The following is a 71,595-nucleotide window of genomic DNA, read 5'->3' as shown; positions in this document are numbered from 1 at the left end:
TAAACACAAGGAGTAGGGGATAGCAATTTTGGCAGCTAGTACTTGAACTTTCAACAGCGTTCAGGGAGTCAATGAGAGCTGAATGCCCAAACACCTGTGTGGTCTTTCTTAACTAAGTGTTCAGATATACCTAGCTCTGGGGAACGGCATGGTACAATGCTGCTGTGTCACAGGTATGACTCCTCGACAGGTCGCCTGTTAATAACCAATGGACAAGACATATTTTTGCATCTTACCAAACGTAACGTTATTTGGGGAGAGTATGTCAGGAGCACAAGGGCCATGATCATATGAAATTCTGTATCCTTCTTACCTTTCCCTACCAGTACAGCTGATGCATATTCAAGTGAGAGTTGTCAAAAAAAAAAAAAAAACCCACTACACAAAGAAGACTAAAATCTGATAAAGTGCAATGGTTTGAGTCTGTATACATAGTCATGCAAATCCAGAAGCTTCTGACTGATAACTTTAATGCTGCTAAAAAAAATAAAACATTAAGTTAAGCCATCCCAGAAACTTCATTATCTATGTTTATGGTCTCTCCACAGCACACATTCTTCTAATCTAATTTATGACTTCTCCTGAGCCAGGCAACTCATGGGGCTGGCATGGCTAAGGATGGCACAGTATGTAGCCTACAGCACACAGGAGAACACTGTACCAGCAGCCCACTGGCCATTTAGAGTTGCTAGCTGGTGGCCAGGCAGGTCATCAGGGTTTGGCTTTCATAAGGAATTTGAAGAAGAATCTGTACCTGCACCTGAGTTCCCATAGAAAAATATCTTTAGTACATTGCCATACCACCCTGAAGGGCACTCATTAAAAAAAGAAAAAAAGTAAATTCTTTCTCCCTCGCACATACATACACCAATACAAATCTCAGAAACTTTTAACAACTTGTAACAATTATGAGAGGTGGCTGAGAAGCTATTTCCTGCAGCTGTGAATTCTGCATGTAGCCAGTCACTAGACCAGTGTTGCCTCATTTTCCCTGGAAGACAGATAAAGCTGACAACAGCTGCATACTTGAGTCCTTGCAGAAGACAAAGTATCATACCATTCCGAGATAGCCCTATTATTTGTATTTTTACTCTTCATGCAGCACAGAGCACATTGAACATACAAGATAGGAATTAATAAACAGTCAATGCATCCTGTCAGCATATAATATGAGATAGCAATTATTTAAGTAGTTTGACAAGCGCAATGTAACTTCCACAAGGCCTTATATCAATGCATACATGGATGTTTTATCTGATCTCTTAAAGTGATCCCACTGCAATATGTTCATTTCCCCACTGTATGCAGACTCAAGTAAAGCAGCTAAGCCAAGCCACTTATTCACATTAAATATACAACACAATAGCCCTTTATTAAAAAAAAAAATTCAGAAGTTCATTCTTTCTGATGCTTTTTTTAAAAAAAAAATAGCTTTAGGTTTTAATAAAAGCCACCCAGACAATTAGGAAGAGATGTACAGAAGATAGACCCTTCTGTAATGCAAGCAAACAAGCCACTGTAGAAGATCACCAGTCCTCTGCAGCTGTGGGTTTATGCAGCAGAGCTGCTCCTGACCCAGCTTGTAAGATAAGACCACCTTTAAACCCACCCTACTGAACATAGACTGGAGAAGCTTCAGCTTGAAGGAGGAGTGATTAAAAAAATGAAACTGGCCTCCCCTCTCCTCCAGTACTAGTTTGTGACCAGCAAAGTTGGTTTCATGCAATCGGCTTGGAAAAGGTCAAAGCCATTGCTTGATTCCCTTGAAATTATTAGAAAGTCTCACTAAAAAGCCTTTAAAATATCTTTTACTCAGTATAATTACACTGACACTGCCTGGAAAACTCCAATAAAATATTTTCTGCCACGTACACACACTTTAATTACTTCGGTGCTTGTGGAGCAGTGGAAACTCTTCATTACCAAGAGGCACGCAAAGGGCTGTATGCCTGTTCATTTACATCCTATACAGGATGGTAGGAGAGCCAGAACTCAGGAGAACAGAGCCTTTCAGATAGAGGCGCACAGCCCTGTGATAGGTTTCTCTCCCATGCCTCCCCATAATCCTGCTTAAGAGCTCTATGGCTGCTGAGGGAGGCAGGCAGAGCCAGGGGACAGGGAAGGAGTCAGAACAGCTGGTTAATGCAGCACCATCTCCCTCTCAGGACAGTGGAAGATGCAGCAGCAAAAGCACCGTGATAATAACTTACTGCCACAGCTTCAGGCATTAGCTTGTTTCCCCTCCACAACTCTCCAACACCAGCCTGCAGCTGGGAGGTTGGCAGGCATTAGCCAGCTGGGACAAGGCCTGGGCCAAGGTGAAGGGGCCCCATGTATTATCAGAGCTCCATACCATCTTTCTTGTCAAAAAGAAAACACGAAATTTGTAAGCTATGCCCCTCCGTCCCACAGCCCGGTCAGGGCTGCCCAGCCTGGGAGAACAGCTTCCATGGACCAACAGCTATACCCAGACCCCTGCGTTTCAGGAGGCTTGCACTTCCATCTCCACATGGTTTTCCATGTGGAAAGCAAGCATACAGCTCGTAATACAGGCAGTAACCATGCAGCTTCCCTCAGCATGCAGTCACACACAAACACCAGAGACTGACAATTGAGCTAAACGTATCCTTGCACAAATTTAAGTACAGACTTAGTGCTGGTGCACAACAGGGAATTATGACTTTACACTGAAAAAGAAGAAACATACTGCCCAACAAGCCTGGTTTTTGACATGCAAGAGATCACACTGGTATCTGTTGACATATGATAAAGCTCATGAGGAACAAAGGTCATGAACAAAATAAATGGGAAGTAAACATCAGTGGACAGAAAGTAGTAATCAATCTTCATCACTTCTTTCCAAAGAGGTGAGGCTTAGTAAATCAGGGTCTTTCAACGACTGGGGCTGGCTGGCCTGCATGTTTCATATGTATCATTAACAAGGATTAAAGCTCATTATTCCATGTTTTCCCCACCCCAGTGACTAGGACAATGTTTGCCAAGAGCAATGCCAGCCTACTCATCCTGCATTTTAATCAGCAGAGAACAGTGTTTTCAGCTGTACCTTATAGCAGGAAAAAAGAAAGACCAAATCAAAGACACAAGAAATACAGAGACACTGAATTTCTTCAGTGAGGTACAGCTGTAGATAGAGGAACTCTGCTACTTTATCTGTCAAGTAACAGGGCACTCTGGTATATGAAATGATACAATAGCAAGCAGAGTCAAACATCAGCAACATTGGGACAGAAGTGTTGCATCACAGCGATTTCTAATTTATGAGAATGACTAGTTCAAATATAAAAATCTCAGTTTGATTTAATGTCCTGTAATGAATGTATATACACATATATACACACACAGGGGTCACTTAAGGTCCAAAAGAGACCAAATAACCCAATGCACAATTTTGTTATTATAGCCCAAACCAGGTTGCAGCATGATGCTAGAAGGAAAATACAATGATCTTGTAATTCAAACATATCTACTTAAAATACCCTATCTGCTTACAGTCTTACCACTCTTCCTTGATACAGATCCAGATTTGAAACAAATTAGAAACTGGTTTCCCTCCCCACCCCAAAAGCTTTCAACAAATTTTAAGTCTTCACTCTCTGCTGAGGGACATAGTATGTCCCATTGTAGGTATTTATTTTCTGTCAGATTGGCAAATGATCTATGCAGCATACATTTCATTAACTGCTCACGGGTACAGCCAGCTTGCGCCACTATCTATTTAGGCAAGCAAGCTCAAGGCTTCAGGTTTTATATGTTACCAATTAAAATCAGCTATCTAAGGTACTAAGTCTGCAGAAGTTGATGGTATTCCTCCCATTCAGTTAAAAGCTTCCTCACACTCTGTCCATCCTGTTACCACCACTACACTTTGAAGTCACGTGTGGCCCAGCTTTGCCAACCCCAGCAGTGTTGTGGCTAGCTCCAGGTGGGGCTCCTGGGCCAGCAGGCAAGGCCAATCCCAACGCCCCCACCTGAGAGCAGGGCAGGCCAGGAGGGCTTCTGCAGGGCCAAGCCAGGCCAGGCCACCCATCAGCAGCCCTTGCACAGCTATGTACAGGCCAGGCAACCACTTGGCACAGAGCTTCCAGGGCAGTGCGGGCTCCCCAGAGTGGCCCTACCCACTCAGCATCTTGCCCTCAAGGAGCTGTAGCAGAGCCCCTGGGCAATACTGGTCCTGCGTCCCCGGTGGTCTTAGGGCTCCTAAGGCAGTGCAGTCCAGATTACCACACCTCTCGAGTCTGAGCCCAACCACAATCCGCTTACTTCCCCTTTGGAGAATCTCAATGTCAAATTCATGTTCAGGCCCAATGCTATAAGTACAAGAGTCTTCATTTCATGGCAGTTTATTTTATAGCTCTGTTTGTACAGAGTCAGACTTCAGGAAATCTTGGTAAGGGAATATTTCAGTTCAAGATATGGGGAAAAGATTGATTCATGCAAATACAGAACTATTACGGTAATTGAAAGAGTAAAATACATAATAGAATCCAAGTTTATGCTCCAAGTCACGCAATTTCACTTTGTTTTGTTTCCAAACAGGTGAGGATCCCTTTTGTATATGTGCGCAGGGGCGGGTGCAGAGATTCTAAGTTTGACTCAAAGAAATAAAAGGAAGTGGTCAAGAGCTGCAAGAACAAGCAACAGGCATTACTGTGGAAATCTTTATGAAAGAGGCTCCTACCAGACCCTTCCCCCAAAATAAGGCTATGGATTAGGCTACACTAACCAAATCCCTGCTGAAAGCCACTGTTTCAGTACAGGAAGACACCTAAAAGCTAAAACAAAAAAAAAGAATATAACTTTTTCCAATATTCACATATCCATTAGATCATTTTTAGTGCATTTTAAAAATCACCACCTACCTCTTCTTCTCTGTAGAGTTATAGTAGTAGTGTCTCACAGAAGATAATTAGAAAATAGTATACACAAAAAATAAAATGTATGGAAGCTTCAGTAATCAGAGAGAGAGAGAGAATTGGTGCTAGCAGTTTAGAAATAATATGAAAGTAAGAAAAAAAGTGTTCTCCCATGAAATAGCTCAAAATATACCACGCTTTGCAAGATTTTTTTTTTTTTTTTGCTTCAGAGTGCATACTTGTGTATGAAATGAAGTACTGCTTAAAACCAGATAATATATATTTGAGTTTAATACAGACAGAAGTTGCTCATTCTGTCCAATACGTACACCTGAAGGGTAATTTCCACTCCTAACAGCTGATTCTCTGGCATACCATTTTCAAAAGCACCTATATCATAGGCCTATTTCTGAAGGCTGTTTAGAGTTTGATAATCTTAATAGTGTTCTTTTGTCTCATGTATGAGAGTGCAGACTATCATGATTTTCAGTTAAAAAAAAAAAAAAAAGATACTTGAATCCCTTCACCTTTATTCTGGGCTCTGTTCCAGTACTGGTCTTGTGAAGAGGTCAGAACTCAGCCAGTTCTTTTCCCAAGACTTCCCCGCAGCACAGAGCTAACAGACTATCTGTCCTACCACTGCATGCACAGCTTAGTTCAACTTGCAGCTGGGAGTAAGCAACTCCAAGGCACCATAGCCAGGCCACACCTGCTGCCAAGTATCCACTGTCATGCACTAGCCGAGAAAATTACAACCCTCCTTGGGACTAAAGTTGTCCAAGGATAGACAGCTCTCTGAAGAGGTGAGAAAGAAGGGTTTGTGGAGAACACATAGCCTGGGAGAGTGGGCAGGGCTCACCGAGGCCGGGGGAGGGGGGGGGGACGACACTTGGATTCTGTTCACTTGCTCTAAACTGATGTGGAATTATCGTTGCAAAGCCATTTCATCTTTTTTACACTTATATTTCTGCTTCACATTGACTAAAAAGAAACCAGAGCCCTCAAACAGTTGTACCTGCTCTGTTACGACTGCAAGCTGTTTGGAGCAAAACCACCACATGAGGTATCTGAGCAGTATTCAGAGAGGTCCTAGGCCAGTACCACTTCCCAGAGTAACCAACTCTTGGTAGCCAGTGGGCCAGACAAGCCAGGCAAATGTTTTGAGTGGAAATTTGACAACATAGTAGGCCGCAAATTATTCTCCAAAACACAAAGGATTCTTCCCACCAGTATGCTTATGTACCCCTGCCTTGGTTTTAGTTTTCCTAGACAGTTTCCTTAGCATTTCCTAGTTCTTTTTCCTGTAATTCCATGTGAAGTATGGGGACCATAAGAGAGGAAGAGGAGGGGGAAATGGAGAATTTGGTTCAAGCAAATAAAATAATTTGAAATAGAAGGTTGGACAGGGATAATTCTTATATAAGGCAGATAAAGGCAGTTCAGTGGGTTTTGCCTATTCAGTACCATTCCCCATTACAGGGAATATGATAGATAAATCCAATAATGTGAGATAATAACAAAGAAGCTGGCTTTCCAACTCACGGCCATTGACAGCAAAGAACAAATGCTGAATAACAGGCTTAAAATCCTTTAGGAGAAGAATTTTCAGTGCAACTTTTCATCCTGACATCTCAGCGCTCCCAAGATACAAGTTTCTACAGCATGTTTATTTATTCATTTGCTTGCCTCGAGTGGATTTTTCCAGACAAAACTCTGGAAATAATTTACCTTCCCAATCTCCCCAATGCCTGTTTTGTGTGTGTGTGTGTGTGTGTGTGTGTGTGTGTGTGTGTGTGTGTGTGTGTGTACACGCATGTGGTTTTTTTCTCCCCCCCCCCCCTTGTTTTAGTCATAAAGGAATTCTAGTGGGTTTATGGTAATAAGTCCACAGTTAGTAACTTACAGCAAGGCAGAGAGAGAAAGAACATCCTAAAGTAGAGCGAAGTACCTAAATTAAAACACTAGTTCAGGCAACTTTGTGCAGTCATTTATGACCAGCAATCTTTTTGTTCCTGCTCTCCTCAGTGATATTATTAGCTGAATAAGTGACAGTTGAAAACCCGTTAACAAGAGTCCGATTTACCAGGCTTGATCAGTTCTCCAGGTGTACAGAGGCCCTAACTTACAAATCTTGGGGAGGAAGCTCCTCTGCTGAATGCATTAAGTAGTAGTTCATGATCACTGTTTTTCTCATCCAATCCCATCTCAGTCTCTCCTCTAAATGGAGAGGCCTGGGGTGCGGGGGAATAGATTATACTTTCTGATAGTCATAAGAAGGATTTTGCCCCCCCACCCCCTTAATTTAACTTTGTTTCGACTTTTTTTTTCCCCCTTTCCTGATCTCAAACTCAGATCAGGGAATGAAAAGCAAAACAGATTCTGCTAGACAAACACGACTGGATTTCATATTGCTGATTTAGTTCTTTTTCCTACAGTTGATACCAAGGCTGCAGTGGTACCACTGGCTGCAACCATTCAAGCTCAACAGCCCAGCGGGACTAATTATCACATTTACAGTAAAACATGCAAGGAAATGTATCTCTCTAGCTCCATATAGGAAGTTTACTGAAGGATAACCTACTACATTACACAGATTAATACTCCAGTGAGTAAATTAATCCTCAGAATTTCACTTGCTACTTGTGGCTTATAAATTTTAATTGGCTCTAAACTGCCACATGAATTTATGTGAATGTATATTGATGCAGTGAAAAGGATCAGAAGTTACTCTATCAACACTCAGAACTCTAAGATAAGATAACAGAATATGTTGGGGCCAATTTATAAACATATGAATGTTTGCAAAGTGGAATTCAAACTTGTTTTAGAGTTGCACTATCATAGATTACATACAATTCCATCGAGGAGGAGAAAAGCAGATTGAGAACACAGCATATTTCCATTTTACAAAAAGCCACATCCAAAGCTGAAGTGTGAACAGTGCTTGTGCTGTTTTTGGCTGTACTGCTTTTGATCATACACAATCTGTGCTACCAGTACTATACTCAGAATGGCTTCCTGACTTGCTAACGCATCAGTATGCCATACAAGTTGATATTTCTACATCCACAAAATACAGCACCAGACTTTCAAAGATATTAAAAGTGCCTAAAGATAATAGGTTGAACATTCATACACCTTCAGAGGGTTTTGTCATCAGTACAAAATATTCCTTCTGCTGTGGAATTGTTTACAGAGATCCAGTTCCCTGGTTTAATTTTCCAGGAGCGACTCAAAATAGAATCAGTTCCCTGAAACACTGCAAAGACAGCCTAAAGTGTTGATCTTGTTGATCCCAAATGATTTGCCATAATTATTAATTAATCCTGGACCACAGCAACGATTACCTGCATGTCAGTAGCGGTAAATGTTCTGCTGCTGACCACAACAGCAGGGGCATCCGCTACATATTCTCCATCATTATGAAATAGAGTAGCAGTGGGCTGGGGGAGGGGCAGATAGAGAACCAGAAGATTGACTTCCCTTTGGAAATAGCTTTAAAACTCCTTGATCCAGGAGCACGAAAGCCCAAGGTCATCACCTTCTTCCTGCCAAAAAAGAAGCGACTTCCCGAAAGCCGGGAAGCAAAATTGCTTCCTAAGGACAACCTCTGTTCCTTGCATTGCAGTTAGGCTTTTTCTTTATTTGAAAGAACAACAACCACCAACCTGCAGTGCACACAAAAATAATTCTGACCACAAAATTTAATTTACTGTGAATATAAGTAATATATGCAACAGTGAAAGGCTAGTATTTTCACGAATACCTCATTAGAACTCTTTCTACTACATCTACCCAAGGCTGCCAAACCATTTCTATGACGCTTCACAAAATTACTTTGGCCTCAAGTAGCTAGCTATTTCGGATCGCCCATTCAAGCATCATTAATAATGCTGCTGCTATACAGAACGAAAAGGCGTTACAGCTAGCATAATCTACTGTGTGCTTTCCCACTCAAGGGTGGGCCTTTAGACTGCCCCAGCAAATATTTTAAGGGGAAATCTCTGGTGCACGCCATTCACAGAGTGCTTTTCAGACTGCACTCCCCAGCTCTGCAAATGGACTCCTGTATTCATTATAGTATCTAACTATAACCTTAGTCCCTGTGACAGTGCTCAAAAAAGAGGAGTAACACCCTTCATTCGAGAACTTCAGCATCTGTTATCATTACAGTAAACCAGGGTTAGAAGGCAGCCTAAATTTCCTTTGAGACAGACTCCTTACAATTGGAGATACAGGTGTCTGGCAGCAAACCTTAGGAACGACTTGGAATTAAAAATGCTCCTAGTGACACTAAGGGAGATAAAAGGTGGCGGAAACAGTAACTTGGCAGTCTCATGTGCTCAGAGAGCCATAGAGCCCCACATGTTTTCACTTTATGCCCTACAGCTGGGCATGGTGTCACTAAATTGCAGAGATTTTATAAGAGGCACAACTTAAAAGCAATAAATATAGTTACACATCCTCCTGTGAGATATGCTATATGAAATAGGTAGAGACCAAGTAAATAAAAAATTTTTGCTTGTGTGCTCTAATTTTAGTTTGGAGGCTAGCCAAAAGTATTCCTGAACTAAAACTCACCTTTTTACAAAGTTGCTTTTTGAGATAAAATATAAGAAGAGAGTAAATAAAAGCAATTCAAAAGAAGGAACCCAGTTCTAGATTCTTCTCTCTCAAGTTATTCTCTTTATCCACTTTCTTTTTATTCTCTCATGTTTTCTTTTGTTTGTTTTTGACATAAAAAGGAAAAAAAAAGGAAAGGCAAGTAAAACTGCTTGTTACTTTAAAAGAAAAACAGATTTAATTTCAGTTAGATGCTATTGCACTCATACATTTCACTTTTTTTTTTCCCATAATCATTCACAATCACTAGATAAAAATGCTGGAATTCTAACGCTCCTACACAGAAGTTCCATGGTTTATTATTATTATTTTTTTTTTTACCTTTATTTGAATTCAGGAATTCTTGAGCTTCCTCTCCTTGAATCTCAGGTCAGGATGATAATCCAGATACAGTCACATATGCCTCAGTCAAGCAGCCATTCTTCTACCTGCTTGTCTAAAAGGAAGCAAACCTTTGAATATCCAGCTATTCACTGCTGATATTTCTCCATTTGGGCTCTCAAATGCTAAGCAATACAGCTACTGTAATAAGAAATATAGGCCTGAAGTCTAGTAACAGTGTGAAGCCTCCCACATTGCATGGCTCCAACAGGAAGCATCTGTAGACCATCACTGATGTACTGCTAACACCTGTGTACAGCAAATGGGCATCAGCTGGGCTTTTAAAGAGTCAAATAGCTGCAGCTGGGTTTGGGTAGGACCTCTTCTTGTTAAGGCTAATAGTGATCAAACTGTTAGGCTGTTTTTCAGTCAACTAAAAAGATCCTTTTGCTAAACTATCTGTTTTTTTTTTTTAAATGGATAATAAGCAAGGAGAGAAAAGATATGATTGAATTTGTTCTACTTTTTAAGAAATAGTTTGAGCTGCTTTACAGATATACAGTACTGTTTGTTCTAATTGTTTCTATTTCATAGTGTATTTATATGTTTTCATACAAGCTCCTTATTATAGTATCTAAGCTCTTTCTAATAGCCTAATAAGTAATATAATTAACATCTGTCAGGTATTTGTTCTTTTATTCCTTTTAGAGAGAGAAGAGCATATAACAGAGTATATTTTTCCAGGCCAACTTTGTGAATGTAAATGCATGTGCTCTTACAGTGTCTGTGTTACAGAGCAGTTTCCCAAGCAAGACCAAAGAGAAGTGACCCCCATCTAGAGGGGTAAAGATGATTCTGAGCTTCTGAAGGTTGTTCTCAGCCTTTGGCTGGTCCCTAAGAAAGCTTTGTGTTGTAACGCATCATTCACCTAATGTGTTATTTACTTGGCAGTTCAAACCTGTAATGGATTGTAAATGTTATTAGTAATAATCAAGTAAAGGCCTTAATTAAGAATGGGCTGGGCACTGGCCTAGAGCTTAATCTTCAAAATCCCCCTGTGAATGTTGTGGTCTCCTAACTACTCTGCTTTCTTATCTACACGACAGGGATAACCACATGTTTGTATTTATTCTAGAGGGCTATCATAAGAGGAAAGTAGTTAATGTTTGCAAAGAGCTTTGACACATAGGAATGAATTCTTCATAGTGGTAATGCTGTAGCTGTCATCTCCAAGGCCTGAGAGAAAAGGTCTGAGATTGGAAGGGAAAAGCTGACTATTATAGAACTGGTAGTATCTAAATTAGTCTGTAAGTGCATTTTTCTGATGCACAATGATCATATTTGCAGCTGTCCTATTTGCCTCTTTCCTATTACTGCACAAAATAGCACTTTGGAAGAAAAGATCCCTGATTAAAGTCAGGGTGAGTTTTGCCTATAACATTAAATATAAAAATGTGGTAATCTTTGGTGTATATGCCATTACTTTGTTCTCCATTTCTGTTGTTGCATGCTAGGTATCAACTAGAAATCAAATGACTGTGGCTCGCTATTTTAGTTTCTGCCTCAGGTGCTATCCAGCCCGGTGAAACTATCCGGATTGTACTAGACAGCAGGGCTTCAGACTTCTCTGGCAAAGAGTTTAGTAGGACAAGAGCATCACCTTTTCTAGAAAGCTTTATTGCTTTGAGAATCTTCAGGAAAAGAGACACAGAAATTAGCCTATCCTTTCTTTCCAGAAAGCAGAGGGCGAAAATATCAAACAAGTAGATCACAAAGTTCTTCAGAATAGTCTTGACTAGGGATATCAGATAGTATGAGCTAGCGCATTACATATGGACCAACAAACTAATTACCTTCTTAATATTAAGAGACCTACTCGTTCATTAGACTAATTGAGCTCTTGCTGCCCAGACATTAAAGTGCAAGGAGTGAAAGCTACATGCAAGCAAAACAACTGTGATGACTTTCTGATAAACACTTCCAGGCTGAATAAGGCTGGAGGATATTACTCAAGAGCAGCAGAAAGATTTCCTTTAAACAGCAGCAATGATCTATAAAACCACAGAGGTACAGGGTAAATGCATGGTGATAGCTGATGTAGAGTTGATGTCACAGCTAAGTTTGTATTAGAAGCTAGAATCCGTGAATTCATGAATAGAAGCTTACCAGTTTCAAAATCGGCAAGCTAAGTATGGTCTTCAGAAAGACGTTTTGTACTAAATTTTAAGAGAATTGGACAAAAGATTCTTAACTAGAGGATTGACAAGAACGAGAGTGAGCAGTCATCGGAATTCAGGGTCTAACTTATTTACTACCTTCTCAAGGAAGTATACTCCAAAGAAAAGAGAGAAAAAATTGAGCTTCTAGGACTTGTATATAAGGAAGTTCAATTTAATCTTGTTTTTAAAAGTTGAGATTTTAAATAGATATCCGATCACTTCATTAGCTCTGAGCTGAAAATGTTTGCTGAAGACTAAAGGTTGCTGTTTTAGAATTATTCTTTTCTTTGAAAAATATAGCACTAAAGTTTCTTTCACACTGTCAGGAGGTCCCACTGCTGACGATAGGCTTCTACAATAGCTGTAAAAGACTAATCAGTACCTGTTCAGTTCCGTAAACTGATTTTGTTCCCTGATTTGTAGGCTTGATTTAGCATAGCACAGATCTGATCACAGAAGGTGAATGCTCCCTTTCATTCCTTTTATTCTGCTGTTATACCAATGGGAACTTGGGAATCCTCTGACCTTCCACGTGCCGTTCAAACAGCAACAGCACAGGAGTGTACCTGTGTGTGTGCCTCTGTGTATGTGCACACTGCCATACAGTGAGCACACAAATCATAACAAGGTGTCAGAAAAAGCAAGGCCCACAAACTTTTTTTTTCCAATATCACATCCTTGTTTGACGGAGCAAAGTAGATGACTAGAGTTACCTTGACTGGATGCATCCACTTCACAGAGCTTTGGGAAGGAGACTCCTTCCCAAGCAGTTGCGTCAACAGATTCCTGCTAGAGCCCTTCCTTTTCCTGAATACTCCTTACATGGCATGAACTGCAAGGATAGCTTGAGAAAAGTCCTATGGAAGAGGATAGGAAGCTAGGAGGAGTGACTATTATGTACAGAAATGAGAAAGGGAAAAGAAAACTAATAAAAATAGGGCGGAAAGGGAAGCCTAAGGACCGTGCAGTGATGGGTGTATATTCTGGAACCAGTTTGGAAAGAGAAAGATTATCTAAAATTGAAACTCTTTCACTATCCCCCTTTAACTTAATCAAAGGAATGAAGTTCCAAAGTTTACAGAGCCGACCTGATATCCTGGTTCTGTCTGTGGGAACTATGTGACTGCTATAGTAAAATTATTTTGTTCAACTTCCTCAAATTAATATTAAGAATCCATGTGCTGCCTGGAGTAATTGAAATGGACTCCGTGTGTCATAGTACTTCTTCCTTTGGATAGTTAGATAAAACAATATTTATATCTTCAAACCTCTCACTGGCTATTAACAACTTTAGGTCAAGGAAAGACAATTCTGAGAATTATTTTCAAGGAGACTATCCTAAAGCTGTGGCTTTCTTATAATGCTGACTACTTGTACTCTTCCACCCTTGTGAATTATGAGACATGCACCCAAGCGATAGAAAGCCAATCACTTACTCTGATCTAAGAGATATCCTGTAATTTGATATGAAAGTGTAAAAATGTTTTGAGAAATAGATCTCGGCAGAATTTACTGCAGATGCCCTTCAAGCCTCTTCCAGTGGAATCATTTATCAAATAGGTGAGAACCTGTCAGAGTGAGGATTTCTGAGCCTTATCCTAAATTGCATTTTATATATGGATTAATGAATGAAGTAATAAATCAAGAAAGACTGCTGTGCTCCGATTACTCTCAGTTCCTCATATGCAACTTCTTTTAACATCCTGCTTGCCAGGCAATGGGGGAAAATAAAGGTTGGGGGGTTGGGGGGGGGGGTAGAGCAAAAATGACAGGGCTGGAAGAATCAGCTTTCCTCTTTGTATTGATTCTGTCCATTGCTGCTTGCCCTTTTTTGATTGTATCATTAAATTTGCAGTGTCCTGCCTAATAGCTGGGACAGAAATAGAATTCTTCCCTCTCTGAAAACATGTATGAACTCTGGCAGTTGGTTTCCTTGTACTTATCGTAATTACTGGCTATCTTCTAGAAAAAGTATAGGTTTTACAGCATATTGGTTCTTTAGCCACAATAAAGTGTGGAAATACTTCTTGCAGATTGAGGCACTATTAGACCTATTATGCCCCCAAAGTGGTCAACTGCAGCCTTACTACTAACGCCAGCAGTTAGGTGTCATCCTAAAGGTCTCATTTAGAGAGCTGCATTGACCTAACTACCTAATCAACCTAAGATAACTGGTTATAAGATGAACTGAAACCAAGTAAGAATATCTACACAAAGGGGTTATACCTCTTAATTAATCTATCACATTTTTTAATCATGTGTGTTTGCCTTGTGTGCAAAACCAGAATGTGTATATCATAGTGATACATTAACCTTCTTACTCTACACTAAGATATCTCCTGGTAGCTAGTAAGTAAGCGATCCAAGAGTCTTAACAAAGCAGATTTTGCTCCTATACCTTGTGGAACATGTCTAGATTTTTTTCAGGCATTAAAACATTTTTTGGAAGGAGTGTAAATGGTATAGCGACACTTCTGGGTCCCAACAGTGGAGGGTTATATGACTTGCAAGCACAAATGGTCTGATAATGTTTGCTATTCTCTTGCTGGAAAATCCCCCTTGCCCATCCTGAAGTACTAGGTTGCTTTTATTTTCTCCTTATCCCTCATTAGCATTCTCTCCTTCACCCATACAACAACACGAGTTCAGCATTTTAACAGGTTGTCATCAGTATTGTTCCTATCCTGAGGGCTAGATCCGTGATATACAATTGTTCTCCACATCCTCTTTCATCCTTCCTATATAGCATTAAGGAGGATACAAAAACATTTCAATGTTTTAAACATGCACACCACTGTGGAAAGAGAGAATAGCGCATTTTAGCATTCAAAAGGGTGGATGCCAGATGAACACGACAAACTGGGAAGAAGCTGGATAGATAGCCAGAAAGAGACGACATAAGGTGCAGGAGAACGGGTTTTAAATTGGTGCAGAAACAATCCATGTTAGCACTGATGTCATGAATGCACAGAGTGTTTGCATATCACAGCAAGTGTTTGTTTTCTCCTTAGGGACAGTTTGTGTTTGTTACATCTGACAAGAAGAAAGGTGAGGAAGAAAGAGCTAGTGTGTTTTAAAGCATAATAGGAAAAAAAAAACAGTCTTTCATATTTTCCCTGTGCTTGGAGAGTAGTTTTCTCTCTGTAATTTACATTTACTACGACTGCAGAAGTGTGGTGAAGGGTGGGAGTACTTCAAAAGGAGGGAAAGAAGGAAACGAAATAGAGCTTGTGGCCTAAATTCTGAAGACTGAACTGGTAAGAGTGCCAGCTGATTGAGGGCACTAGAAACTTGAAGTTAGATAGACTCTAGTAACTTGGTTATCTGTTGAACAGTGATTTCAAGACACCTGTACTTTAGTCATGACTTAAAATATATACAATTTTGGAAACTAAAGGAATAGATGGAACTTACCGAAGCTGGTGTTTTTCTGATCCAGTTAGACTTGGTGCTTATCCCAGCCATTCTTCAAGGTCTTTAAAAAATTCTCTTTTCATTATATTGCAGACTGCCATTTCCCTAAATTTTTAAGTTGGTTTTATAGTGTATTTGAAATCTTAGTTCAGCAGCCAAACGGCAGGTCCTGTTGATTCAGAAGAAAGCAACAGAAGAATGAAAAAGAGAAATTAAAAATATGCATTTTTATAAGCTGCTGCCCTAGTCTTAGTCTGCTGAGCCTTTTGTATAGCATCAGCCATCCGTAAATTAATACTGGAAGTGTAGTGAAAATATTGGACTGGCACTTGTATGAAACGATTCAAGAGGAGCTGGTTGACGCTGCCCAGTGGAAAACCTTTTGAACAGAAAATACCTTGTGAAAAATAAATCACTATGAATATCTCCCATGTGGATATCTTGCAGGGAACTTTTTTTTCTCCTCCCGGAGCCAGGCCGTGAAGTAAAGGATTCTATTTCTATCTGGCAGATATAACAAGGCCAGAGCCCTTATGGTCTCTCTTTGCTCCTCTGAACCATGCCTTCAAAGTCCTACATGCGTCTCTTGTTATTTTTCACATTCTCCAGCCACTACCTACTTGAAAAGATCAGAATGGCCTTAAAAAAAAATTAAAAATTTTAAAGTTTTTAGAGGCTCCTTAGCTTCAGTGGTATTTCTTTATTTACATAGCACTTACCCCACTGTCCCTGCACCTGCAGTAATGGACGTTGTCACTTGTGCGATAACTATTCAGTGTCCCTGTCCGGCTCTCAGTGAAGATGTGTCCATATCACAAAGCTACTGCCACTACTGCCTCTTCTGGTCAAGATGTGGAAAAATTGATAGTGAAATAATGAAATAGCCTTTCAGAAAAGTGTGCTTAAGATTGGAGGTGCCTGAAGTTTTGCTCACTGAGAATAAGACTCACACATTTGGCTCCTATCTCACACTTTTCAGCCATTATTTGTCTCCCCTTGACACCATGCACTATGTGAGGCTGGTTGACTTAATCACATCATATAATGCATAATGCATTATGTAGGGTTTCGTACGCACTGAGAAAAGAAACTCAAGAAGTCTGTGGATTGCCCAGACTGTGTTTATCCTATAGCTTAAAGGAGCAGATTATCTGTAAATCCAGCACAAAAAACATAAATTCACTTGCAGTACACCTTGATTCCAAAAAACATCCCAACATTTCAGTTTTTTTCTGTCACTCCTGTGCACACAGAGGGTTTGCAAAACGGTAGCTGGTGGCAACTAGTGAACTTTCCCACTGATAACGGACAAGAAAGGATAGGTTTGTGTTCTTTTCTTGTCTGTGTTGGCTCCATAGTGATAATAAATGTTAAAATCGGAAAGAACTGTTTCACTACAGTAAGCAGATAAACTGTGATCGTAGGCAGGGGATTGCATAAGAAATAAATTTAGCATGGAGCTACATTTTAAGAATAATTATACCCCTAAGTCTTTCTCAATTGTATAAACAGTTTTTAAAAGAAAAATCCATTTTCCCCATGTATTACAAGTTTTATGGGATCAAAACTGAGATGCAAAATAAAATCAGTATTTGTGGGGATAGGACTGTCTCTCACTGTTCATTGTATAGCAGCTAGCACAGAAGAGTTTAACTTCCCATGAAGTATAAGGAGAATTTCAAGCTTGGCTCATTCCAGAAGTTCACATTGTGGAAAGCTGATGGCACTGTTAACTTTATTAAGTTTTTTGGTCTATGTGTGTATTTCTTTTTTCATTTGGAGATATTTAACAAGTGTTCTTAAAGAGATAGAGAAATGGTGAATTTATATGTTCTACAGACATGCCCAGGACACGTTAACTACCTTCAGGTGACACCTGGTTGGGTAAGCAATTTCTTATTCTGGTCTTGCACTAATGGATGCTTCATAACCTTGCTGAGCAGAGTTAGTAGAATTTGTGAGGCCAGGAGAGCTTTAGTGAGTAACAGAATTATAAAGAATAGGGGGGGGTTGTATAATTGCTCTTCTCATGTAATAAGTCTGGGCCTTCATTTATATTTACAGTATTAGGAAATGCTTTGAAGTATCTTATCCATGTATCAATTATTCTCTGAAGAGGGCTTCACTGTGTATCTACAATATTGCACTTGTGAGGTAAAAACAAGCATCTTGAGAACCCTCATGAAAATATGTAAAAGCCAATTATTGTGATTTGCATTCACATTCTCAGCTGTCTTCTAATGAGTTTTTTTTCCAAGCCATTAAAAAAAGAGGGTGGTGGTGTAATTTCTGGACTTAAAGATAAAGTTCATGAAAGTATTTAAGTATCCATTTAAGTTTTTCTCTTTAAGTTAAGAGGCTTTCCTAAACACGTGTAGATTTACACATGCACTGGAGTGCTTGAGTGAATTGAAGGCTTGAAAAAATGGATGCCAATAAACATACAATGAGACTGAATTCAACCATTCAGTTGTGACTCTGGGTTCCTTCCCAACTCAAAGCAACCTCACAGTACCGTTCTTGGCTTTGATGATGATGAGTGCCTGATGTATTTCAGGTCTGAATGGTAGGGAATTGCATAAATAAGGTAGTCAGTAGGACAGGTCTGGCTTCCAGAGAGTTTCTTCCAGCCTACCAACGTTTCTAGTTGACTTTGAGTTGGGGATTGGTGATAAAAGGTTACTGCCTTGTTACTAGCAGGATGTGAATCCCAGGTTTTATGCAATGCCTCTGGTAAACCTTCCCACACCCAGACATGAAGGTCTAGGAGCTGCCTGTAGCCCCACATGGATGTAGGGGACTCTGGAAGCCAGCCTGCTGAGGCATCCCACAACAGGCATCTGACCCACACCTACTGAAAAAGCTGAATTACTTTCTATCGGAAATGGGGAGTAGAGCGAATGTGCCACTGTAACACATCCAGACTGCAGCTGTTGTAACAGCACAGAATGTTCCTGTTTCTTAAAGGCTGTCATGCATATCGAACCTTTCTCAGTCTTAATTACAAAACAAAAAATAATATGATCCTCTTACTGTATGTCTTTATTTACCCTCTCATCTGCTCTGGCATTTTAATATCCAAGTTTTAGTTAGAGACAGATGCCTCAGTTTTAGTACTCTCTTGTAACGGCTTAGTCCTCTACGCAAGATTGAAGACAGAGGAAAAAGATGCTACCCTGAGCGCAACTTTTGAGCAAATGGGCTTGAATATTCATTAAACAACATTTAATTTAAACACCCAAACTCTAAAAGCAGCAACATATGGCCTGTTTTATTTTACACAAACTCAATAGGAGGTTGTACTATTAGTTTCTGCAGACATAACATTCATTACAAATGAAGTATATTTTCCTTTAGGGAACACGCCACCATTTCCGTATCAGTGTAGTGTCATGACTTGCCCGAAAGGTTCAGTATACTTCACCTTTGAAGTACTCTTCTTCACAATGCTCTTCAAAATGTCAACAAAATGCCCATTAATCTTCAATGACAAAGGGAATTAGGGGAAAATTAAATTCTTTAATGAGGAACAAAAAAAGAAGAAAGCCCTCATTTTTCAGTATTTTACCATGTATTCATGTAAATGATTCATTGTTTTAAGAGAATCTTTTTCTACATAGTTTGCTACATGGGTTTTCCCCTGACTCTTTGTGATTGGACATTTTTGCACCAATAACTGTAAGATATGTGGTTCTACAGTCCTCTGCTGGCTGAAAGATTACTTTGCACTATCTCTTTGAGAATCTGAGCTGTTTTCTTTTATGTAGATTTGCTGAAAAGCAGGATGTGCTTGCTCTTGAAGTTCTTGTAGTTTGAAAACGGCCACATAAGAAAGTTTTGATTACGCAGCAAACTCCATGAAAAATATTTTACACACAGTCCTGCATTTTGGGTCTCACAACAGTTATTTAAGCAGTAAAACAAATAAGAAAAGAGGCTGGAGGTGGTGTTTTCTAAGAGAAATGGGTTAAAAAGTTAAAGAAAAACATCACCACATCTGAAATTCAAGGATCTGTTCTCTCTCCGCAGTTTTTCTGTAACTGCCATTACAGTTATTGAGAAGTATTAATTAAAGAATAGACCTCAGAGATACTGTGCCTTTTATTCAGTGTTGATTTAGCAGCTATCTGCTATAGTATTCTCCTGTTTCCATTTAACTAATAGTGATGAAAGTGAGTTACTGAAAGGATTTTTTTTTTAAAGAAGGCTGTCAGAAGGTATTTTGTAGCTTTACTAAGCAGAGTGTTAATGTAGGACTGGTGAAGTGTGGCATCTTGAAACTACTGGGAACCATATCTTCTTTCATCCACAAAAGAGAAGCAATATAAAATACCCCACAAGCTTCTCTTAACTCTGGAGGCATCAACTTTAGGTTCTTCCTGTTTTTTTAGCACATAGACTCTAATAATGAAGGTACCAGGTAACCAGCAAGTCAAACAAACCTCAGGTGTCTTTTAAAGGTGTAGCCAAAGAGGGAAGAGTGAGGAACCACCTTCTCCTACCCTACTGCACATTAAAATCAGCAGTGATAGCACAGAGTATTTACTTCAAAGTATATGTTGTTCATGGAGTATTGAACTTGGCTAAAGAATGTAGGGAGAAACACTAGCATGTTGTGAATGAGTTGCAAACCATAAAAAGTGCCCTAGCTAAGCAGCCAGTTATGAGCATAGCGGAGTTGTGAGAGTGTAAAGGTACAAAATGTTGTTAGTGGGTAATCTCTGTCAAAGTATAGCAAATCCCCATATGAGACCTTGGAAATACATTTGAGACACGGAAATCTAGTTTCAAGCCATCTGATGCATGGGAGCTTTTTCTGTAGAGGGAATGGTTAAATGACTGCCAGCCGGCTTCATCACCTCTGAAGAGCCCTTTTAAAGGAGAAGAAAGTCATCTCATGAGCTATCTGAACCTATCAGAAAGATTTATCTACTCCTGGGTAGCTGCATCGCATCAGACTAGCAGTATTGGCCAAAGCATCATTAAGCGTAGTTTAATTACTGGGTTGGAGTGCAAGTGTTAAACAGCTATTCACCCAAAGATGAATTGCAGAATATCACTAAGGTTGAGGCAGAGTGGAGCTGACTGAGGTTTGGCTGGATTTAATTACACATACACACACACCCTAAATGAGATTTATTTCCTTCCAAGGAAGCCCTCTGTCTAGTTTGTTGGTGAGAAAACTTGTCCAGAAGTTGGTTGGAGCGTTACCTTGATACTGGAGTTCATTCTCTCTTTTAACATTTGCTTGTTGTCTGACTCGGGGCAAGTCACTGCAGGAGGTATTTTTATAGTAATAGGAAATACATTTATTTGTAGAAGGTCCTGTCATTTTAAGACTCAGGTACTTTAAAAAAAAAAAAAAAGTCTTTTATGCTTCTGAGCTTCTTCTGTAAGCTGGGGACACTAGAACTTTCCCATCTCACAAGGATTTTCTAAGGTTCTCCGATGTTGTCCTAACAGGGACCGAAGAAGTATCTGCACTTGTCTTTAATACTTCAAGCTTTTCGGAGGAAACTTTCCAGTTTGGTCTCTGCAGGTCTGTGTTAGAGCTTCTATAAGAATATTTCAGTCCTGATACTGACATTTTCACACAGGCCACCAGACATAAGCTATACAAAGGAAATATTGCCAGTAGCCAAAAGAATACTTCACAGCAATCATCTATCACACTAAAAGGAGCATTTTTCTGAAGTTTGCTTGCTAAGGCAACTAGCAGACATGTGCCTTTGAAGATTTTCCTGTTCAATAAAGATGAAAAAAATTAGATGGCTATTTAATTTATTGTGTTTAATGCCAAATGTTTGCTTTTCAGTGTTTCTCAAACGCTGGACAACTCAATTTGTACATAATGACGTGTTCTCTTGTTTATGCCTTAGTACAGGGCCTCAGCATCAAAACACTGTATTGAGAAGCAAATACTATAGAGTTCAATGCTAGGCAAAATCTTCTTATCTTAATTGACTCATCAAAAACTTGTTTCTTCATATTCCTGCATGAAGTAATTGTCTGAGTGGGGATTTGAGCAGTTTCTCTCAATCCCGTGTTCTTAGATTTCAGCCCTTTCCTTTGTAAAGGCCTTAGGCTGGGCCTAGATCAACCTGACTACTTTCTTCAATAATCGTAACTCTTAACTCAAAATCTGATCAGTTAACAAAAAGACTTGAAATCTGAGTTCTAATAGCTCCCAAGTTTCATGGTAATCCTCTACCGATCCCAAAAAAAAAAAAAAAAAAAAAAAGCTTCTCTTTCCACTTCTGCTCCGTAGTGGATCCGTCAAACTCTGAAGGAAACAGTGAAATGAACTATGTAAAAACTACCATTGACATTTTAACATCAACTTTTCCCCTCTTTTAATTTAACAATATTAACCCACTTTCACTCTGATTTTTATGGTGACTGTTAAATCAGCCAGAAAACACTGGAAAAGGAAAGTGTCAGACCCAGTCTTCTACTTACAGCCAACAACGTGTGGGAGATAGAGACCTGAGGTCATCTGTTGTAGAAAAGTTATATTATCTGTGATTGAAACCTGTTATCAAATCAACACAAATGATGTCTGGCTTAACAAACAGCTAGCAAAAATTGACGAAAAATGATAGTAGGGTAGTAGCTCCAGTACAATCAAATCAGATCATCACGAAAGGCAGTGAAGCATGTTTCACTTGATGCGGGTCAGTTTAAAGTCTGGCCAGCTTCATTAGATAACAAACGATATTTTAACCCAATGAACACAGGTACAAACCATCATCATCTGTGCCTAGCGAAGTGCTGCATTCATACTTTTTTTGGGGGGGGGGCTGATTGTAAAACATCTATTATATTAAGAGAAGTCACAGATATGCTGAACATACTTCCGCCTCAGCTCACTACTTGACCTTACTCAGAATCTCTGTGTATGAACAGTGTTAACTGGAAAGGAAGATGGAGTGTTTTTTTTTTTTTGTTTAAAACTATAGTACTGATTGCCGATGGCCAATTCTTGGAAAAAACACAATTATCTTCTAGTGCTCAGGATGCCTTTTAGCCATTTGTGCAGCTGTTTCATTAGCCACAGTCTTCATAGAAAGTGAGGGCTGAAATTAAAAGGAAACTTACTGAATTCCAAATGAGAATGAAAATCCACAGGGGAACGCATTTTTTTTTTTTTAAAAGATAACTCTGTAGAATTCATAAATGTTACCAGCTGACAGTGTAAGACTTGGTTTCCAGTACAATCCCTTTCAAAGTAAGGGAGTCCAAAAACATTAATGTACTAGGAGGTTCCTAGTCCTGACCTTGTCTTGTCAAGGTTTACTTAAACCTTTTCTATTAAAAGCATTGTAATAACTACATTCATAAAAGCAACTTATTTCTATGGTGTATGGAACAAACAAGCGCTTGCACCCGTATTTGACAGTTCCCACGTTTAGTTGAAACTCTCACAGCATTCAGGGTGAAACATGGACTGCTCACATCTGCTCTCTTAGCACCACTAAGATATCTACTGATATATTGAGCCAAAACAGGTCAATAAATCTAGTTTGGCCCAAATACAAACACCTGTGCAGGGACTGTTCAGAACTGGAACTCTGAACCTATTGTATGAATCTAGTACCAACAGCTGCTACAGCATAATGTTGTATACCTCTGTGTAGGAAACTCCAGAATTTAAAACTAATTTTGTACAGGAACTGATCACAACAATATGAACATATTCATGATTTATTCTGACTGCTGCAAATAGATTTGATTGTGACCTGTATTTTGTATAAAATATAAAAATATATTTTATATTTATTTATATATAGTCTTGTAAATGAAAAGAACTTGTATCATCCTTTTTTCTCTTCCTGTTAGCACTGCAATCTCTCCATAGCAAGTTATGGCACACTCATTTCAAGCTACTGACAGTATCAGCTCAATTTCTCTTTCAGCATTTGGTTTCACACCTGTTGTAAGCTGCTCCCTAAACAAAATACTCTCACTGACCAGTTGATGCGAAGTTTTACTCTCTTCATCTGGCTAAAGGTTATTTTCTCACCCCCCACCCCTATAGCCCCAAAACACTAACCTTGGCTTCTCCACAGCCAGCTTCCCTGGTAAATCTTGCTTTGATCTGCCTTGTCTTCTAGGCTACCCTCTCTTCAAGACAGAGGCTGCCTTTATCTGGCTGCGCCTTATATCTCTAACTGAATGTAGAGCCAGAACCTCACTAAGAAATCCCCCTATTTGATCCAATTTCAGTTAAGTCAAGCCTTGAGGCTTCCGCACAGCTTTTAGAACATTTCACAGGAAGACCTGTATCGCCCCACTAGCCTAGCTATATGGTTTTGAGCCCTTCTTACCAAACCAACCCATTTCCTACCACTTCTAAAAATACCAATATTTTTCTGTTCTCCTTTTTCAAAATTTAAATCCTAGCCATGAAAAAATGGTCAAGAGTAAATGAAAAACATCTTCCTATTAGATCAGCTTGAGATTACTGACCCACACAGTTTAATTTGGAGTTTTATTTTATAGGAGTTTTTCATTGTCTAATTTGTACTTACTTTACAATCTAGAGCCCAAAAGTTGAAAACAGTCTCCTTCAGAAATCCTGTGCCTTTCGGAAAAAAAGTAAGACTCTGGCCAATGCCCAGAAGCAGGTAACAGTAGCTTAAACTGTATCATCTATGTAACTGTATCACCATCTACAGATGGGATGCATCAAGATCAGCAGGAAATACAAGGGTACATCCAGTATAAAGTGGTGAAGGAAGTAAAGATTCTCCTGTTCATTTTGCCTTCCACCTAAGGGCTTTACCTCCTACAGGAAAGGGGATTATCCTAAAGTCTCATCACAGCATGAAATGCACATTGAACTCTTGGGTTACAGAGCATAACTACACATTGCTCAGACTATAGTAGATGAAGGTAAAACGTTGGTAGAAAGAAGCAGTAGTCATGTGAGTTTTTCATTTGCCAGGGTATACAATCAGCTCTTCAGATGACAGCTATTCAGTTGCTTGCCATTTTTCAGGTGGAGTGATAAGGGTACAGGAAAGCCACAGCAACATCAAACAATACAGAAGAGGGGAAAATAAGCTCAAGTAATAGGGTGATCTAATTTGCCAAGTTAACTTCAAGTCACTCAAAATAAGTCATCCCCTTCCCTGTTTTCCATTCCTAATGCCTCATTTGGAAGAGGTGAGAATGACTTATGGTTATAAGCTAACCCTATAGGAATGGGTGTGGGGAAGGAAGGGGGGGAAAAAAAAAAAAACCAATTGCTCTGTTGAATCTCTTAAGACTGCCAGCAAAAACTACTTACCTAATCACCACAGATGAGCACCAAATACTGCTATTATGATACTGAGCAATGAAATAGCATATTTCAATCCATCCTGCTTTGAAAAGTTACTGTACCTCCTAACTGCAACTGGATGAAAAGCAGCTAAGACATTAAAACAAGAGGGAACCTTTAATACTCTAACTGCAGAACTACATTTTGCTTTAAGAGGTACATGCCTTCTCAAGTTTTTGGCTTCCCGTAAAGCCAAAAAAACCCTCAAATTATGCAAATAATTCTGCTGGCTTTATGTCAGCCTATTTCTTAAGAAATTGTTTACTGCTTAAAACTAAGGTAAGGAAGATTCTGAGAAGAGCTAGAATGTGTGTTAATACACTAGAACTTTTTTTTTTTTAAAAAGTAAACATTAAGTACTTAATACATTTAACCACGGTCCTCACTGAAAGACAGTCAGTTTCCATTCAATTCAAAGAAAAACAGTGAAACATACCACAAAGCCTCAGATCCTAAACACAACCATTTTTAATGCATATTTACAGAGTTAACCTCTTTTGCAGCTTCCTTCTAGTCTGTTTTATGAAAAACAGCTAGAGCTCTTTGTGTTTGCATTGCTATGTTCACACTACCCCCTAGTGATTGAACAATTATATTTAATAATATGACTATTCTCTTTCAGTTTTGAACACTATCTGAGGAAAGGAGGTTAATGCAGATATTACCTTAAAACAGGCTTAGAATCTAGTTCTAAGCTAAAACTAAGCCTAATGTGAATAAATTCCATATACCTTTACAACCTCTTCACTAGTCAAATGTATCACCACTAATTCAAAACATACCAACAGACATAAGAGTTTAGTGCATGTGCAATATCCAACAGATCTCACTTTTAATCAGCTCCACAGTATTGACAGAGGGTAACTTGCTTATAGCCTTTTAGAAGAAAATCAAATAGGCATCTATCTTTGAAGGCCTGTCTAAGTAAAAGTGAAACCTTTTAATTTCAACAAAAATTCAGAATCAAAACTATTTTAGAGGCAATTATTCCCTGCTTCTCCATTCCATTAGACAAGCTTTGTTAGTTCACCTATGACAAGAAAAAAAACCTGCAGTACTTATCCTTGTACCACATCAATTCGTTACTGACCCCAGTACAGGCACAGACACTGTATCATGATACATAGCAACATCACTACACAGTTCATGGTCTGTGTGATGCTGCTGAAATATATACAGGCAATAGCACTCACTAGTTCAAGACCCAGACTGAAGACACAGGTCTTAAGGGGCTTCCAAACTACAGTTTCAATGTCAGATGATAAAGTCATATCTACCTCCACTAAATAGAACTTAGTTTTACCAGTATAAAATTTAGATACAGACTCAAAAATGATACTCAGAGCTGTTTAATTATGAAAGAGTTTTAATACAGTGCAACAATGCACCAATTAACTTCTTGTCCTTTAAAAAATTGTAGCAGTCAAATCAAAACTAAAGAGCAAACAGACACTTTATTAACATAGTTTGTTTGATGTTAAAGCCAGATGAACAGCTTCTTTCCAGAATAATTCTTTCTGCACTTCTTTCCGGAATAATTTAGTCTGTAAAGAAAAAGAAAGATCAGCTCTGTACAACAAGCGAAACTAACATTTTTACACTTAAGACTTTATAGGGCCTGAATAAGAGTTCCCAAACTGGACAGGTCGACCACATGGCCTTTCTTCAAAGATAAGGCTCAATTTCACAATACTGTCATGGGTCTTGGCAATAGCCTAAATCACAGCATTTTTGTAGAATCAACAAGCTACAAATGATGTCAGCCTTCTGCTTAAGAGACTACACTCAGTTCATCAGCTCCCAGACCATTTAAATTAGTTAAAAATGAGTCACCGACTATTTGTAATAAAATCAGATTTTTGTCTGTAACTGTTTCTGCCCACAACCTCTAAACAATTTATGTTTCTGTAGCAGAGATATAAACATATATTTAAGGACTTGTCTAAAAGGGTATCAGGTTTGTACAGTTTCCTTGAAATAAATACTGAGACTATATGAAGTGTCTATATAGAGAGACTATACAAAATAGTCTCTAAACCAGAAGAGAAACAACTTCGATCTATTTAAGACAAAAAAAAAAGGATGCATGCTACCCTATCCATAGGATACTGACACCATTTGAAAGGTAAATTTAATCCTTGTTTACAATAACAGACTAAATCAATAGTTTAAGCAACAGTAAATCTGAGAACTGCCCGATTTTTTCTTCGGTCTTTGCACTAGTCTGCTATTTCGTCCAAGGACTGTAAGTCACAAATTCGCAACTCCAGAGCAAGCACAACAGTTATTTGTAAATGTTTAATTGTTCTTTAGTCTTAAACTCTGCACTGAGTTCTGTTTCAGAATACATCTAATGGCCTTTGGATGAATCAAGGGTAGACCCAGGTCATAACTACGTCCTACCGAACGTCCAGTCTAACAAAGCATTTGAAAGTCTCACCTGCTATCCATTTTCCATCTGAAGAATGTTCATTTACTAAAACAAAAGAAAAAAAATTAATTGACAAAAGAATAGTCTTACCCAAGTTCTATTACAGTAGAAGATTTAGCTTCGGAGGACACACTAATAATAGGCCTTTTCCTGTCATGTTTCAGTGTGCTAATTGAAGAACTCATGGAAAACTACCGTAAGGCTAAAAACTTAGATTTCATGCATTCCTCAAACTTGAAGTGGGAGCTGACCACAGCAGCATAGAGCTCTACAATACTCAAAATGCAATTGAATGTTCACTTGTATCTACAGGCCACTATTGTTTCAAGGGTGGATCCATGTTTCCCATTTGGATCACATTTGTTTTAACAAGTATATTTCTACTCACTTGAAAGACTAACATGTCAAAGCCTGTCACAACAGCAGTGATTATAGAGGTCACTGCTCCAAAAGCAAGCAGGAGGCTCATGAGGTACTTCTCACAACTACTTGTCATGAACTTTTACGCAAGTCCACCTAACCACAGGAGAAAGCGCTAGACAAGATTTTCTCCTGCAGGTCCAAGAGAAGCCTATTAAAAGAATGGGAATTCTGAAGGAGTGGAAAGTGGAAAAAAAACCTAAATAAAACTAGTGGCAGTCAAACATTACAACATAAGCGCTGCCATGTAGAACAAACAATCCAAATATGGCTCAGCATGCCAACAGTTTCCATGATCACAGGGTAGCCTTAGATCTATACAAACTTGCCTGAACAGGTCTCAATCAAGTGACTACATACTTATGAGGTAAACACTTCTGTCAGATGTAGGTAGACACCAAAACATATCTTGATTGCTTTAAGATTCCTGCAGGTGGCTGTGAGAAACAACGCTGTACCATGCCATTCCATTATGTTCAAGCATGCATTTTTCAAAACAAAGCTTTAAAATCGGAGTGTATTCTGCAAGCTTATTTCTGTGAGGCAGTTTAAAACTCTTCACACCCAAGTTCTCCAGGAAGCCAGCCAATTAATTTGTCTTTTATTTAAGCTTTATGCAAAGACACCAGAATTAACAAATAACTTCTAACCTACATATACTTGCTAACTAAAAGATCATTTAAGCAAATCAAGGAACTTCTAACCTAAAACAGCTCTCTGAGGTGGCATACTAGTTTGAAGTATGCTTGGCACAGAAGTCTCATCTGTTGTGCCATTATCACAGCACACAACCCTAGTCTTAAAGCATAAAAACCTTTTAGAAGTTGAGAGAATTCATATGAAATGGACCACAGTCAAGAGAATTTCGATGAGCTGGACCACAGTAGTAAGTGACAGTCACTTCATGCTTTGATAAGGGGAGACTATAAAAGTCAATGGCAGCTACCTTCAAGTAAAAAAAATTCTTGAAGGGAAGAACTTCATCTGTATCATTATCAGTGCAACGCTAAATGATTCCCTTGTCATGCACAACAGGGTGCATGTTACAGTGTTACTGCTACAGTAAATGCTTATTTCCACTGTTACACTGTAAAGAGTTGTAAAATTTCATTATTAGAACAGGAGCAAAGTAGAAGGGAAAGGTTTTGAATCTTATCTAGTAGGTAGCAGTAATATTAGTTATTTCCATCCAACTATAAGTGAAGTCTGTATTATTCGCAAGTGCGGAGAACCTAACTTCATAGACCAATCACTGCAATTTGTGCCTTAAAATTTAGAATTCTTCAGGTCAAAAGTTAAGAGTTAAAAGCTGATAGTTGTTTCATGTCCAACAACCATCTCAAACGCACTAAGCTGTTGTATGACTTTACCTTTACTGAAGTAGTTATGCATCTTCATGAAAACAAAGTTACACATGCAATTGCACTGTACTGCTTTGAACCAGGATCTGTGGGGTTTTGACCCAACGCCTCAAATAATGCCATTTAGTTTATCAGCTTTCCTCACACTAGAGCCTCCTTATTTTAATGCTGTTTCAATAATATCGACAGCCTCGTTTGCTATCAGACAAAGAAATTTTACTTTTAAGTTATATAGAATAAAGCTGATTTATGTAGTTATCTGGACCCTTACAGAGCAGAAGTTAGTTTAATGCAAACGTGTAGGCAGGCAAAGCAGTACAGTGCTTCCATTAAAAGGATGGATCAAGTGTTTCACTGAAATATCAAATCAGTCACCACATACATGCTTATTTTTTCAGTACCTGCTAGATACTTCATTTCTGATGAAGAATTCCAAGAAAGTAGAAAAAAGCAAAAAGTGAAGATTACTAAAGTTCAAGATGTTAAAGCAATTTATAGCAGCTACAGAAGTAGATCTCAAAACCCATCACCCTCTCTTTCTTTATTAAGAGTCCTTAAGAACCCACTTAGTTGCAAAGCTTACTCAATTTTTTTCCAGAATGCAGAAAGCTCAGCTGCTGCTGGTGAAGATACTAGCTATTACTGTGTTCTTCCTCAGCTTTTTTTTTTTTTTTAAATGAAAGGAAGTCAAACTCCCTCCAAAGTGGATGCTTGTCAAGTCTCTACCAAGTTCCAAACACAGAATGGTAACTCCCACCAGAACAGAAGCCCCACAACCCAGAAATCAGTCACTTAAAATAAGGTAGAATACCTACTTTATACGGTTTCTAACTTGCACACAAACCTACAGCACTATACATCCTTAAGAGAATCTCCTCTATGGCACCACAAGGAACACCGTAACTTGCTGGGATAAAAGTGTTAGATATTCAGGTAGTCCGAGTAGCAAGTGTTAAAGAAGTGCATCAGATTCATACATTTGCGTGACTGAGTTATGAGGTTAGAGCAATGCTTTGATTAAATTTAAGAACATTTAATTTCAATTTGAGAACTGATACATAAGAAAATCATTTCAGAAGTGCTGTTTCATGTTACACCAGCTAAGCTGCAGCAACAAGGAGCTAAACTAAGCTACTGAGCCAACAGTAAGCTATACATCACCACACAGATTACCTTCTGTTATCCAGTAGACAGGTGAAAGAAATGGGAAGAAACACAATGTTATTCTGTTGAAGAACTTCTAATCAACGTTTTAAAGGCAACATCCACACTCTAGCTTACAGATACTCTTATCCTACCTTCTTGCCAGCACCAACATTTGCCTTGGCCGTGCCCCTGACTTTCTTCATTCTGTTCTTACGCTCCTTTCGCTGTTTCCTAGAAGTTTTCTTCTTTTCATACAGACCATGCTATTAAGAAAAAAAAAAATCAAATGTTTATTTAATATCGTTTACTGATGCTCCCTTATGAACTTAGTTTTTTCTGAAGTAAGTTACTTCATTGTTTCTAAGCTCTTCAAATAAGATTTAAATTTGAAATACTAGTTAAGTAGTGAGGTAACTTGAATACAACAGTGTGTAATAATCTGTATCTTTAAGGTACAAGAAATGGGACTGGTACCTACAAGGGCTTCAGTAGTGTTCGCTAAGCTTAACTAATAACATCTACTTGGCCTTTCCCAGATCTCCAAAAATATGCCATAAAAAGCTTATCCTATTCTGCAAATGCACTTCCTAACCAATTTTACCTCAAAACTCTTCGCACAACACTTCAAGTTTCACGTCCATATAGCACTACTTCCAGAAAAGTCTCTATTTTACAGATGTAAACTGTGAACCCCCAAAACACTAAGGCCATCCTCATCGTTTTGAGGTTACTAGAAAACAAAAAGAAAACCTACCCTGGCCAGCCTGTGCTTTGGTTCATTTTTCTTGGCATAGTCCAGGGAATCATAGATCATACCAAAACCTGTTGTCTTTCCACCACCAAAGTGAGTTCTGAAGCCAAAGACGAAAATTACATCAGGGGTTGTCTTGTACATTTTTGCCAGCTTTTCCCTAATTTCTGTTTTGGGGACTGTGGCCTTCCCAGGATGAAGAACATCAATCACCTAAGAATACATTTTTACAAGTTATAGAAAAGAAAGAACAGATCAACGTACATTCTAGTTACCAGACTTTACAGTCCGATTACCAGCATGCTTAGCACTTAAATAGCCCACCTCAGCAGCAAAAAGGATTATTAATTTGAAACAAAGCTCTTCACAGCCACATATTGTTTCAAATGACAAACCAAACCCTTACTGTGCCGTTCATATTCATCTTCAGCATGCATCAAAACACTTAAATATACATACTCTTACAATGAGATCTCTAAAAAGCCAGAGATTGAGACACCTTTATGGACAGTAACTAAAGAATACTAACATACCAGAACCAAGTCATATGAAACTACAGGCACTTATCAACACATGCTTACCATTTGCTTACGCTGAAGCAGTCTGTTTGTCATGAACTTCCTAGTTCTGATGGTCACTGTGTCATTCTAAAACACAAAAATACAAAAAGAGTGAGGAAAAAAAAACCACATAGCCATATACTCAATTGAAAACAGCCAATAAAGCATGGCAGGGCAGCAGGCAGCGCTCCGTCACAAGCCGCCGCTGACCTGACAGCCCGGGGCCAGCCCGCTCAGAGCAAGACAGTTACTCCAAGCACAGAGAAGAGCTGACCCAGTCAGTCCGGCCCCCCGCCGCCGCCCGGAAACCCACGGCAGGGTTTCCGAAAGGGGCGCGGGTCACCGCCTCGGCCGCCAGTGCCCGCCGAGCAAGGCGCCAGCACCACCGCTCCTCCGCGCCTCGCCCCGGGCGGCCGCAGGGCCGACAGCCGCGCCCGCCCGCCCTTACCGGCCGGCCCCGAGGCGGCGGCGGCCGGGGCCCAGGCCGCGGGAGCTCCGGCTCGGAGCGGAGGCAAAGAGGACCCCCGCCATATCCGCGCGGGCGCCCGCAGGCGGGCCGGGCCGACGGGGCGTGGCGGCCCGGGAGCCGCGCAGAAACGGGATGGCGGCGCGACGGGGCGGATGGCGGCGGACCAAGCCAACCGGCACGGACTCACCATGGCGGCAGCGACCTCCTTGCCAGCAAGCGAGAAAAGGAAGGACCCGCTCGCCGCGGCCAATCATAAGCCGGCGCAGGGGCCTTCGCGGCGGAGGGGCGGAGCTGCGCGCGCAGGGCTGTCTTCACCAGAGCCAGAGCCGAAAGGCTGGGGGCGGGGCGGGAGGCCGCGGGGGCGGGGCGGGAGGTCACCGGGGCGGGGCGCCGTGCTGTTCGGCGCCTGCGCGGCGCGGGTGGCTCTGTGCCGCCGCGTGCAGCTTCGCCGGCCGCGTAACGGCCACGGCCGCTGCCGCCGCCATCATGGTGAAGGAGCAGTTCAGGGAGACGGATGTGGCCAAGAAGATGTGAGTGGGGCGGGCGGCGCTGAGCTGAGCCCAGCGCCGTCGCCGGGCAAGAAGTTCCGTGTTGCGGGAGCGGGCTGCGGCTGGCTGCGGCTGGCTGCGGCTGCCGCTACTGCCCTGGCGGCGGCGGCGGCGGCGGCGGCGGCGGCAGCGGCAGCGCGGCTCGGCCCGCTCGTCCGGTCCGTCCTGTCCGGTCCGCGCCGGCGGTGGGCGCAGTGCGGCTGGCTGCGGCGCTGCCTCGCAGCCGCCTCTCCATCCCGCAGCCGCCAGCTCGCTGCGCAACGGCTTTGGTTTTGGGGGTTACGCAGAAAGAAGCGGCTTCGGCCGGGTTTTGAATCAGTTTACCCTTTTGTGCATTGGCTTTTGAATACGTGTGCGTCTGTATGTGTTCGTAAGCGTCTGTGTTTGCTTACGTGTAAGTACCTGTGATTTCTCATGTCCTAGAAGCCACATTTGCTTTGGGATGAAATCTCCAGAAGAGATGCGTCAGCAAGCACACATTCAGGTGGTTAGCAAAAACTTGTACAGTCAGGACAACCATCACTCTCCCCTGCAGTACGGAGTGCTTGACCATCGCATGGTGAGAACTCCTTTTTTTGCTTGTTTTCTTTTTTTTAATCTTTCCGTGGATTTACTTGAAATACTTGAAAGCAACGTGAGATGAAGAATAACATTTCTTGTTCGTTTAAAAAAACGTGCAAATGTGTCTCTACTTGAATTGGGAGGGTTATCAGTTGCATTGGTCTCCGAAGTTGCTCTGAAATTTGGAATTTGACGTGTACTTTCTTCCTGGTTTTGAATGATTCAGGGAAGCATTCTTCTGAGTCGGTAGACAAATTTATTCAGCTCGGTTGCTGGGAGACAGAGATCCATCTACAAAATGTCTTACTGTAGATCAGGGGATTATAAATCTATTGCAGTAGCTGGGTGACTTAATGGCACTGACGTTAGTAGGGGCAGTGTGTGCAAGACATTTTTCTTCTTAAAGCTTGGGCTGAGTGTAATGCTACTGGCATACTTGTGATGCAGGGGGAAAAAAAAGCTGTCTGGGTCTGCTGTCGAGATTGATGAATACCTTTAGAGCTATTGTAGTATCTCCCGTTTATTCATTTAGCTGATTACAGCTAAAACGTTTCTTTGGTTTTTTTCTTCCCTGAAGGGAACCAGTGAAAAAGACCGTCCCTGTGAAACATGTGGAAAAAATTTAGCTGATTGTTTAGGACATTATGGGTACATTGACTTAGAACTCCCGTGTTTCCATGTTGGATACTTCAAAGCTGTGATAGGCATCTTACAGGTAAATGTGTATGTGCTTCATCATCACTATGTAGTCCAGACAAAGGAAACGATCAGAAAAGCTGATGCTTGAAAGATAATAGTTGAGAAGACCAAAATAAGGTTGTATTGTAAATTTTGTCCGTTCTCTATGCATCTGTGTATCATAAAATGGATTTATTTAAATATTGATCTTAATTATGTGTAAGCATCAGTCTTACCATGTGTGGTCTCAGACTGATTAACTTAATCCATTATCTTTCTGTAATAGTTTGCGTTAAATGTCTCACTTGTATTTGCCGTTTAGGACGTTCCAGTAAATCAAAGCCCTGTTTGCCTGGTATGGATTTTTAAGATCCTGCAGAACTCGAATGAGGATTTACCTCATTGACAGATGTTTTTCCATGTACTTATTTTTGTGTATCTATGTGACTCAACCTACTGTATATAAGTTGGTCTTTCAGCCAAGACTGTATATTTCATTCAGAAAACTGCATCCTGATGAGGAACTCAGAGTAGAGCAGGTTAATCTTGGTTTCTGTTACAACCCTGCATGTTTCTGTTAAACTGTTTACATGTGTTTATGTTTAAGATGATTTGCAAAACCTGTTGCCGTATCATGCTTTCTTTGGAAGAAAAGAAACAGTTTTTGGATTATCTGAAGCGACCTGGCCTTACGTATCTTCAGAAGAGAGGACTTAAAAAAAAAGTGTCTGAAAAATGCAGGAAAAAAACCACTTGTCCGTACTGTGGTGCCTTTAATGGTGAGTGTTGGCCTTAGCAGTCAGTGATAATTGTGTACAGTGCTGGTTTTTACCTTGCCTTGTGGTAGGCATCGAAATCTTGTATATCTTTGTCTGTTCCACAGCTAATGTGTGTTAAGAAACAGGCAATTGCATTTTTAATCCCAAGAACAGGATTGTACGCATCTTATGTACATGTAGAGACACTGTCCTAGTAGCTTGCTTTGTCTGATGGGGTATCCTTTTGTGACAATAACCAGTATTTGATACTTGCATAGTGTCAAAAAGCCTATTTAACATGGCTTTAAAAATATTTGAAGTTACTGTCAGTGATGAATACCTTAGAAGCATTTGTAGGCCTTGTAGTTTTGACTGAACGTCATTTTTTGTAAATGTATTAAATTACCTTTTGTAAATTTAGATGTTCTTGTCATCCTCTGGAAAGGTATGTTCTGCAGGTGTAGCTTAGATATATTGGAGTTTTGATGCTATTGAGTTGCACTGGAATTTGTTCTTTGGGGCAGAGGATCTTATGCAATAAGATTTCACATTTGTTTTTCAAAATACATTTTTTTCCTCATATATGCTGATCAAGTAACACTGCTCTTAAAGGATTTGCTGCAGGATTACAGATTTATAGTGAATGGATAATTCATAACTTGCATTAAAATTTTGCTGTTTACATTCATGAGCGTTCTTTTTATGTTCTGATGATCAAAGGTCTGAACAAATAGAAAGGAAGCTTCTTTGTTGTGAGTGTCATGTGTATGCATAAGGGCCATGCACAGTAGCAGTTTACGAAATGAAGTGCTCAGTAACTTTCTCAGGAAGAAAAATTGAGTTTGGAAAGCATTTGTACTAGTCTGTGAAAGTTTTGCCAATACTGATACCTGCATGAAATGAAAATACTTGTCAGATTTTTCTCGTAATTCACTTCCAAAATTACTTTAGAAGCTAATTGGATAATATATAAATGGCACTTCTCAGTGCTGTTTTTAGTATAGGAACTTTTACATTTTAAAAAAAAAGTCTCTGCTGTGATTGAAGGGGAACTGAATGAAAGTATAGACTGAGAAAGAGTACCCTCTTTCATCTTCAGAAGCCACCTCATGCTCAAGGCACAATAAGCCAGCAATACAAGGAAGACGGCTCTGATTGTCCTCTTCTTGTTTTGTGAATTTAGGAAACTGGTTAATAAAGCTGATAAACTTTATTTGATTATTATGTTCACAGAAGGTATACATAATTTTAGAAGAGCAGCTGACTTGTTTTACCAGTTTTTATTTTTAAAAACATTTATTTGCTCACAGGAACTGTGAAGAAGTGTGGTTTATTGAAAATAATACATGAAAAATACAAGACCAATAAGAAAGTGGTAGATCCAATAGTATCCACTTTCCTCCAATCCTTTGAAACTGCCATAGAACATAATAAAGAAGTAGAATCCTTACTGGGAAGAGCTCAGGTAAATTTTATTATCGCTTACATTTCCTGCTAGTCTTTGTGCGTGAAATAATACTCCTCAAAGGTATTTAATGTAGCTGCTTAAATCTTTGTAGTGGTCTGACATTCTCACATGCCAGAAAGACAGTTGAAGAATGTTTATATGCACTGCAGTAACATTAACCTTGCAAAAATGAGAAACTTATTGTGTTAGTATAATCTGATACATAGCTTTGTGCCTGTAAGGAGAGGGGGCGTTCGTGCTGTAGTGCTAGCGATATTCATTGCTATGCAGAGGTGAATCTAGGTGTATGAAACTTCCATAAGCTAGAAGAGGAAGAAGAAATGTTGACCCGTAGAAACTTTGTATGTACTCACAGATTTACTTTAAGTGTGGGATGATTAGAGTACACAATATTTTTTTGGGTTGTTGTTCTTCAAAAATATTTGATATTGAGGAGAGAGGAAACTTAATCAGATAGCCTTTTTCTTTCGTTCAGCTTGGCATTGTATGGAGTTCTATTTCGTTCTGCTTTTTCTTGGCAAGCCCGGCAATTCTTAGATATTTGGGGGAAAAAAAGTAATGGGTATCTAAGAGTTTCAGCAGTAGTTATACTGAGAGGAGAGAAATGGAGTTTTAAAAATAATTTTTAGAGAAAGTATTGTAAATTATAAATATTCATTTTATTAGTAAAAAATCTGAATCTACTGCAAGTTTGTTGTGTAACAAGTTGACTGAGCTGCTTTGAGAAGTGACTATGAAATGCTCTCAATAAGTACTTTAAAAAGAGAGTAACATGGTAAGAAGTAAACACTGATAATGAAGAAGGAAAAAGAGAAGGAAAGCAGACATAAGTCAGTATTTGTGTCACTAAAAATGTTGGTTCGGAATAAACAGACTGAAACGTAATTTTGTTGGCATTAATGGTAGTTCTCTCTTTGTCTTTTCTACTTTTATGTGAACAATCAGTAAATGAGGGAAGGAGGGAAGAGTTTAAAGTTGTTTCCTGATGATTTGTTCTCCCCGTTTCCCAATGAATTTTGTAGGAAAACTTGAATCCGTTAGTAGTGTTGAACCTCTTCAAAAGAATCCGAGCAGAAGATATCCCTCTGCTTCTGATGAACCCAGAAGCAGGTAAACCTTCAGATTTGATCCTCACACGACTGTTAGTGCCACCACTGTGCATCAGACCCTCTGTTGTGAGTGACTTGAAGTCTGGCACCAACGAAGATGACTTGACAATGAAACTGACAGAGATCATTTTCCTCAATGATGTAATAAAAAAGGTGAGTCACCCTTGAAGCTGGTAGAGACGGCTGCCTTTGGAAAGATTTGGTTAGAATTGAGTGTAGTAACTGGTTTTACTTGTCTCACTGCTCACCAACTGAAAAGCAGGCTCTACTGCACTGCTGTGTCGTTCAGCCTTTTATTGAAAAAAATAGGGAAACTTGCTTCAAATGGAGCTGGCTAACTGGCTGTTTGTGTAATCTTTGTATAGTAATAGGACCTGCTGTAGATGCATTGGTGCCTTGGGAGAAGGGGTTTTTTTTCTTTTTAGTTCTGGTCCATAACCTGTCATTTTTTTTCCCCCACTGTGACTATTCTTTTTTGAATGATCACATACAGGAAATCATTCTATAATATTCAGAAATTACCCCTTTACCTACTATTAGACTTTTTCTTCTTCCTTGTAGATCTTCCCACTCTTTTCTAAATTTTGGCCCTTTCTTTATTCCACCATCTGTTCTTAGGACAGAGCCTCTCCTCTAGCTGTTGTTACTAAAATGGGTATGAAGTTTTATTTAACAAACACCTATACTCAATAGCAGAACAGTTCTTTGCTAATTTCACATGTGTTGCTATGTTTATTTCCTGAACTGGCTGACTTATTTTGTTTAGCATAGGATATCAGGAGCCAAAACACAGATGATTATGGAAGACTGGGACTTCCTTCAACTGCAGTGCGCCCTGTACATTAACAGTGAGCTCTCTGGGATTCCTCTCAATATGGCACCTAAAAAATGGACTAGAGGTTTTGTTCAGAGACTGAAGGGAAAGCAAGGTTTGTCTGGAAAGTTGTTTTAATTAAGCCAGAAACATTTGCTGTTTCAAAGCATCCCTTTGTTGTTGTTGTGTTATGCTCTTGTGACGTACCTTGAAAGTTGTTCTAACGTACTGTCTTAATGCAAAAGCTTTTTTACAGACAACACTTTGAAAATGCCTTTTTGTAAAACAGTTTTAACTTACCTGTTTTGTTAGGTCGATTTAGAGGCAATCTATCTGGAAAACGAGTGGATTTCTCTGGCAGAACAGTCATTTCACCTGATCCTAACTTAAGAATAGATGAAGTAGCAGTGCCTATTCATGTTGCTAAAATACTAACCTTTCCTGAAAAGGCAAGTAGTCTAGAACCAAAACCTTTTCTATGTGTTTTTTTTACCGGGTATCACTGTTGTCCTTCTTGATAACCTGAACGGAAAAGGAAGACGAAAAGGAGTAAATGTAGTGATTTTATGTTCAACGTGCTGTTCAGTGACACTTTGCCAGTTCCATTGTTGCTCGTAAGCGGAGGCTGTAGTATCAGATAAATGCAAGTACTGTGGAGGCCCACTGTGTATGGAGGGAGACATCAAGAGAAAATGATAGTTTTACGTTTTTTCTCTCCTCTTTTTTTATTTTTTTTTTAAACTTGTGTATAGCTTCATGTGTTCATTGGTGTATCTGTCTAAGGAGTGGATGAGGTATTTTTATTTCTAAATTTATTTCCCAGATTTTTCATTTACTTTTTCTCTGATGCTCTGCTCCAAGATTGGCTTAAAGTTTCCTCCTCTATGCTGTCTTGCCTGTTCTTTCAGAGGCTGGGGGCGGGGGGATGTTAGTTAAGCCTAAAATTGGAAAACAGGTCCTGAAATGTTTCACTTGATCCTGATCGAAGACTTTATGCAACAGGTGAACAAAGCAAATATTAATTTTATGAGAAAACTTGTTCGAAATGGTCCTGATGTTCATCCTGGAGCCAACTTCATTCAGCAAAGGCACACTCAGATGAAAAGGTACCGTGCTCATCTGTAATAATTCATCTCTGCTCGTCAGCTTGTTCTTACTGCTGCGTGAAACCAGTTGCATAGCTATAGGAGTTAAAATTAATTTTTATTTTTTAATACCCTTCCTAAATGACAGCAATAAAAATTTGTCATTATCTAAAAAGAACTTTTACAATAAACCTGAACAGATAATCTGTGGGATTTAAACTTAAGTGCAAATACTAATGATAGTGAACTGCAATTAGATTGCTTTAGGACTGAATATCTTTTATTTGGTATAATAGAGGCTAAAATGTTATGGATAATGTAGAAGCTTGAATGAGATCTGTGTTCTGGGAAATACTGAGAGGCATAGTGTAAAGATATTTGAATGGCTCTACTTTATTGTTTTGGTTTATTTGTGCGCGCTCATTAGCAATTGTTGATGTGTTGGCTCAACGCTGCTCTCTCTTGTCCTGTGAGCACTGGAGCTTTGCTGTGTAATGATGGATGGAAGCAGGCAGCGTGGAACACTTTGTACCGGCTGTTGTCGTGGAAGGGCTGATCTGCAGTCAGTTTATGGATGATAAGTGATTGTATACGAGTGAAACTCCCTATTTTCTGATATGGTTACAAATTTTCATGTTTTTATGGACAGGCTTTTTTCTGACTTCTAGCAAGAACAGCATTTTTGTTAATTAACACAGCAGATTCATTAATTATTAAAGACTTTAACAGGGCTGATGTTTAATGATCAGTTTATCCTCTAGTCATTGCCTTACAAATACTCCAACATTTAATGGAAGGACTTACATTATAAACAGGGTTTCTTTTCAGTTGTCTGTATGTCTTTATGACTTTATTTTTTCTGTCTCTATTGCCATGTATTACTATAAGATTTCTGAAATATGGGAACCGAGAAAAGATGGCCCAGGAGCTCAAGTTTGGTGATATTGTGGAGAGGCATCTTATAGATGGTGATATAGTACTCTTCAACCGACAACCCTCTCTACACAAGCTGAGCATCATGGCTCACATTGTAAGTTCTTACACAATCTAGCATAGATGCATTAGCATCACCTGAACCTTAGGTGCTGGTGTTTGTCTCTTACACATAAAAAAAAAAAAAATCAGCTTCTTCTGAAACAGTGCATGAGGATGATCACAAATACAGTGCGTTTGTGGCTTTGCCTGGGAATTGAAGTATAACTGGGCAGTGTACTATCTGGACAATTCTGTTAATAGCTGTAGTTGATCTTGATATCTGTTCTTGCATAAGCATTTCACGTTGCAGAGTAGATGTGATCCCTGCAAAGGATGCTGTGCTCTGTGCTTTGTATAAGCTCTTCATAATGGAGGTTAGTAATTACATTTGTGTAATGTAACCTGAGTCCAGCTTCTGTTAGTTCCTGGTTCAGTTAAATTGTGTAATCAGAAATTTTGAGTTATGTCTGTAATAAAAAGACAGATAAAGTCAACAAGGAGGCACTCGGGCATGGGTTTTCATCTTTTAACATGCTTGTCTGTGCAGTGTTACTTTTTTTTTTTCCCCCCCCCCAGGCTAGAGTAAAACCTCACAGAACATTCAGGTTTAATGAGTGTGTCTGTACACCATACAATGCAGATTTTGATGGAGATGAGATGAACCTTCACCTTCCTCAGACGGAAGAAGCAAAAGCAGAAGCACTTGTTCTAATGGGGGTATGCAGATGATGTTGCTGTTGGGATTTTGCTAGTGGCAGATGAGCTATGCCTTGTACCTTTTATGTTGCGTGTGAAACTCAAAATCATCATTTAGATCCCCTGACATGGATAATGCTAAACTGCGACACTGCCTAAAAAGTATACAAAAGGGAATTTAGAATAAATTGGGGTTTTTCAAATACATCTGTAGTCTCTTAGACACGTGTTTAGCATCCCTGACAAATGCAGCATTTTTAAGTTAGTGCCTGCCTTTAGTTTATTTCTACTTGACTATCGTTAGCAACAGTGATCACTACCAAAGTACAGTCATCACAGCCCAGCAATTTCAGGCTGTCATACCAACTGAAAATGAGGCAGCAGTAGTGTGGTGGTACTGGAGTGATATTTGCCAGGGAAGACAGGAGACTAGTCTTTTATGAGGGAACAAAGAGAGAAAGGGTGGTGGATAAAGAGGGATCTGATGGTTGCTGCTGTTGATCTGTGGTGCGCGTGTGCAGTCAGTAGCAGCAATGTGAGGATTTTCCAGTACGTTGTTCCTTTAGGGCACTGTTGAATAACAAATGCAATATCAGTCTTTTCAAATGTGTAATCTTTTTGTTTCTTATGTCACACAGACTAAAGCAAACTTGGTAACACCAAGAAATGGAGAACCCCTAATTGCTGCTATTCAGGATTTCCTTACAGGTGTGTACATAAGCTTATTTTAGAGATGTGTGACTTAACAGCTGTTTGTTTTGTTGTTTCATAATCTCTGGGGGAATTTAAAAAAAATCTGGGAAAGATTTACGCCTGAAGCTGTCTTTTGTCACTTAGCACACTAAGTGGATAGCTAGTATCAGAATAAAATCATTAATACTGAATATGCAATAGCTTTTAAGTTTCACCTCACTTTAATCTGTCAGATTAATCTTTTTTTTTTTTTTTTTTTTAAACAATCTAGGTGCCTATCTTCTTACACTAAAAGATACCTTTTTTGATCGAGCCAAAGCCTGTCAAATTATTGCTTCTATCCTAGTTGGCAAGGATGAGAAGATTAAAGTTCGCCTTCCACCCCCAGCAATTTTGAAGGTGTGTCAAACTATTTTTCTTTTTCTAATACCGAGACTTTCTCTGTTGTGTGGTTTTTGACCCATGGTGATGTTCTCCACAAAGAGAATTTTCAGTGACGGTTCTTGTTTTCTCTGACATTGCGCTGTATCAGGCACTGTTTATACTGTAAGACATAAAGCGGGAGGATCAGAATTCAGGGTCAAAGCTACGCAGGAGCCTGATTGTGCCTGAGGCTAAACAAAGTTGACCTTGCTTAGTGCAGTCCACATGCTGTAATCCGTCAGCCATCACCAACTAGTGCATACTCCCTCAGGATTAAAGCATAATTTTTCTACTATCTTGCTACTGTCAGACAGACTACATTGATGATCACTAGAAGGTGTGTCATTCTTAGAAAGCTTGGAATTGCCAGCTATGGAGACTAATATGGGGCTAAGTGGAGAAACTACGTTATTCCATGGGTGCCCTGAAGCAGTATGTTGGAATGCTGGACGCTTCTAGGTTTCAGCATTCCAACCTTTAAGAGATGTCACACTTGTGAAATAGTGTTTTAACTGTTAAATCTAGAAATCTGTTAAAGGTTAAAGAGGATGAATGCTATGTGATTTTGGTTACATCATGTGCATGAAAATTTATTGTGAAGGGCAAAGTATTTGTGTATTGGTCACAAACCTGGAAGACTGCTTATAGTATCGTTTATTAGATGAGATCAGTGTCTGTTAAGCTTTCATTCATACACCTTTAAGGGTGGCTTTATTTGATTAATTTTCCATTTGAGGCAAACGTTATTGTTTGGAGAGAGAACTGGTACATTTTGTCACTTGCTGAATACTCATGAATAACCAGCATGTGCTTGTTTATATCTTTTACTTAATTTTAAATTTTGCTCCAAGTGTAACGTTTTCCTGGAATTTTCCCTAATTATGAGGAAAGTAAAACTGGAGCATCAAAGAAAAATACTAACCTCAAGCAAGGTCAGAGCATCTATAGGCAGTATCTAAAGTGAATTTTGTAAATATATGTAAAGCAGAGTTTATAGCCAAGAGCAGTGATTCTCTGACTGCTTCTGTCACATCAAATAAATGATTTTAGAACTAGGTGTGATAGTTACTTATGTTTAACTACAGTTGAGTGAAACACATAATCATATGAATGTTTAGCCTCTTAAAAATTTAATCAGAAGACACTATATAATGAAGGAAATATAAACATGGCATCCCATTTGGGAAATGAAATGACAGTAGCATCATCATTATTTTCTTTCTTTTAATCAAAGAGAAATATGTCAGTAAGGGAGTAATAGAGCATGTATCTCTAAATGCACACATATACTCTTATGTAAAGGAGAACTATTCAGGAATCAGTGCTTTTATATTTATAGAAGTGCATAATGGCTCTCCTATTCAAAGGAAAGCTATTATGCACATCTATAAATGTCATTCAGTGCAGAAAACAAAGTTTTACAGTTAAACTCTGCCTGCTATTTTACTGTAGTTGTATCACAAAACCTCTAACCCTAATTTTTGTCCTTTTGTCTTAAGCCTGTAACACTTTGGACAGGAAAGCAGGTTTTCAGCCTTATTCTCAAGCCTAGTGATGACTGTCCTGTAAAAGCCAATCTGCGAACCAAGGGCAAACAATATTGTGGCAAAGGAGAAGACCTGTGTTTCAATGATTCTTGTGAGTGATGCTTCTGAAGCTTTGTTTTAGAATTCTTCAAAGAAATTGTGGAGATTGTTTTGCTGAGTTTGTTGCCACTGAGCTCTCTGCAGGACTTGAAGCAGTGTTTTACATAAGTATTCTTGAAATGAAAACTGAAAGTGTGCATTCTTTACAAGTAAAGGCTGGAATCATACTGAACGTCAAAGAAAAGACACGAATGGTTTCTTGTAATAAAATTTCTTTTATGTGTTGCTAGGCTTGTAGTGATGCTAATGTAGTATTTGAAGGTAAAAAAGACGAAGATAGGAAAGCAAAGGAACTTGCAGTGGCTGTGCAGAGGGCAAATGGGAAAATTTAGTATCTGAAGTGGACGGAGTGATGCAGGGATCAGAATCTAGTCAAACATTGAAAGGAGTGAAGATATCAAGGGAAGATGGGAATCTCTAAGAGGTCACACCAACTATATCCTTTCAGTTAGGGAAGTGCGAGTGGCAGCAAAGAAGCAAAGGTTGAAAGGGCTGTAGCAGATGAGCAAGGCTTTTCTGGTTAATAGTTTAACTTTAATGTAGTAACAATTGGAAAAGAACTTGAGCCGGCAGGATTAGTTTGGCTCTTTGCCGCTCGGAAGCGTGAGTTAAGGAACCGAGAGAGGAACCATTGATTTACATTGCAGTACAGGCATTATGTGCCAATTCCTGTATGTAACACTGATGTGAGAAAAGATCTGCTGATGGGCACTCAAATCTATACCAGATTCTGAGAGTTTCCCTTAGAAGGCAGAACCACTTGGTGGTTGTGAACTTGGCTATAAATGTGCTGGCACAGGTTTTTCACCCTGGATGGAACGCAGGGATGAGAGACAGCAAAGCAAGCCTGATGCTTTTTTCTGAACATAAAGACGTACTCTTCCTTCCACAGTCTTTGTATTTTAAGACTTATGGGCAGAAGTTCCATTTTATGATGTTAACAGTAGCAGTTGATGGAGAAAACCTGTGGATTTCACTGGTGGCTCTGTTCAGTTCCCTGAAATAACTTCATTCCTAAAGCAATGCTAATTCCATTCAGAAAATTGTACAAATTCTCTGAAGTCTCATTAAATCCTGGTATTATATTTTCATTGTATATAATAAGTGATAAATGGCAGTGATTACTGCTTGTGGTTCAACAAAATGGTTACCTAATTTCATATTGTATGTACTGAGCATAGGGTACAGTGTGCACACCTCTAGAGCATTCTGTGGAAAATGATTTAAATTGGATCCAGATATATATGTGTGTATGTGCATATACATATGTATGTATATATATGAATATATGAATATGCCAGTTCTCCTTTGAGAAATGCATAATGAAGTTGAGAGTGAACATGTACTGCTTTCATAGAAAATCTGTCTAAAGTTTTTGTATAGAAGATACTTTTTTAATGCTTAAAGGCTAACAACTTGTAAGGAAGATTCAGTGCCTGAAATAGAGGTTCGTGATGAAGCAAGAGGAAGTTATCTAAGGGATGCAGCTTATATAGCCTACAGGCCTACAGCTGATATGGGGGTCTTTACAGTATGCTTGTAATTAAGGAGGCATCTGTGTACAGTATGCCTTTTAAATTAAATCCGTTCCTCCTGAAGTGATGCAGAGTAGCACTGAAAATCGAATCTTTGAATAAGAAAATTGCAACCTCCCATCTGAAATGTTGTTGCTCTAATTAAAAAAAAATCCAAGATTAAGTATGATCATGTATTGTGTTTCTGGAAGGCTAAGACTGATTGACTGATACCTTTTTTTGGTCAACGAAGTGAAAATTGGTTTTGGGGTGTTACTTGCTTGACTTGTAGATTATTCGCACAAAGGATTATTCAGAATATTTCTCAGAAGTCTTAAATTGGATAAAGTTGCCATTCTAAGGAGGGAGGGAAACAGAGAAATGTGGGCAAGATCAGTTTGTAGACTCTGTTCATGCTCTGTAAATACTCATTCCTGCACTTCTACAGATATGGTAAATATATGCCTTTGGGTTTTGCTATTTTTGTGAACAAAGCTTTATATTTAAAAACCTGCTTCATAACTTATTACTAGAGTTTAAGTACTGTTTTACAAAATGATCCGTTCTTTTTACTTTTCTGTTTCTAGATGTCACAATTCAAAATAGTGAGTTAATGAGTGGTAGCATGGACAAAGGAACCTTAGGATCAGGATCCAAGAACAATATCTTCTACATTTTGCTGAGAGACTGGGGTCAGGTGGAAGCTGCAGATGCCATGTCACGACTGGCCAGGCTTGCTCCTGTCTATCTTTGTAAGTAATGGGGGAAGTGCATTTTGTTGTAAAGCAGTATCTTAAGGCTGAAATAGAGGACAATCAAGCAAGGTTTTGCTTAAAATATGGTGTAATCTGTTTAAGTTAATTGCAGAGCTGATAGAAACGGTGAAACAAGTGGTGTGTATGCACTTGAAGCATACGATTGCGTCATAGTGGGAGGAAATAATAAAGGTCCTGATGATAACATTTCCTCGTTTTATTTATATTTTCTCTGTATGACACTGAGCAAGCAGAATCATCATCTTGTTATTTTACTATAGCTAACCGTGGCTTTTCAATTGGAATTGGTGATGTTACCCCTGGACAGGGCCTACTAAAAGCTAAGTATGAACTCCTAAATGCTGGCTATAAGAAATGTGATGAGTATATTGAAGCTCTGAACACCGGCAAGCTGCAGCAGCAGCCTGGCTGTACTGCAGAGGAGACGCTAGAGGTAAAAGTTTTAAGTTAAATCATTATATGTTTATAGTAGAGACTATGTGAATGAATTCCTGTTAAGTTGCGAAGCTCACAGCTGTCTGCTGAAGCTTAAAAATTTTGAGTGAATAGGATCCTTATGTACTCCACTTTAATTGAGACTGTCTAGGCTTAACATTTAGATGCACGTATGAATGGATGAAGGCCACTTGGGGCTGCTCTTGTAGCTCTCCTTGATTTTATGCTCTTCAGGAACATTTAACATGGTAGTTACATATGGAATTACTATGATCCTCCCACCCTGCTGGAAGTGTTGGGATAGCATGTAAGAGAACAAAAATTACACCGCTAATCAGAATGGAGTTAATGTTACATTTACCAATATTACGAAGTTAACAACCAATAGTAACACTAATGAATCTAATCCCAGAAGCAAAATATTCATTTAGTTACAGTTCTGTCTGTATGCAAATGTTTTCTTGTTCCTTATTGGGGCAAAATTTTAGTGGACCTCAGTTCTGCTCAGTTTTTTTCTTTTTTCTGTAGGAATTTTGAAGAAGTGCAATGATTGTTCCCCAAAAGCTTAGAAACAGGGGCTTAATGGAGTAAACTGAAGAATACTCTTTTCACTGTCTTTAATGGTTTCATACATTTGTCCTCTTGCATGTGGAATGTCTAGGAGATCTGTTGTTACTGATCTTTTTTTTGTTTGTTTTGTTTTATTAAAGTAAAGTAAGCTCCACCCTATGATTAACTATTGCCACGGTTGTCCAGTCAGTTTAAACTGTTACTCTCTGGCTGAAAGAAGAGTCTTGCAGTCTTTCTCCCCTCTTCCTCTTCTCAGTGTATGTCCTAGAATGTTTTTTGATACAGTTGTTAAGCTCTTAACAATTGGAGATACTAACATTGCATACTCTGTCCTTTTTGTGAAGGTCCTTTTCATGTAGCACAGCGAGATTTATAACTTAGTTCGGCCGTTGGTTTAACGCAAGAGCTTAAGCTGGTGTTGCCGCCAAAAGGAGGCGATCATGCCTCTAGCTACCCCTGACTTCTAGCAAAGAATTTTTATGCAGCACACTGCAGTTATTTGAGTTATAAGTTATTATCATGTTTTACACAAAGCAAACATCTAGGTTTCTGTCTTTTTATTCTAGTTCCCTACTGACTATTGAAGGTATTGGTAGCAAGTGATAGGGCGCTGTTTGTGTGTGGTGTTTTTCACTAATGCTGTATCTCTGAACTCTTGGATTCTAGGCCTTAATCCTTAAAGAACTCTCTGTTATCAGAGATCACGCTGGCAGTGCCTGTCTCAGGGAATTGGACAAGAGCAACAGTCCCCTTATCATGGCTCTCTGTGGTTCTAAAGGTAGGATTTGCTAAGCTTTGGAATTAGATTGCTCGTTCCATCACCGTTCTCAGAATTTCTTGTGCTTCCTTTATAGCCTGTTTTATACAGGCAGTCAGAAGTGCAAGTATTACATTTATGTCATATATGTTTGGAGTGACTCTTCTCAATAAATGCACATTGGATATGGTTAATTGAAATCCAGCTGATGTTGTTTTTATGGAACGTTTAGACTTTTGCTACAAGATGAAAGGCATCCTTCTGGTACTTTAGATGTTCCTAAGACTTGATGTAACTAATCAGTAAAAGGATTTCAGCTCTACCTCCCACCCTGGAAACTTGTATCACACAGAAAGTCAATGAGAAATGATACCTTAAGAATTGGAGATATGTTTCAGTCATTTTCACTGCTTTGCTTCTAAAGGACCATCCGTGTAGCAGATATTTGTTTTATACTCAAATTCCTGCCCGAGCTTTCTTTTGATTTCTGTAGGAATTTGAAGAAACCATTTAACTGCTCTGCTTTTCCTTATCTAGCTCTAATAAACTGTGGAAAGCCTCAGGATGAGGCTTCTGTATTTGTTTTATACTCAAATTCCTGCCCGAGCTTTCTTTTGATTTCTGTAGGAATTTGAAGAAACCATTTAACTGCTCTGCTTTTCCTTATCTAGCTCTAATAAACTGTGGAAAGCCTCAGGATGAGGCTTCTGTATTTCTGAAGAAATACTGAAATCGAAGAGGGATAAATTAGGGGGATAATTTGGGGGAGAGGGAACACTTAACATGTCTTGATTCTCTGGGGCTTAGTTTGTTGTAAGAATCTTAGTAGAAGCTGAACCCTTCATAAAGAAAATACTGTAAAATACGTTTGATGAAGGAAACGTGAAGCAAAATATGTAGGTCAGGATCATGGGTTGTATAAATCACAATACATAACACAAAACAAGATAACGTACGGCCTCTAATCAAATACTGGTGGCATGAAAGTCTGACACAAAGGAAAAATAAAAAGGGTTGTTCGTTCTGTGGTAGACTGACTTGGTTGTTGTCAGTCTCTGAGTAAATGCTTAAATGAATAGGACAAGTAACAGAAAAGCTTGGTTACCTGATGCAATTCAGAAGACGTTTTGGAAGAATTTCAAAGCTAAATGAAGATCTTCATAGAAGTGAAGGCAGCTCAGTCATTAAAGGAGCACTGACACTCCTCATTTGTGAGTGTGAGTTTTTTTCCTTCTGTCTTTCTTTTCAGGCTCCTTCATTAATATATCCCAGATGATTGCCTGTGTAGGTCAGCAAGCTATCAGTGGATCACGAGTTCCTGATGGATTTGAGAACAGATCCTTGCCTCACTTCGAGAAGCATTCTAAGGTAAATTTGTACGCTTACAGTATTTTGTTAAGAAAGTAAAATAGGTTGTTAAAACCATTTTAAGAGGGACACGTGATAGGGTGTGGTGTCACGGCACTGTAACGGAAAAGGAACGCATCTAGTGAATGTAAAGTGTTTTGAGTATGAGTCAGGAGTTAACAGCAGTGTTGTGAATTCCCACAGGAAGTTCGATTACCTTGAAATTTTACAGCTAAACTTTGCTATTTCAGTGATATAGACCTTTCTAACTTAGTAATTTTAAAATAAGTCTCACACATGTTTGATGCAATAATTATTTAAAATTTCTCTTTGCGTTCTGTTTCAGTGTACTAAAACTCTTCAGGACAGCTGTTGGTTGGGCTTTGAAATATTTAGTCAGGTGTAATATGCCAGATTTGTTTCCTTTTCTGCTAGGATAGATATGATGGGCTACTTGGAACGTTAGATATCTGAGTGCTGTTCTGCATGAATCAATGAGGAATGTCATGCGCTTGTTAATACAATTCAGTGTGAATCTTTTCTTTTTTTTTTTTTTAAACTGGTATCTGAAATCTAATTATCAGTAGAGAAGGTTCTAGGTACTAGCTATCAATCTTATTAGAACATGTTAGTCAACCATCGGTGGTAGCCATGGCACTTGCATGTGTCGCTACGTGTCCAATTTTCAACTTTCGAATTCTGTAACATGAAACCCTTTCTTCCCTGAGTAAATTAAGGGAGAAATAAACTTCATGGGTTATATGAGAAGGAAAAAGTTGTAACTTTTAACTCCAGCTTTGTTACAGATATAAAAAGCACTGCCTCTTAAATAACAGCACAAAATGGTCTTCTAAGATGAACCTCTTTGTAGCCTTCAGCATTGTTCTATGTGATCATGTAGACAACTTGGTTACTTGACTTAAATGGATGCCTGCATGAAGTTTATTGGCCAGAACCGTTTGTCAGTGGTGAGAGCAAACCATTCAAATGAATCAGTTATGTACGCAACTCCACTTTATCTTATATACTCTCTAGATTCCTTAGTCTTCAGCACTGTTTATGCCTTTGCCCTACTACTGCAAAGCAGAAGTTCATATCACTCTTTAAATTCTTGCAACTTTAAGGGAGACTGAAGTGATAGTGTAGTGTTTGCAAGGAATGGACAGAAGCATGAATGTAGAGAAGTAAAATCTTGTATTAGAGAACTTGGGAAAAACTAGACAAGGATTTTGAAGCCTTTATTTAGAACTAAAATAAACATTGAACTTTAAAGCTAAATATAAGCTGAGACAATTGCTCTATATTTAATTGTGTATGTATCAGCTGACTTTCCGAAAGAATTTAGGCTGTTTAAAGTATTTTTTTTTTTCCTGTTACATGCATACAGGATGTACACTATATTTAAATCTTTTTTCCACTCTTCCATGTAGCTTCCAGCAGCAAAAGGCTTTGTTGCTAATAGCTTCTATTCTGGGTTGACTCCTACTGAATTTTTCTTCCATACGATGGCTGGCCGAGAAGGTCTGGTTGATACAGCTGTAAAAACTGCTGAAACTGGATATATGCAGGTAATTGTCAGTGGAATGGGAATATTATCAATTGTGCAAAAGGAGGATATTTGTTTTGGTACGTGTTTTATAGGATGAGGAAGATGAAGTGCATGGGATTTTTTGTTTTTTTTTTATTTTATTTTCCATTTTTTATGTAACGGAGAGTAGTTTATAATGTGAAATACCTGAATTTGCTCTATTCTCCTGTAGATATGCAAGGTTTGTGAAGCACATCAGACAATGGCAAAGTAATATGCATGTGTTAAGCTGTTACTTCTTGAATATGGGTGATAAAAGCCCTTGTTTTAGGGACTCGCTGAAAATTACATGCTAGGTAGCGTGTATTCTCAAAATCCATGTGAATGGTGGAAGTTTGGTCCATACAGCATAGCACTGATTGAGGTTGTGAAGTGCTTTTTTCGAGTATGCTATTTTGACTACTTCTCCCCCCCCCCCCCATTTTTAATGAGAAAAAAGAAAAAAACACCTGTAAATCCTTGCATTGACTTATTTTTTAAAGAAAGATTATACGGATGGCAAAAATCTGTCTAAAGCTCCCTTTCAGTGTCTGTCCTCTTTAGATAACAGGCCCCTAGCCCTATAGACCTGGATTTAGACCTAAAGATGTTCGGTGATGTGTTAATTCTTTGGCTGTATCGACTGTAAAAACAAGTATCCCTTCACCAAAGCTTCTTGCTCCCATAAGTAGCCTCAAGACTTCAGTGAAAACATTTAAGTAATATTTTAAGTAATATCCATGTACCATGACTTTTAAGTATGGTGCTCTTTCCAGGCTAGCAGGCAGTAAAAAGCCCAGACAATATAGGGTTGGGAACACAATTCAGATACGTGCAAGTAGTTTTACAAAGAGGGAAACCAGTTCTGTCGGGGTGACTAGCTGCTTTGACTGTCTGTCCCCAAATTAAAAGGATTGTGTGTGTGTATATGTGTGTGTGTACATATACACACGCATATGTATGTAAAAATGATAGCTAAAACTTTTTCTCTCATCAACTTTCACCTCATATAGATAAAATTGTAGTGCTAGGCATTTGGATTAGTAAATCTCTTAGCATTTATTTTATCTTACCTTTTTCCTCTTCAGTTTAAAAAAAAAAATTAACAATTTATATTCGTCAGTGAGCTGCTTTGCATTGATAGAACGACAGAGTCCGTCTTTCAAGTAAAAAGGATTTTAACTAGTAGTGCTTAATAGCATGTTCTCTTTTTTGGGAGGCAGAGAAGGGGAGATGGTAGCAGGAGGTTTCCTGATGCAATTAATCAATGTGAGAGCCAGTAGCTAGCTAACACTGATGCAAAAATAGCATTTACAAGTTTTGGCAGATGAGCTCTAATGTCTCTCTCTTTTTTTTTTTTTTTTTTTTTTTTTTTAAACCAATGAAAATGATAATTGATCCATTTTCCTTCTGTACAGAAAAGTAGTATCTCTTGGGAAACAAATCTGGTTAGAAGAACTTTGAAAATACACTTCTGGGTGGGTGTTTTTGTTTGTGTGAAGCCTTCAACTGTGATAGGTTCTTATAGCTTGTCATTAACTTTCCTATCCTATATTATGGAATTGTTAAATGTGGAGTTGTTTTAAAATTTTACTATTGCTGGCTTTTTTGTTCAGGGGAGCATGCAATGAAGTGCTATAAATAATGTATGAATTAAATAGGTTTTCATGTCTGCTAATGATGACATCACATTTATTTGTTAAGTCCTGTTACTATAGATTTTTGTAATCCCAATCAATAGCTATTTTTAAAAAGAAACTATTTACCGTCCTTACGTTCCCTCCCAACCCTCTTTTTTTCTCTTCAGAGGCGGCTGGTAAAGTCACTTGAAGATCTTTGTTCTCAATACGATTTGACTGTCAGAAGTTCTACTGGTGACATTATTCAGTTTATTTATGGAGGAGATGGCTTGGATCCTGCAGCAATGGAAGGGAAGGACGAACCGCTGGAGTTCAAGCGTGTTCTAGACAACATCAGAGTAAGGATTACCGAAATCTTTGTTAGAATTCTGAGAAGACTATTGCACATCGAAGAGGAAGTAGCATATTTTGTGGAGAACTGTTTTAATTAAACAATTTATTTTTAAAGTGCCTTTGGGGATGGGGGGGGGAGGAATCCTGATCAGAGTCTCTCTGCTTGTGTATGCTGCTAAGAGCTGTAGAATTTTACTACTTTAGAACAGGGCAACCAGAACTCAACTGTATATGAGATGTGAAAAGTACAATTTTCTACAATGCCTGGATGTGGTTTTAGGGCCCAGTACCAGATTCGGGAGTTCAGTTACTACTGATTTAGTTGGGTACTAGATTGGATTCGCATTACACAAATTAATTCCGAATTAAATCCCAAAACTTGCATGCTTTTTTATGTTGGATTGCTTCTTAGCTCAGATGTATAAAATACTGTTGACTAACTCTGGACATATTGTTATGTTTCAGTAAGTGTTATTTATTTCTAGTTTTAATTTTTTTCCTTGACTAAGATAAAAGCTTCTTATTGAAGGGACCATTCAGATTTCTCTGTGAGTGTAATGAATTGGTAGAATTAGAAGTGTGTGTGTGCGTGCGTGTGTGTGTACGCCTTCAGTTTACTTAAGTAGTTTTTGTGTGTATGTTTTATGTGGAGTAATTTTTTTCCCCCTAAGGCTGTATATCCATGCCGAAATGAACCAGCCCTTAGTAAAAATGAATTAGTATTAACATCTGAGTCCATCATGAAGAAGAATGAATTTCTTTGCTGCCGAGACAGTTTTCTGCAGGTAATGTCTTTTTCTCCTTTTCTTTTCACACTGTGATTAACCTTCCTTTATAAATAAGGGAAATTAAATAAACTAAAAATATTTTTCTTTAATGATCGATTTCATCAATCTGTAGGAGCAATGGCTGAATTTGCTACATGAGTAGCAGCAGTACTAATTTGTTCAGTGAGATATTTCTGGATACTTTTTTGAGTGTAGGTAGGGCTAGCAGTTTAGTATGATAATATGAATTATTCTTGTGGAAATTGTTCGTGTTCACGATAGTAGCTTCTGAAATGGGAGAAAAATCTAGTGAACTCTACTTCTACTCTTTTTGAGTAGAAGATGCCTCTGGTCAGATCTGAGATAGCTTACTGGAATTTATGTCCATTGCAAAATGGTGCAATAATTATGTACATCCTCTGGGATAGCTGAAAAAAAGTAATCCTCATTGACTGTATGTGAGAAGCTACTAGGACGGAGTCTCATACTGCCTTGTTGTATATATGTTTTGATATTATCTGTCTCCTGAGTAACAGTTTTTAGTCATTTTCTTCTTTTCCTCTAATAAAAATTCCATATATACCCTTACATATGTTAACCTTGCTTTTCTTTGATGCTAACCCGGCAAAAGCTCTTGAGTCATGTGAAGTGCTTTGCTGGATAGGGCTTATCTTCTGGGGATTACATAGGTCTTTTAAGGATGAGTGAATGTTCACGTGACAGTGTTTTGCCTTCTTGCAGTTTGAATTGTAAAAGTCAATTTATTTAGAGGAGCATTAAATAAGTTTAGTGTATAGGTTAGGAGCCACGCTTGGCTAATTTTGGAGATGGTGATTAAAAACAGTAGAATTAACCTGCCTGTGGACCTTGATGTCCCTTCTGATTTCTGGAGGTGATGACAACACTATGAATTCAGTAACCTGCTTTTGAAGAGTTGGTTTAATAGATCAGTGCCTCAGAGCAGAAAGTGACAAAACCAGTAAGCAGCTCTGTATGAAAATGACTAGCAATTCAGCTATTTGAATCGAGTTGAAAAACATTTTTTTTTTTTTCTCATACTAGAAATATGTTGTAATTCTAACTTTGTTGCTGGAAAAAAGATGCAATGCAATAGTATCAAAGCATAGAGGTAAAGCTGTTCTTCTTGAGGTGTACATCTTTTTAAATTGTATCAGTAAACTCTAAATAACTGCTGTTCACTTCAGAAGCATAGACATACCTACATCATCTTAACAGTAATCAGCTATATTTCTGATTGTTCAGTATCAGCTATTATTTCATTTTCTTTTTTCCTTTTCTTTTTTCTTTTCATCCTTGAAGACATTAACTGAGACAGGTTATGAAAAATATAATGAGGTAACTGTAGCATGTGTGTGCACTGTGTGAACACTGATGTTAGTGCTTTTTAGCGAAAGATGCTTGTATAGTGCTAACGTAACTGATTAGAATATTATACATTACTACTTGTTAAATTGTAATCTAGGTGTTCATCACAACAGTTTGCCTAAGTCCATTTTTAATGGTGAAAACCATGACACATGAATTAATCCCCACAATTAAGTTTCAGGATTTGGTTCCTGGAAGCTTTATTTTGATATGTGACTTTTCTTCCTTTCTAAAACTTATCCTTTAAACCTGTAGGGATATTAGCATGTTTTTCCTAGTGTTTTCCTATCCCTTCCTCCACTTTTCCTTTCCAGAACAGAGATATTGCTTATTGTTGTTACTTTGCTGGGATGTTACTCTAATGGGCTTATCCGTTCTAGTCCCGACTATGTCAAAACAGTATGTCTAAATAGCCTTTTTCAAGCAGAGTAGCATTCATTCTGCCTGTACTGTGTCCTCAGTGGAGGAAAGTCAACTGATGAAGTAAGTGGGTTGTTGACTGGCACAGCTTTTAGCAGGACTTAATGCTTTAGCACAGGCATGTGTAAATGTATTAAATTACAGCTGAAGGGAATTTTTTTTTCTTCTTATTTCAATTAGGAAGATCTTTGGAAACCTTTAGAATGGAAAAAAAAAAAAAAACCCAACACTTTTAATTTTTTTGAGATAGATTATAGGTTCTGGGGAGTGTGGTGCAAACATTTACCGGGCTTTGCACACAGCCAGTGTGTGGTGACATATCTAATGCTGGCCTACTAAGTCTGACTGGCCTTGAGCTGATTCTTGCTGAATCATTTGGGACTGTCTGTACCACTCTGGGTTTCAGTGGGCTTTTTAAGTACAAGCTAGATTCTTAGTGCTTCAGTTATATAATTTGTCCCACAAAACTAAGTCCTGGGAAATATGATGCACACAGCTAAGTGACCAAGCTTTCTACCCTGGACCAAAATAGTGCTATTTTGACTTGATGTTGGCCATATAGGAGCTGACAAGGTCCATGTTGAGCGTGAGCTTACCAAGTCGGTTTGGTACCTTTTTGTAAACAGCTTCAGATAGAAGAGCTTAATAGGTCTGGACTGCATGAAAGAAGCTGTCATTTCCTGAGCTAGCTCTGGAAGCTACACAGCTGTGCTCATGGAGGATGGTGTTGCGCTGAAGATGATAAATCCATACAGACAGACAGGCTCAACAAAGAGCAAGCTATAGTCTGTAGCATAAATTAATCCATAGTTTGGATAAACTCATGGACTGTGAATGAGGAAAAGTCTACAAATCAGTAGTTCACCACAGTGTCATTTCTACTTCTATACTGTTTTTTTCCGAGTCTGTCCTGTTGTGGACTTTGTTCATATTACTAATTCTGTAGCCAGTATGACAACTTCTTTTGATTTGTGGCTTGTTATTATTGTTATTCCTGTCCCTGGATTATATGTGAGTAGGTGAAAATGTAAAATAACTTTTCAGTGATCTGGGAGACAGCTGAAGTAACCACATCTGAAGTTCTGCCCCTGTCTCCTGCAAAAGAGGCACCTTTCCAGATGGAATTGCTTTTAAATATCTCTAGTTTTTTTCCTCTTGACTGGATGTTCTGAGTGATCTTCTGCAAGCCATGCAATACACCTTGTATGTTTTCTCCACAAGTAGTAGAGAGACTGATCCTTCATTCAACATTATTACTCAACTGTTATCTTAGAAAATAAATAAAATTATTATATCCAAATATCTAAGGGTGAAAAAATCTTTCCCGTGACAGAATAGTGAATCACTATGAGTTACTGCAGGGCAAAAAGGGCAGAAATATATAAAGGCCATCTGTTGTCATCCACATGGGAAACAACTTGGAGCATTCATTCCAGTAGTACATTTCTGTAATCGGTCCTTTTGTTAGGATTTTGTTCTAGCCTTCATGGAAGATAATGAGCTATCTGAAAACATCTTGAACACCAGTAAGGATGTCATTATTTTGAGAACCTAAGGATTCTCAGAACAGTGTTTAGATAATGATTTATGAGTGAAGTTTAAAAAAGGCAGTCACTCAGGTATTTATTCAATTCTGCAGGTAATTTTAAGTGCCCAGTTACTGCAGCGATCGGATAGAGCTCCGTAATGAGTAGAGAAGAGGTGCTACTTTGTAGTCATCATTCTGGTTGGCAAGCAGGCTTAATGGGATGGGAAGGTTTTAAACTCATGCTAAAAATCAAACTATTCACTCTTCCGTAGAGATGTTCTTAAATCATTGCTGAAGTAGACAGGAATTACTTGCTTTTGCTTTTGCTTTGTTTTGTTTTGTTTTTTGATAGTCCATATTGTGGTAATGACTTGCATTGAATCCCGTTTTACAGAAGAATTAATCATAGGCCTCATATTTCACGATCTCTAGAGTACGTATCTGTTTCTGAAGTGTAATGCCTGAATGATGTTTCACAGAAATATTTAAAGTTTTTCTGAAAGTATTATTTCAATTTTCATTTTAGTAAAGGCTATTAGAACTATTTTGGGGTACACCTAATAGAAGAGTGGCTGGTTTATATATTAGTACATGTTAAGTGCACTATTTACAAGACTTCTCCACAGCATGGAAAGGGTTGCTATTTGTACTATGCTAGGTAGAGACTCTGACATGTACATAGCGATTTTAAGGTGTTTTTTTTTTTCCCCTCTGCAAATAAATTGTCTTGAATCTCTGAAATGTATCTAGCAGGTATCCTTTATATGCTTCCTCTATTGACACAGTCTTTCCACTTTGACTTATTTGAATACTGAGGAGTGAGTGAGAATGTGTTTGGGTCAATAGGCTCAGAGAATAAGTATTCTGACTTTTTTTTTTTTTTCCTTTTTTCCATATGTTTTTTGAGGTGGGATAGTCAGAAAAGTGTCAGTGATTAGGAAAAAATGATCAGCCAAAGTCAAATCTCTGAGTTTTCAGTGTGCGCTCAGGAAGGATACTTTCAGGCAGAGTAGACCGTATTCTGCAAGTAATGCTACTAATTTGTGGTTACACAGGATTGAATTTGGTTTACTAAATTCTAGTCTCTGTGTCTAAGTTTTGATGTCTTTCTCTTCATGTTATTCATTGTTAATTTATTATTGTAAGTATATCTTTTGGATCTATAAGCAAGTAACTTACTGTTGAAGATTTCAGTATGAAAAACATGTCTTTGCTGACCTTTGTTTTATTTAATTTCAGGAAATTAAAAAATTCATCAAAGGTGTTTCCGAGAAGATAAAAAAGACTAGGGACAAATATGGCATTAATGACAATGGCACAACTGAGGTAACTAGTTTCACTGGGGTAACTATGCAGTTATTGCAGATCTTCTTAAGCTCTCGCATTTCTAACTGTGGTGTCTTTTGCAGCCACGAGTTTTGTATCAGTTGGATAGGATTACTCCAACACAACTAGAGAAGTTTCTAGAGACTTGTAGGGACAAATATATGAGGTAAGTATTTGGCCTGTTGCTTTCTCTCTCCCCCTCTTTCTCTCTCTTTTTTTTTCTTTTCAAAACCGATTTAGTATTTGCCGCTTTGTTTGCTATCTGGCAGTAACTTAAAGCAGAGTATTTTGCTATTTTTACTAGGTGAATATTGGTTCCATTGTGGATACAGTACAAATAAAGAATAAGAAACAATTGACCCCAAAGATGTAAATTGTAAGACATAGGCAGATGAATGACTAGAAAACAACAACAACAAAAAAAGCATTGCCATCTGCAGGTGGGGATGTTGAGACACAGAGTTAAGTGCTGTATGACAGTTTTAAGGGTTTGACAGAGCTGGGATTTTCATCTGTCTTGAGTCCTAATCAGATGCTTTCATTAGAAGAAATTGATTTCCTTTCCTAATTTAATTGGTTCCCTTTTATATTGCAGGAAAAAAATGTTTTGTATTTCTGAAGTTCTTGTTTCAGGACACTTGAGCATGAAAAGTTATCTGCTTGTGCTGAGGCACTTTCCTTCTGAAACAGTAATAGTCATATCTGTCAGCAAAGTTTTCTTCTATAGCTACTACTTATTTAGTTAAATCCATAAATGGCATTTGGACAGTGGGTTCCAGTTGGAAACGAAAAGTGCTAGAATTCAAAATGAATGAGGATATTGTTTAAATGCTAATATTCGTAAATGTATATGTAGACATGTTACTTTCCTCCCCTCCTTGCAGCAGATTGTTCCCCCCTCCAAAGAGTCCATGTGGAATAATGCTTGAACTGGAGCAGTTTTGAATCCGTAACAACCTCGGTGGTTAATCTTGATCTAAATCTGTGAAGAGTTATGTCATGCTTTTTGCTAATGTGTTCTTGAATCTGTTACCTGCCTCTAGGGTTTTTTGGTTGTTTTTCCTGGCCTGTAACAAGACAGCATTAGTATGAGAGGTTTCATCTCTACACTGTCCATTGAGAGTTGTTTCATTTACTTAAAGAAGGTCCTGAGTCTCCTGGGATTTGTTTATTGGCATACAGCTGTTGGTGACAGCCCTTTTGTGGCCTCACGCTCGCCTGCATCAATTAGTTGTTAGGGTGGTTTCCTTTTCTAGAAACTTGAGGTATATATTAAATTCTTTACGCTATTACCAGGTTTTGCTTTCAGGTAGTAGGATTCCTAGCTTATGTTTCTCTTACGTATTCTTAAACATGGAATGTCTATTTTACAGCTGTATGTCATTTTAACATATTATATTATGCTGACGTGTAGTGACTGATGCTGGTCTGACAGCTGAAACATGGTACCTTTTGGAGAGGATGTTATTGCTGTGCTGCATGCTTTTGTTTTATAGGCTGCTGTTATTTTACTAGGAACAGAAGTCTCTGAGATTGCAGCAATTTGGGGATAGATAAAGCATGAGTGAATGACAGAGGATCTCCAAACAGTAGTGAAAACAATAACCTCTAATAGTTCTGTTTTGCAGTCACTCAGAATTAATTCCATCAGATGTTACAAGCTAAACGCTATTAAATAGCATTTTTACTTGATAAGGGTTCATCAAGGAAAATGCGAGATGCTACTACAGGTTAGATTGATTTAGGAAGTGGTATTGTCTTGTAAGTTCTAGAAGCTGTATTTACTCTAGAAAAGATGATCATTTTGCACTTTTTGCAAGTTTAAGAATGTTGACTCCGGGATGTGAACAGAATTTTAGGGGAGGATGTAAATTTCCCCTCGGAGACTCCTTTTCAGATTGCATAGTGCAATGGTCTTCATTTTCTGTCCTGTAAAGATAACCAGTTCTCAAAGCCTGTAAGTTTTAGAAAGGGTCAAACATAGAAATGGTCCCATTACGTGCATAGTTGGAGGGAAAGTAGGTCATTGGTACAGGCCTTTGAATAAGCTGAAAACAATAAAGCATTAATATCTGGATTTTGCTCTCATTTTAAAAAGTTATCTGCACAATAATTTCTTAAAGAAGACTTAATAAAGATCTCTCCTTCCTAAACACTTAAATGGGAGTTGTGAAAGCATTAGAGTATGCAATTCCCTGATTGGGAAATTTTGCATCTACTGCTTGATGTTTAGGAGGAGGAGAAGCATTTCATATTTTCTGTTACGGATGTTATACCAGGGCTGTTGAATGTCTGTATGACAGGGCATCCTCTCACCTTGCATGAGATCAGTGACCTTTTAACCTGTTGACTCTCTCCTGTTTTTTGTTAGTTTAAAAAAAAAAAAAAAAGTTAACAAATTCCTCTTATATCTTCCAGAATAGTTTTTGTCTCTACTTGTTTAGGATTTTATGCCTGATTGAGTTCCATGTCTCTTGCTATGTTTTTTACGAGGATTTCCTTCTCAGGGCACAGATGGAGCCGGGTTCTGCAGTAGGAGCTCTTTGTGCACAAAGTATTGGTGAGCCTGGCACACAAATGACTCTGAAGACTTTCCATTTTGCTGGTGTCGCTTCAATGAACATTACTTTGGGTGTGCCAAGAATCAAAGAAATTATTAATGCTTCGAAGGCAATTAGGTACTAATATTGATATTTTTTCCTTTGCTTAAGTGAAACCTGATTGATAAATTTGCAATATGTGATAGCATTTTTCTGTTATCAGTAATATGCTAGAAGCAGCATTGAATCCGTTAAATACCCAAACAAGAAAAATTTATTGAAAATTTATTGTCATGAAGTAATGATTTAGGGCCAGAAAACGGACTTTTTTTTTTTTTTTTGAAAATCAAATTACTACTGGAGTTGTGTAAGCCATCAAAATTACCAGTTACTGTATTATTATCATCTCTTGTGTGTTTGCTTATTTTTACTGTTTTTGCTAGCCTGAAGTACCTGGAGAATAATTTTCTTAAATGTACCTGAGGAAGCCGAATGTCTTTCTATCTCAGTTAATACTACCCTAGATAATGTGATAGATTTCATAAGCCTGGCTGTAATACAGATTGCCACTTGTAGTCTAGCTTAGCAGTTTCACAACTCTGTTTTCTTATGTGTGTTTATTCTCTGTAGCACGCCTATTATAACAGCACAGTTGGACAAAGATGATGATCCTGATTTTGCCCGTTTGGTTAAAGGAAGAATTGAGAAAACGTTATTAGGAGAGGTAGGAAAAATCGTATTACTACTAATGGCTTAAATGCCCTAAATTGCATTTTAACCTATTGCTCTAGGACATCTTAGCCATTCTCTCAGGCTAACTATTTCATCTTTATCTCTTAAAGATTTCAGAGTATATTGAAGAAGTGTTTCTTCCTGATGATTGTTTCATCCTGGTCAAGCTCTCTCTGGAGCGCATCAGACTATTGAGATTAGAGGTGAGTTGTTCAGTCTGTATTCAGAATATGCTTTGGGAAAATTCCAAAGGGTCTCTTGGTTCTTTTTCAGGAACCAAAATCAGACTAATGGAAGTGAAAAATAGAAAGTGAATGAAGCATATCCTGTGGCTACATCACACCGAGATGTATTTTTCTTCTTCTTCTTAAGTGGATAGTTTTTGCTCTATTTGGAAATGAGAACATAAATTTATTTCTTGGTGTCTTTCTAAATACAAGGAAGATGCCATCTCTGTCTGTCGGTTAGGAACATACAGGTCTGTATGTACCCTCCACACAAGACAGTATTGTGTGTGTAACTTAGAGTAATCATCTGCAAACCTTTGTTTATTTTTCTACATTCCACTTCTTGATGCCCTGTTGAGAGTCAGGGCAGAAATCTAACTGCTACATTTTTTTGAGCAGACTTAAATATTTTGAGAGATATTCTGATGTTTGACTAATTTTTGCCACAGGTGAATGCGGAGACTGTGCGCTACTCTATTTGCATATCTAAACTGAGAGTGAAACCTGGGGATGTTGCTGTCCATGGAGAGGCAGTTGTATGTGTGACCCCTCGTGAAAATAGCAAGAGTTCAATGTATTATGTATTGCAGTCCCTGAAGGAAGAACTGCCAAAGGTAAAAGCAAAGGCTTTGTCTCATGTTTTTTGGGAGATAAGCAGTAAGAATAATTTGGGGCTCTGCGATGGGCAGATGGAATATTTCTTGTCAGTATATACAATGGAGCCTGAGTCCAGAACTTTGTGATTTAATTGGCACTGCTTTACAGCTCAAACTAAGCCCCCATTACTAATCTTCATAAATAAAATTGAAGCCTTGGTATTTTCATTACAGAGTTCACTGAAGCATTCCAAAAACAGCACTTCTTGTGAAAGTATGGAATAGTTGCATCTTCTTCATTTGCATCTAGAGCTGGACTACGTGACAGTATCTGGCCTATTTTGCGCTATGTGTGAGGAGACTGTCTGCTCTGGATTTTAAAAATGCCAGTTAGTGCACCTTATTATTGACAGGGTGCCCTTTCAATTGTGTGAGCCCACCATTCAGGCATCCAGGTCTGAGTTTGAGACTCTTTGACATAAAATGCAGGTAGCGAGTAAGGCTAATGGTATAAAGTGAACGTCACGTGCAGTAATGTATTTAAGAGTGTAACATCTGGTCTTGCATTTATTTTAAATCACCATCTACTCCAGAGACTGGAGCTTCTAAATAAGCTTGAATGCTGATAGGGTTTACTTTATCTTTTATGTACTACATCACTCTACAAATCAAAGTTATTCAGGCTTTTGTTTTGTGAAGGTCGTAGTGCAAGGTATACCAGAGGTTTCTCGAGCTGTCATTCATATTGATGAACAAAGTGGTAAGGAAAAATACAAACTTCTAGTTGAAGGTGATAACCTGCGAGCTGTTATGGCTACTCATGGAGTGAAAGGAACGAAGACGTCCTCTAACAACACTTATGAGGTAAGTGTTCAAATGGATACTATGTTTTTTTCCCTGTAGTGCCTTTCTTACAAGTGCTTGTTTGTGTTCAGATGCAGCAATTTATAGCTGATCAAGCCTGATTTCAGTAGCAGTTGTCAGAATGTATTAACAGAAGAGAATAATTCTGCTGGCAGCACTATTCACTTCTAAGAAGCCTTTTCTGAAAATATTTTGAAAACTGAGAAATACAAAATGGTAGCAATGGAACCTGTGTTCTACTGATGTCAGATAATATTTGCTCCAGAAACATATTTGCTCCAAGCATTTGGTTTGCTATTAATCCAATAAAATCTTTCTTCTAGGTAGAGAAGACGTTAGGAATTGAAGCTGCTCGAACCACCATAATCAATGAGATTCAGTATACAATGGTGAACCATGGTATGAGCATTGACAGGAGACATGTTATGCTGCTGTCTGATCTAATGACATACAAGGTTTGTACTATGCTTTTTCCCGATGCTGCATTGGGAAATTAATTCAAATTAATCTTACTACATTTGGGAAGAATAGGAGTCAGCTAGGACGATGGGAATGAGTTATAGGTGGAAAGAACTGTATGTTATACTATCCAAATATTGTTGCTTGTATATCAAACAAAATGGTTAATTAATCTAGTTCTTGAAAAAGTAGATCTGTTTTGATTGGAAAAAGTTGATCTAGGGAGTAGGGCATCATAATTTCACCTTGGAAACCTGAAGCCTAAAAATCGTGGGATGAACTGTGCGGGTAGCCACACGTGCGACTCAAGGCTTGTCATGCACAAAACCACATGAGGTGTGGTTCATAGCAGCTGCACTGTGTAGAAGGATCAAAGGATACAGGCTTTACGAGTAGAATCAGATTTCATGTAGATTATGAACAATCTTCCAGAACTTGTTAATATGAGAATCATATCTGCTCTTTATTGATTGATTTTTATCCTTACCATCCAATATGTTTTTGATATATTTGAACATATAATTTAAATATATTTGACTTAGTGAAGTCAGTTTTTACACTGTTGGTTGCCAGAGTGCAAGGGTTTAATTTGGGTAAAATGGACTAAGGAATTCTGGCTTCTCCCAAAACTGTAGAGCTTTGTTGTACTGAGCTGCAGCAATCCCTGGGTCTGGCTGTGCTGAGCTGCTGCACAATGGTGGAAAAGAGCAGCAGAGTGCAGTGTTTCACACTTCTGGGTTCCTAGTGTGCTTTCTTTTGTCTGTACTTCTAACGTGGGCCTCAAAACTGCGTAGAGTCTGTTACAATCAGGACATGTGGTAGAGACAGAGGCAGAAATACACCAAGTTAGTTGAAAAGTGAAGTATTTTTTTTGGAGCGTGAAAAACCAAAGTTTTAAATCTTTTGTCTAATCTCCTGGCAGCTGAAGTCAGCTTTATCAGGACAATAGGCAGTAGCTTCAGCAAAGTGCTTTTATAGCACTGGTCTGAGACACCACAGCAGTTTGTAGCTCAGCAACTGATTTATGACTGTGTGTTTTCTCTCTTGTTCATGTGTCTTTCATTTGTTCCAATATTCTTGTTTCAAAAGCAATCTCTTAACAGTCTATGGCAGGTTCTGTAGTTTACAAATAATTGCTTCTGTTTTATTTAAATGTTGATAACTACCAAACTATTAACCTTCACGATGTTTAATTGTGAAGCAGCGTATTAGGAAGTATACTAACCTTTTTATTTACTACTCTTTTTTTCATTTTTTTTTTTAAAACAAACACTGCATTTCTGCTGTCCACTTACGTTATTTCTTTAGCAAGTAAAACTGACCTCCATCCACTATCATGACAGTCTTTCTCTGGGTTTCTTCATCAATCAAGGGTGAAGTGCTGGGCATTACTAGGTTTGGACTGGCAAAAATGAAGGAAAGTGTTTTGATGCTGGCTTCTTTTGAAAAGACTGCAGATCATCTCTTTGATGCTGCCTACTTTGGACAGAAGGATTCTGTTTGTGGTAGGTATTGCAAATTCTGTTGCAGCTTGTGTTCCTTATTCAGCAGCTGTAAAACCGTTTAAAGCCCTTTGCTAAGCTTTCTGTTCCACTTGTGCGTCAAAAACGTTAGGACTGAGGCTGGTCCATACTTGATCCTAGAAGTCTGATAGATGTTTCTCTACAGATTGCCTTCCACTGTCGATCAGAGGTCTTGAAGTCAGATGGGCATCTGTCTTACATTTCTTAAGTAGATTTTGACCAATCTGTATTTTCTTCTTCTTTCCTTTTCATTAGGTGAAATACCAGGAAATTTGTCCCGTTCTTGATTTATTTGCTGAAATCAGTACTTTTTTTGCACTGCAAAGATTTGTTTATCTTCAACACGTAGAGCTCATTGGGGAAGCTAGTACCTCATTCACTATTTAGGTTTCCTTTTAATTCCTACTAAGAAGCTGGAAGACATTTACTTTTCAGGTAGTGTAGCTGACTGTGGTACCCTGCATGACGATAGCTTACATGAGTTCATCAACTGTAACTAGAAAGTACAGGAAGGCAGAAGCCTTGACCTCTTCAGTTCTGATCCAAAGAGGTAATTTTTTTTTTTTTTTAAATTAGAACTCCTATTTATCGAGGGTATTCATTAGCAGAACAGAGAAGATCATCTTCTGAATTTCTTTTGAAATATATTTGTTTTTGAGTGTTAAAGATTACTTCATTAATATCCACTGAATCTTCATCTCACTGAATTAATGAAATAAACTAATTGGAATTTAAAATGCATATTTATTACATGAGCACACACGCACACATGCATGCAGACAAACAGAACATCATCGCTTGTGTCTTAGTTTGAATAGTTGAGTTTTGTTATTCTTTCTCTTGATTTTGAATTTCTGCTGTGTACTCTAATATTTGGAACTGAAATTTTTTCTCCTTTTTCCTCTCCTTTCCCCCATTCTTCACAGATTTAATTCTCCTTTATATTACACATCTGTTGGGATGGTTTGTTAACAAGTCTGTAGTAGATTAAACAGAAAAGGAGAAGGCAGGCAGGTTTCATTCTCTTCAGCGTAGGTTTATGTAAGGCCTACCATCCTGGAGGTGTAATTGCCCCTTTGGATTTTCTGGGTGCTACTGAAGTATAAAAATACTATAACATAGTATGTTAAAATTTATTAGTTTATGTGTTTTTTTCTAGGCGATCTTAAAAATGCAATCAAATTTATTTAATGTGCTGTGGACAGAATATATTCTGAATAGCAGGAATCTGGTAGAAACCTTTGTTTTACTAAAGAAAGTATTTCTTTATTTCTGTATACAGAAATACAGTATTTCTGTATTTTAAGAACTCTTCCACTTTCTGGCTGTCCAGTCTTCCACGTGAGTGAGATTTTATTAATGTTTGTTTTTATTATTCTGCCTGTGTTGTTAAAGCAAAGGTCCTATGGCGGACTGATTCCATCCTGAACAGTAAGGAAAGGAAAATGTTTTCTCAAAGTCCCCTCTGAGGTGGTAAAATCTTGTTTTGCATAATGTGAAAACCGAAGATCTTTTTATGTTGTCCTCTATATTAATGTCTTAGCTCAAATGAGGGAATGAATTGGACAGAACAGAAAATTGTTGACCGTCTTCCAAAATTGAAGAGATGATACTGGCTTACTTTTAAGAAAAACTGCTGTGCAGCTGCTTGACCTGGGCATCCCTGGTTATCCCTTTGAATTGCCAGGAAAAGAGACTGTTACGTGCTCACATTGTTGCATCTCCAGAGCAGGAAAAGCTTATAAGCTCTGCCAAGAAAATTGAGCCCAAAATCAACTATAGGTGCTGAATTAAATGGCATCTCAAATCAGTGCTTCTCCAGAATGTGTGGATGTGGCCTTTGAATCCCTTTCGTCTTGTAAGATGTCTTTTTTTTTTCCCCTGAGAAAATGGGGTACATCTAATTCCTCCTGTACCAACATAAAGACAAGCGTTTTCGTGCTGCTGCCAGCTCCCCATGGGCAGAGTGGCTGAGGAATGCATCCAGTTCCAGCCACCTCCACTGTAGAAGCAGCATCAGCAGGTTCAGCAGGACAGGCTGTCTGTGGGAGATGCAGCCCATTTACCTTTCTGTCCCCTTTCCAAAGAACAGTCAACAGTATTCTCATTTCTAACTGAAAAGTGGGAGCTGAGAGCTACAGATCATCGCTGTGACCTTCATTTATGAAGAGGTGCCCCAGGAGGGAGATGTCAAAAATGCATGCTGTTTGCAATATGAGCAGTAAGACTGGCTGTGTCTCTACCTAGCTTCTTCCAGCTGAAAGCGACAGCAGCAGTTCATAGCTGTCAGCCAGCTGCTTAGATCTGCGATAGATTGTGACTGGTAGCGTTATGAGAAATCGCACTGAAGGAGTCTGGAGATGGTCATTAGAGCAGAGTGTACTGTCCTGGCAGTTTTTCTGCCCTCATCAACTGCACTGCCCCCACCCATCTGAAATGATTGTCATCGGTTCGTAGTGCACATTAGTGTGAGCAGATACATCGTTATGTACTGGTTGTTACAGCAGCATGCCCTGTCCAAACGTTTCCTGCTCTACCTGAGCAGCGCTAGGTGCTGCAAGCTGTTACTTTGTCCATGAGGTAAAAAGGGAGGTGATAAGGAAGGGCTTGTCGTTGTATGCATCTGTTTCCTGAGGTGGAAGGAGAGATGGAAGCATTGGTAGGAGAGAAGGATTCTCAGAATCCAAATGCCCTTTCCACTGGTTCAGAGATTGGCTCAGCTTGAAAGGTTATTGTGCAGACCTAGTTTTATTATGAAGTTTTATTTCATTAAGTGTTAGAGAGGTGTTTATAGTTTGCTTTATAGGGTGTTATAGGGGCTGTATAAAATAGTGGGTGTAAGTATATGGTAGGTAACTTTTTAATAATTCATATTATGCACCATATTTTTAAGGGCTTAATGTAGGAAAGCATGCAGTGGAAATGCAGCAATGGTCTAAGAACAAAAATATTGTATCTTCTCATACATTTCTTAAACTGAAATTATGAAACCCTGCCAAAGTTTTCAGAAAACTTATTTTTATTTTAGGATGTGCATTCAAATGTACAGTTTTTTTATTGCTTATAGATTTAGAACATTTTATAAAATGTTTATATGAAGGATATAAACATGCTCATACCCCTGAGAATATGTGAAAGTATCATTTGGATCATAACAACATGCAGAGACAAAAACACTGGTTTCTTAATTAGTAGTTACAATGTTTTATAAGAACACAAATTCTCTGGAAAAGCACTATAGGTAAGTAGATCTGGAATATAACTGTATGTCAGCACATTGGTGCAAAAAATATTATAGCTATCAAAAATAATTGGCACAGATTAAATACGTATACTCATACATTCAAAATAAGCATTTTTTGAACCACGAGTGTTTAAAAAAAAAAAACAAAACAGATTAGTAAAACTAAAGCTGTAAGTACTCCTCCTTCACTGTTAAACTACAGGAGTTTCAGGGGAACTTGGCCAAATTTGACTAAAGTCTTTGTGTTGAGTCAGAGAAGGAACATAAAATAACTTTGTCCTGCGACTTCTGCAGGTGGTAATAGGTAGAATGTGTCTTCTCCAAAGACAAACATTCTGATGTGATTTCATTGGTAGATAAAGTGTTTAAGTTACATTGTTTTTTCCTAAGTCCAAAATTTAAATAACACTGATTGTATGATGTATTGATCTAACATTCTGATGACCATAACATCGTAGAGATGTTGGTCTGTACGTGTGAGGTTTGAGGAGATTTGATAGGGCAATGTATATAAAGTGGGCAAATGAAAATAGTTTTGAAAATCTTTACTTTTCAGATATTTCAACTTCTTTTCTTTCCCCGTAGGTGTGTCTGAATGCATCATCATGGGAATTCCGATGAATATCGGAACGGGACTTTTCAAACTGTTACACAAAGCGGACAAAGAATCAGCCCCTCCTAGGAGGCCTTTGATATTTGATAATAATGAGTTTCATATTCCCATTGTTACATAGCAATTACAGACCAGAACAAAGAACAGCAGGAGAACATATAATTTAAATTAGGGAATGTATATTATCAGTTCTATGTGTCTCAAAATAACTGAATTGGTAAATGAAATACTGTCAAAAGAACTGCCCAGTTGTTTACCACCTGTTGTTTCTACAGACTAAAAGGAGAGGCTTCTCTGCACCAGAGAGTAGAAAGTAATTTAAAGTGAATCTCAGCTGATAGAAAAATTTTCTTTTTATGTGCTAGAATTTTCCATGCTACAAATTAGCAATATGCCTTGGGAAGAGCATTGTTTGTTTGTTTAAGAAGTGTTTAGTTTATGTTGACATTACAGGAAGTGTCAGTAAAACTAGCTGGTCACCAAATAAGACTGTGTTAAAGTAGGAGGATACTGGGAAGTACTTGCAGTCATATATGTGGGGGAAGATCCCCAAAGCCATTTACCTTGTTAAGGTACCTTGCATGAACCAGAAAAGTAACTTCAAGGTAATACATGTTCTCTTAAGTCAAAATATATCCACAGTTTTGAATATGCTAATAGCAGTGGGCAAAGTGGCAAATTAAGGATAGGTGATGTGTGAGATGTTCTTGGCATTCTTCCTAACTGAAATCCCCTTTTAACTCCACTTTTAAAGATTTGTATCTGGATTATTGAACCCCATGAGAAATAATGCTGCCGCAGAAGATATTCTTGTGGCAGAACTACAGGAAAGGCTAAACTGCGTGTTAGAACATGGTGTTTTAAGAAAGAAAGTGTTGCACTTGAAAATGTGCGCTTTGTGTGGGTGGATGTTAAGTGTCAAAGCTAGTGTTGCCATGCTTCGTGGTTCTAAATGCAGTGAAAATTTCCTGTAGGCAAATAGTATTGCAAAAACCTCACAGTAAATTTATAAATTGTTGGGGAAATAACTCTAAAACTTGCTGATTATTTCCTGGGGCTTGTGCTATCTAAATTTTGGAGACTGAGGAGAATTTTCCAGTATTGGTATCATGGGACCTGTATACTTTATGAAAGTTGTAATATCAGATACAGATGAAGGTAGATGCTTCTAACAGAAATATATATTCCTACAACTTACAAGTAGCCATAAAATTCTTGCAGTATGGTAGCTGATTCATTTTGAGATCTTTTTGCTATTAACTCAGTATTAGATATGCTGTGTGTTCAGATGTGATGAAAGTACTGCAGAAGAATTATGTGAGCTTTTACAGAGTGCGTTTGGAAATGGCATTTCAGCAGGAGCTGCAAAAGTGAATCTGTAGCTCCTAAGAATGAGAAGGGGATTTTAGAAAGCTAGAACTAAGGATCTGATTCATCCATACTGCATTAAAATTGCAGTGCAGTTAAATATATCTGAAATATTTGCTCTTTGCTTGTCTGTCTTTTTTTTTTCTCCCCCCCCCTCCCCCCCCCCCTTATCCCACATTATTATCCAGTGCATGGTTTTCCCCCCAGGATTCTACTATGGGGAGCAAGTACAGGAAGCCGCAGACTTTAAAACTGTCACTAAGTTCTGAGAAGATCTGTATTTAAAAAACATTACAAAAATAAATAGCTTCTCATATTATAATAGTTATTTTGCTGAAATCTGTAATGTACAGCAGTCTTAGTTTTGGGCAAGTTTCATACGTGAGCAGGATTCTCCAAACTACCTAGTTTTATTTTACTATGTAAAGTGCAAGTAGGAGGGAAGCTGTTTTTGTGCATGGACATGGAATCATTTGATTGAAAATTTTACTCTGTAGCCCATTAGAACAGTTTTCAGACTGAATATATATTTTAAATTATTTGAATATCGTATTTTAAATTTACTTTAGTGCTATGGAGAGAAAGTATCTTCATCCTTGTTGCCATCAGGATTTGGATATTCAGTGTGTTAAAAACATGGGTCAAGGTTGGAGAGAAAAAAGTAGAGATAGCTGAAGTTGTACACACGTGAAATGAAAACAAGCTGCTGAATAATCTGGCATTTCAAAATGAGTCAGTGTGTGCTGCAGTTTGTCTTCAGGTAGCAACCAAAATAAAAGTGTCAGGCTACATTAAGAGAATGTAAATCCTGTTGTTTTAAGTCTAAGATGCCACTGTTCTTACGTTCCTCTCTGTTTTGTTTTTGTTTTTTTTAATTCATCCTCCATGCAGAAAAGACCTGATGTGAAATTCGACATAGCTGTTCTCAAATTATTTTATATTTTGGATTAGGTACTACCATATACTTCTGCTGAGCTTTTATTAGGGTAAAAATTGGGAGTGTAGTTTATTTAGTATCTGTTCTACAAACCGCAAGTATTTTGCAATTTTCCTTTTAACAACAAAAATTTCAGAGTACCTTTGAATTGTCTTTGTGTTCTCAGCTAGATTGCTACTTACTGACTAGGAAGTCTGTCTAGAAGTCTAGTTCTGTTTCTTTTTAAAAATGTAAATATACAACAGGTAGGGGCCAAATGGAGAGAAAGTACATAAAACTTTCCTGATTTTTATCCCAGGAAATTCTAATGAAAGTGCTTGGTGTTTTTATGAATAAAGATTCTTCTGAAGGTATAATTCAGTGAGGTTCATATGAGCATGAGTAGCTACCTCATTTTTGTAAGTACAGTGAAATGCAACTATTTAAATGCTGGTTTTCCTCTGCTGTATGTCTTAACAGTATTCAGTAAATTACATCTGTTAAAATTTTATTTAATAAAACAATAAAAAGAGGCAGAAATAAAATGTAAACCTTGGGTTTGTTTGCTGATGCATTATATTTGTGCGTAAATGAATTTATGGATGACTCAACCTCCTCTTCCTTCATTTGCTCAGTTATGAAGACAGTTGAGAGTTCCGGGGTTTTTCCTCAAACATTAAGTTTCTGGTAGCTGGAAGGAGGCATCACTGAGGGTTTAATGTAATGCTGCTGTACTTTTGAAGTGATGTCACTTTGTGATGTATGTAGTGTTCTTTATC

The 71,595-nt window shown here is 38.4% G+C and overlaps 2 protein-coding genes across 6 annotated transcripts; one reads left to right on the top strand and one right to left on the bottom strand.

Moving 5' to 3' along the window:
• Nucleotides 1-26,124: 26,124 nt before the first annotated feature.
• RPS24 (ribosomal protein S24) lies at nt 26,125-32,301 on the bottom strand. Of its 2 annotated transcripts, XM_068950524.1 has the most exons (7): nt 32,102-32,242; nt 31,467-31,532; nt 30,889-31,098; nt 30,287-30,397; nt 29,390-29,407; nt 27,217-27,252; nt 26,125-26,320 (listed from the first exon to the last, which is right to left on the bottom strand). In XM_068950524.1, exons 1-5 carry the CDS (start codon nt 32,102-32,104, stop codon nt 29,402-29,404), a joined length of 396 nt encoding a protein of 131 aa, XP_068806625.1. In that variant the 5' UTR covers nt 32,105-32,242; the 3' UTR covers nt 26,125-26,320; nt 27,217-27,252; nt 29,390-29,401. The 2 variants fall into 2 exon arrangements, with proteins under 2 accessions (XP_068806625.1, XP_068806626.1); XM_068950525.1 differs by lacking the exon at nt 29,390-29,407 and having other exon boundaries at nt 32,102-32,301.
• On the top strand, nt 32,278-71,372 carry POLR3A (RNA polymerase III subunit A). 4 transcript variants are annotated; one of them, XR_011142216.1, is made up of 32 exons: nt 32,292-32,444; nt 32,886-33,021; nt 33,601-33,738; nt 34,309-34,480; nt 35,770-35,924; nt 36,950-37,189; nt 37,803-37,965; nt 38,163-38,299; nt 38,853-38,956; nt 39,824-39,965; nt 40,487-40,627; nt 41,245-41,314; nt 41,571-41,698; nt 43,222-43,360; nt 45,470-45,634; nt 45,919-46,091; nt 47,330-47,441; nt 48,670-48,788; nt 50,198-50,335; nt 52,142-52,312; nt 52,979-53,092; nt 57,648-57,734; nt 57,818-57,900; nt 60,242-60,412; nt 60,905-60,998; nt 61,117-61,209; nt 61,683-61,847; nt 62,529-62,693; nt 63,017-63,148; nt 64,525-64,661; nt 65,115-65,225; nt 68,505-68,620. XR_011142216.1 is itself a non-coding variant. In XM_068950520.1 (31 exons), the coding sequence occupies exons 1-31, from the start codon at nt 32,401-32,403 to the stop codon at nt 68,651-68,653; spliced, it is 4,173 nt and encodes a 1,390-aa protein (XP_068806621.1). In that variant the 5' UTR covers nt 32,278-32,400; the 3' UTR covers nt 68,654-71,372. The 4 variants fall into 4 exon arrangements, 3 of the variants coding, with proteins under 3 accessions (XP_068806621.1, XP_068806624.1, XP_068806622.1); XM_068950520.1 differs by lacking the exon at nt 65,115-65,225 and having other exon boundaries at nt 32,278-32,444; nt 64,525-64,657; nt 68,505-71,372; XM_068950523.1 differs by lacking the exons at nt 64,525-64,661; nt 65,115-65,225; nt 68,505-68,620 and having other exon boundaries at nt 62,614-62,693.
• The last annotated feature ends 223 nt before the right edge of the window (nt 71,373-71,595 follow it).

This window comes from Struthio camelus, chromosome 7, assembly GCF_040807025.1.
Source record: "Struthio camelus isolate bStrCam1 chromosome 7, bStrCam1.hap1, whole genome shotgun sequence".
Lineage (NCBI taxonomy): Eukaryota > Metazoa > Chordata > Aves > Struthioniformes > Struthionidae > Struthio > Struthio camelus.
This window is presented reverse-complemented; position numbering and strand designations above follow the sequence as displayed.

Bases quoted from the DNA above. Each gene is read 5' to 3' on its own strand.
- RPS24 (XM_068950524.1), bottom strand. The intron at 31,099-31,466 runs GTAAGCATGTGT...ATGTATTCTTAG, and splicing joins TGCTTCAGCGTAAGCAAATG to GTGATTGATGTTCTTCATCC. The intron at 30,398-30,888 runs GTAGGTTTTCTT...TTTTCTTAATAG, and splicing joins CAAAGCACAGGCTGGCCAGG to CATGGTCTGTATGAAAAGAA.
- POLR3A (XM_068950520.1), top strand. From the start codon at position 32,401: ATGGTGAAGGAGCAGTTCAGGGAGACGGATGTGGCCAAGAAGAT. The intron at 33,022-33,600 runs GTGAGAACTCCT...TCTTCCCTGAAG, and splicing joins GAGTGCTTGACCATCGCATG to GGAACCAGTGAAAAAGACCG. The intron at 61,848-62,528 runs GTAAAAGCAAAG...TGTTTTGTGAAG, and splicing joins TGAAGGAAGAACTGCCAAAG to GTCGTAGTGCAAGGTATACC.